Source organism: Dermochelys coriacea, chromosome 8 (genome assembly GCF_009764565.3).
Source record: "Dermochelys coriacea isolate rDerCor1 chromosome 8, rDerCor1.pri.v4, whole genome shotgun sequence".
Lineage (NCBI taxonomy): Eukaryota > Metazoa > Chordata > Testudines > Dermochelyidae > Dermochelys > Dermochelys coriacea.
The window spans coordinates 102,946,433-103,017,642 of NC_050075.1; the positions used below are offsets into that span (position 1 = coordinate 102,946,433).

The 71,210-nt window shown below is 43.5% G+C and overlaps 3 protein-coding genes across 5 annotated transcripts; 2 read left to right on the forward strand and 1 right to left on the reverse strand.

Annotated features, from left to right (window-relative positions):
- The first annotated feature begins 3,544 nt into the window (after positions 1 to 3,544).
- On the forward strand, positions 3,545 to 28,615 carry EFCAB14 (EF-hand calcium binding domain 14). 2 transcript variants are annotated; one of them, XM_043520448.1, is made up of 12 exons: positions 3,698 to 3,715; positions 3,772 to 3,989; positions 6,780 to 6,928; positions 11,446 to 11,591; positions 14,491 to 14,589; positions 17,300 to 17,410; positions 18,454 to 18,555; positions 19,529 to 19,720; positions 20,804 to 20,890; positions 22,412 to 22,520; positions 23,714 to 23,845; positions 24,681 to 28,615. In XM_043520448.1, the coding sequence occupies exons 2-12, from the start codon at positions 3,802 to 3,804 to the stop codon at positions 24,854 to 24,856; spliced, it is 1,491 nt and encodes a 496-aa protein (XP_043376383.1). In that variant the 5' UTR covers positions 3,698 to 3,715; positions 3,772 to 3,801; the 3' UTR covers positions 24,857 to 28,615. The 2 variants fall into 2 exon arrangements, with proteins under 2 accessions (XP_038268054.1, XP_043376383.1); XM_038412126.2 differs by having other exon boundaries at positions 3,545 to 3,989.
- Positions 28,616 to 29,815: 1,200 nt separating this feature from the next.
- Positions 29,816 to 30,751, reverse strand: TEX38 (testis expressed 38). The gene is given in 2 exon segments (XM_038412137.2): positions 29,816 to 30,554; positions 30,556 to 30,751. Coding segments are annotated over 2 exon segments (582 nt in total). The 5' UTR covers positions 30,619 to 30,751; the 3' UTR covers positions 29,816 to 30,035.
- A 5,115-nt stretch (positions 30,752 to 35,866) lies between these two features.
- ATPAF1 (ATP synthase mitochondrial F1 complex assembly factor 1) lies at positions 35,867 to 59,260 on the forward strand. Of its 2 annotated transcripts, none has more exons than XM_043490655.1 (9): positions 35,867 to 36,155; positions 39,757 to 39,865; positions 41,732 to 41,782; positions 42,529 to 42,591; positions 43,904 to 43,954; positions 47,024 to 47,071; positions 49,579 to 49,674; positions 54,468 to 54,622; positions 54,756 to 56,410. In XM_043490655.1, exons 1-8 carry the CDS (start codon positions 35,926 to 35,928, stop codon positions 54,612 to 54,614), a joined length of 795 nt encoding a protein of 264 aa, XP_043346590.1. In that variant the 5' UTR covers positions 35,867 to 35,925; the 3' UTR covers positions 54,615 to 54,622; positions 54,756 to 56,410. The 2 variants fall into 2 exon arrangements, with proteins under 2 accessions (XP_043346590.1, XP_038268056.1); XM_038412128.2 differs by lacking the exon at positions 54,756 to 56,410 and adding an exon at positions 58,007 to 59,260 and having other exon boundaries at positions 35,894 to 36,155; positions 54,468 to 54,575.
- Positions 59,261 to 71,210: the final 11,950 nt, after the last annotated feature.

Consider the following 71,210-nt stretch of genomic DNA (forward strand, 5'->3'; position numbering starts at 1 on the left):
CTTTAATGAAAAACTAATCTTTAATTCCTGGAAACTCCAGGACAATCGGGGAAGGCTGGCAATCCTACAGATCAGGTATGTGGCAATGCAGAGAGGGAGGAGAGAAAGAAAGATATGAAGATGGATGGATGAGGGGGACTGACCGTGAGGTATGGAGCCTTTTGTTGCTTTTACACTCCTACATCTCCAATTCAACCACAGGGTGGGAAGAGTGGATGGCTCAGGGAAGTGCGGGGGGAGGGGAGGAAAAGGAGTTTCTTCTGTTAAATATAATTAGAGCCACAATACAGTCCTATGTGTCCACTAGCAGTAAGAAGAATGTGAGTAGTGCTTTATTTAGTTTTGATTTTATTTGTGTCCAGATTATATGTGTGGGAATTATCCCATTGTATTACAGTGTAACCCTTGCTGATTCAAGATCCTATCCACAACAATCTATCTTTGTGTTGCTGATGTAACACAAAAAAATAGAGTGGTTAAAAACTAGATCCTCATTGTGTCTCCACTGCTTCACACTTGTTCAGAGAAGGTCATTGGTTGTGGGTGACGGCCAGAGCAAATTCATCTCTGATAGCAAAGCTGGCACAGACAGTCTCACAGCTTTACCAGGGCCAGCTTGTTCCAGCCCAACCTTTCATCATGATGGTCGAATAATGAGTTACAAAGAGAGTTGACCTCAGTGGGGTGGTGTGAAGGAAGCTTGAGGTGAATTATCTGAGAATGGAGCTAGCTAACCATGTATTAAAGACATACATGCCATTGGACTGCAGATACTTCATGTGTGCAATATACAGAATCTTTTTGTCAGGGTGATGCCTTCTATTGTCATTCCCAAATATCTACAAAGAACACAGGGTTTGCCACACAGGATAGAGCCCAGCTCCATCTGGTCTGGTTTTCTGCCTCCTTCCATATCAGAATAGATCATTGACTTATGTACATCAGCAAGGTCTCGTATTGATGCTTCAGAAGGACAGTCCCATATGCCACACACCTGCCCACCTCCTGCATGTGTGGGTGCAGACAGACCCTTAAGCAACATACATAGAGGGGGGAAAAAACTTCTTGTCTCCTGCAGCTGGTTATTCACCTTTCTCCCTGAAGCCATAAAGTTTGATTACTTTATAATCTAGCGTGAACAGCTGAAACTATATGATCAGTTAAGACCCATCAAACTCTTGTTTATTTAAATCCAGCCCTGGTGTTTGCTATACTGACATCCTACTGCAATAACTAGACACTGCATAAGAAAGGTCTCCTCTTGTTTGCTTTACATTTGCTAAGTAAATTCCTAGATTGAGTCCTTATCTTGTAATTATTTATAGGGATAACAGAGGTGACGTGTGCGGGGAGGGGGGCATCCGGGGTCATGTGTTCCCCCTCCCATCCCTTCGATTTGCTTCTTGGCTTGCACAGAGCATGCTCACACACATTGCTGAACCCAGCTGCCCCCACTCTGCTGCTCCACCCCCCACTATTGGCAGGCCTGGGCCGTCTCTGCGGGTAGCTAAGAGAAAAGATTAAAAACTCATGTAGTAACACCTTATTAGAAACAGCTACTCTAGTGCAAGTGAAATGTAACCCAATAACTAACTCTGTCTCGTATCTACCTTCTGCTCTAAAAGGCTTTAAATCTAATTCACTTTGGAAACCATGCATTGCTCTTGTGAGTTGAGAACAGGCAAGCAAAGCTACATGGGCTGAGACCGAAACCCTCCATTGATCCACAGAGCAGGTATGGCAGTAAGAGCAATTCAATGAGACGTGGCATAAGCAGCTGTGGAAGTGCAGCCAAATTATACCACTAAGCCGAATCCATGGGCCCCTAGCTCTAGCGAGAGATTTTGTGACAGGAGTTGGACTGAGCCCCATCTTCCCACATTTCACATGCACTGTCTCTGCTCTGTTGTGTAGGTCCACTAGCAAGACACAGCCTCAAACGTTAACATCCTTGAAAAAGCAAAAACACCCAGCAATGGTCAGCTTAGATGGAGAAGTTGTGTTATCGGACTGGGCAATGATAGGCTCCCCAAAATAGTTTTTGATGGTGAGCTGAAGCTTGGAAACTGCCGGAAAGGTGGTCAGTGGAAATGCATCCTCGAGCAGAATCTCACCTCACGCGGCATAGATATTGATAACTTCAAAGCCATGGCCACAGACAGATCTGAATGGAGAGCCGTATCAATAAAGGTTGCAAATAGTTTGAGGAAGTCAGACGTTAAAAAACGGATCAAAAAAAAAGGTTCAAGTGTCCTGCCAAGGCTTCAGTGGGAGCCGGCGTGTTCCTGTATGACATCTGTTTGTGATCTTGCTCCTCACTGTACAGATACATGAAGAAATACGTGATGCTGTGATGTCATCATGGTATTGGACTATATAGCCACACAAGAACACCTGTAGTTACTCCTGGAGGAATTCTGTGTCCCCACAGCATGCAAGCAGAATTCATGTCCCCCACGCAGATTTCTTTGCTTCCCCACAGAAACTTATGGGGAATCCACCACTGCCCCCACCCTACCATGCCCCACTCCCCCAGCACCCGGAATCCCCGCTGAGCCTCCCACACCCAGACCTCCCCTGCAGAGTGCCAACCACCTTCATCTGGACCCCCCTGCAGAGTCCCATTGCCCCTGCATGTGGAATTCCCCAATGAGCCAGCCGCACCCAGATTGCCCTACACACAACCGTCTCTCTCCACACCTGGATGATGGATCCCCCCGCACTAAGCCCTTTGCCACTGGATCCTGCTGGGCTGAGCCTGCCTGCCCACACCCGGTGTGCCCTGGGGTGTTTCGGGGGCAGACCTGGACCTCAGGCTGTGTCAGGGTTGGGTGCCACCTCACTGCTGAGTCCCTGTCCTGCCCCATGGGGGAATAGGAGCCTGCAGGGTGATCTCCCACCTCCATGCAGCCAGTGGCCTGTGCACGCCATGCTGGAGCCGCCACATTCATTTATTGACAAATACAATTTGCAGAATTTTAAAACAGCGTGTGCAGAATTTGCCATGTTTTTGGGGCGGAATTCCCTCGGGAAGCAGGTGGTGCTGTGATGTCACCATTGCACCACACAACGCAGCCACCTCAGAACACCCTGATGTCATCGCCCTGGGAGTCTTATACAGCCCCGCGTTGCTGTGCGTTCCTAGAATATCAGGGTAAGTCCCTTGGTCCGACCCCCTGCTCAAACCAATCCCCAATTTTTGCCCCAGATCCCTCACCGGCTCCCTGAAGGATTGAACTCACAACCCTGGCTTTAGCAGGCCAACGCGCAAACCACTGAGCTATCCCTCCCCCCGTTGCCCCTGGATACGGCCCGGAGGCCCCTCCAACAGCTGATGGGAGAGACCACTGGGGCCTGGCGCGAGCCGGACTGGAACCTGCCACTTCCCACGCGCTCGCTAACTCGCCGGGCGGGGCGGGGCGAGGCGAGGCGGGCGCCGCTGGCCAATGGGAGCGGCCCTTACTGGCAGGTGGGGCCGCGCTGGGGCTGAGGGGAGCGGAGCGGCGGCGGCGGCGGCCGCCCCCTTCTCGGCGGCTGCTGAGGGAGCAGCCATGGCCCCGGCCGCGGCGGCGAGGAGGCAGCGGCCCCGAGGCGCGAGGCCCTGCTGAGGGCGGGGCCCGGAGACGCGGACACCGAGCCGGGCCCCGGGGAGAGACCGAGCCCCGCCCCCGCCCCCGCTCCGTTGAGACCCGCCCGAGCCGCCCCAAGCTGGAGAGCCGGGGCCCGGCGGCGGTGCTGGGAGTCGGGTACCAGCCCCCGGCGCCCCCCGCCGCCGGGGCCCCGCTGACCCCGCACAAGAGGATGAAGAAGCGCAAGGAGCTCAACGCGCTGATCGGCCTGGCCGGCGACGGCCGCCGGAAGAAGCTGCCCAAGAAGGGGTCGGGCCACCGGCTGCTCCGCACCGAGCCGCCCGCCTCCGACTCCGAGTCCAGCTCCGAGGGCGACGAGGACGAGTTCGGGCCGCCGGGCAGCCGCTCCCGCTTCGCCCAGTGAGCCCTGGGAGCGGGGAGGCTGGGTTGGGGGGGAAGGGGCGGAAGATGGGTTAAATTTAGGGGACGTGGGGGCCCGGGAGGAGCTGGGGTGAGGGAAGTGGGGGTTGGGGGGGAGCTGGGACTAGAGGGGTGGGGTGGGGGGAAGCTGGGTCGGGGGGGAGCTGGGACTAGAGGGGTGGGGTGGGGTGGGGGGAAGCTGGGTCGGGGGGGAGCTGGGACTAGAGGGGTGGGGTGGGGTGGGGTGGGGGGAAGCTGGGTCGGGGGGGAGCTGGGACTAGAGGGGTGGGGTGGGGTGGGGTGGGGGGAAGCTGGGTCGGGGGGGAGCTGGGACTAGAGGGGTGGGGTGGGGTGGGGTGGGGGGAAGCTGGGTCGGGGGGGAGCTGGGACTAGAGGGGTGGGGTGGGGTGGGGGGGAAGCTGGGTCGGGGGGGAGCTGGGACTAGAGGGGTGGGGTGGGGTGGGGTGGGGGGGAAGCTGGTTGCATGTTGGAAGGAAGCAGGGGATGAGTTGGAATGTGGTTGGATTAGGGGATTAGTTAGAGTGATAAAGGGGGGCTGAAGGTTATTTTGGATATTGCATATTGGGTGTGGAGAGGGCTTAAGGGGGTTAAGAGCTGGGGGCATGGAATGGATGTAATAGGTGAGAGGAACCAGAGGTACAATTTGGGAGGAGATCAAGGTTATGAGCTACAGCAGGGGTTCTCAAACTGGGGGTCGGGATCCCTCAGGGGATCGGGAGGTTATTATGTGGGGGGGTCTTGAGCTGTCAGCCTCCACTCCAAAGCCCGCTTTGCCTCCAGCATTTATAATGGTGTTAAATATATTAAAAAGTATTTTTAATTTATAAGGGGAGGTTGCACTCAGATGCTTGCTATGTGAAAGGGGTCACCAGAACAAAAGTTTGAGAATCACTGGGCTACAGTGAGGATAGGCGTAACAGGGGAGCTTGAGGATATAGGCCATGGGAGGGGGGCGATGGTTCTGGGTTGTGAGGGTAACTTGGCCTTAGCACCTATTTTCATCAGGCTCTGACATATGAGGAATAACCCTTGAAGATAAAAAGGGGTTTGTGCGCTCTTTTGTTGACACACTGTTGTCCTATTAAGTTTGTTGTTCCCTGTCTCCCATCTGTCCTACCTCTTACTTGATCCTAGTTACTTCCATCTTTGTTCTACTTACCATCAGTTATTTCAGTTGCTCATTTTCTATCCTTAGTAAACCTGAGTGCTCCTTGACTCCTAGTTTCAACCCCTTCTTCGCTTCTCTCTTCTCAAATGCACAAAATAAGTCATAATTGTCAGCAGTGTGGTTCCCTCGTGGTTAAGGTGGAGACCATTCTTCCTGCATAATTTCTGTTTCCAAAAGGTTAGGCTGCCTCTAGTAACCTTCATCCCATCCTTGCTTTCATGTGTCCATATTATACTGTTTTTGTGTCCATGCGTAACACGTTACCCATGTCTAGCTGACATCATCTGGCTGGTGACATTTCAGATAAAGCTCTCACACAGGCACTGATTGGTCTTTCTAATTTAAATTTTCTTCCAAGACTGAGCTCTTCAGTTTTCTAAGTTACTGGTCATGTTATGTAAGGCTGCAACTGGGTTCTCCCTATTTTTAAAAAACTGCTTATCTTCCTGGAATCTGACATTTCTGCACCCACTGGGCAGATTAGTCACACACCTAGCTATCTCGTTTCTGGATGAATGAATCCCCTGCTGTCAGAAGAGGTTTCTGTCTTCCGTGTTTCTAATGCACCAACCACTGTAGTTGTAGGCAGCACTTTTATTTTGTTGATGCTCAGGAAATAAGCTTCAGTTTTTCCTTCTGAGGAAAAAAAGTTCCTCCATCCTTCCTTGGTTGTCTTCCATCTCAACATCACTGGATGACCACAGTAGTTAACCTTACAGGATTGTTTACCAGGTAGTCTGATGATAGTCTCTTGGTTACAAATGGATCCTTAACTCTTCTAAAGTAACTCATTTAATGTATTTTTAGAATCTTTCCTTTTGTAAGTCAGTAAGGGCAAAATGATCTTAAATAAATTGTGTGTTGTCCCGTATGAAAGAATTCATCTTCATACAACTAGTAGAAATAGATCTGAAATAGCTTCTGTATTTTGTTACATATATGTGGCATATGTTGCATGTTAAATATTCACAGAGGTAAGGAATAGTGATTAGACAGGTTGAATGGTTACCAGTATATGCACATATGCTTTAATTATTATACTATTAAATTTACAGATGAATTGATGTATAGTGTTGTTGTTATACTAGGTATAGAGGAAATACTTTTGCTGGTAAATAAATTCTGCAGTTAAATATTGAAGATCCTCCAATAATAACTTAAAATAAAAGGCTTTACATCTTAGAATTACAATACTTTTTAAAATATCTGTTATCATATCATAATTGGTCAAGTCCTACCCTTTAAGTCTACATTACTTTCCAAACAAACTTGAATTTCGCATTGTAACTCTATTGTAATAAAGCAGGAAACTCTGGAAACAGAAGCATGACAATTATACCAGGCATGGAGGAGGAAGCATGTTTTCATTCTCATAGGGATACATTTTATTATGAATACTGTTTAAATCAGATGTTCAGTCTCCCACTAATCAACTGTTTATTCCTGGAAATGCATTGCATAGATTTTTCTCCCCAGTGAAGCAAACTTGCTGTTTTGTTAGTGTCAGTTAAGTGAACTTGACTGTAGATCTTCTCACACTTAGAATATAGTTGTACATGTCCCATTGCAGATTCATGGTCAATTTTTGATCTTTTATTCAGGGGAGAATACCTGCGATGCTGCAAGCTTTGTTATCCACTATGTGCTTTTGTCATTCTGGCTGCTTGTGTGGTGGCTTGCGTTGGTTTAGTATGGATGCAGGTTGCCCTCAAGGAAGATCTGGATGCACTAAAGGAAAAATTTCGAACTAGTAAGTAGATCAACCTATATATTAAACTGAATAACTTAGCTGTGTTTTACCCTCGCTGTTGGGAGAAAGTAAGCTGTGCGTAATGTAACATACTGTCCTGTGCTTCAGATTGTCACAAGACAAGGTCTAGATAGACAGCATCAGAGCCTCAGCTGTCTACTTGTTTTTATGGAGATTTGTATATATTTCTTAAACAAAATGTGAAAATGGTTCTCAAAAATACCAGAGGTGTGTGGACTGTTAAAGATTAACATGATTACAGTGCTGTTTTTTTAAAAAAAGGGGGGGGGGTGGAAGTAACTTTCCAAGTAGTCTTAAGGGATTTTAACACATCTTTCATTAAAATTAATGGAAGCTGTGAAAATCCCTTTGGTGCTTTAAAAAAACTCAACTTCTTTTCATGTCTTTGAATGCTGCCAGTTATGTCCTGCTTTAGTACAACTTTGGCTATTTCTGTGTATTTTTCTAAAATCTGTAACTCATTACTTTCATTTGAAATTGCTCACTCCAGGATCCATTTTTCTCATTTATCTTTCTCTTGTTTAAAACTGATAGTCAGTTGATAATTCTGTAGTTAGAGGAATTTAGGTTTATATGAAGCATTCTGCTTATTAGTATGAGTGTTGCTTTGTTCACTCATACAAGGTTGACACAGTTGCAGTACAATCAAATCACATCCCTGTCCATAGACTTCCCTCAAACAATTAAGCTTGTCCCCCCACAGGGACATTGCTGGAAAATCAGAGTATGAACCCTCACATGAAAATAAATACAGAACTTCTCTTGTTACTGTTTGTTTGTATTACAGTAGTGCCTCAGGTTCCCAGCCAAGTTCTGGGCCATATTGTACTAGGCGTAATTTACAAAAACAAAGAAGACTGTCCTTAAGGAGCTAACAATCTAAATAGACAAGACAGATGAAGATCCTGAGAGAGGAAACATTATTATTCCCATTTGCAGATGGCACAGAGACTCCGTGGCAGGGTTGGGAATTGAACCCAAATCTCCTGAGTCTCAGTGAAGGGCTGTAATTACAAGACCAGTTTTCCTTTTTGTTCTGTTGGGGTTTATTTTTATTTTAACAGTTTCTCATTGTTGTTCCTATTGTATGTTCCTGATGTTGCACTGGAAGTATGCTCAGTAAACTGCTTCTGATAACCCAAAACACCTCTGCTTTACTTTTGTTATAATTACAGAGAAACACAGATTTTTTTGGACATGAACATATAAACATTAATTAGTGTTTTTCTTTTGATTTAAATGGCAAGTGATGTATGTTTTATAATTATGAGCTTTTATGCAAAGTGGACATGGTAGTTTCTGCCATTGATGTCTGAAGCAGCTTTATGTAAGAAAAAGGATTTCACACTTACGATTTTTTTTTCAGTATGATACTAAGAAAACTCAAATGGAAAATCTCTTAACTTCAAATAGGCTTTTTATTTAAAAAAAAAATCTGACAACTTTTCACTAAAGAGACATTGTCTGTGGTTATATTTTATCGAACAAACTTGTGTTGATGCAAGAGACAAGCTTTCAAGCTACACAGAACTCTTCTTTGGGTCTGGGAAAGGTACTCCAAGCATCACAACTAAATACAAGGAACCTGTTCCACCTTGTATTTAGCTGTGATGCCTGGAATGCCTTTGCCAGACCCGAAGAATAGCTCTGTGTAGCTTGAAAGCTTGTCTCTCACATCAACTCAAGTTGGTTCAATAAAATATATTGCCTCTCACCCACCTTGTCTCTAATACCCTGGGAGCAACACAACTACAATAACACTATGCCTTTCACTAAAATGGTTTCAGGTCAGTTGTCAATAGTGATGCTTAGAATTTATATAGTGCTTAATCTTCAAAGCATCATACAGGCTTTAAATAGGTCACTTAAATGCATAATAATGAATACATGAAAGTGGGGGAATCAGTCGCATTCATTAATGTGAAAAACTTTTGCAGGGTTTCCTGGAATTATAAGTAGGAGTGGGAGGACAAGCCATCATATTTCAATGTGAGCTCTTAAAGTGAAAAGAATAGAAATGCAAAGGACTCTGTCAGTTTGTTTAGGTAAAAACATTTACTTTCTTTCTAAAGCTATTTTATAAATACCTGATTTACCTATAAGAGCTTATGAATAAAACACTGTTCGGATCCTGAGGAATCCATACAGATCTATTATAATCCTTGATCAGGACCCAAAAATGTTTTTTCTTTAAACAAGCTGTAAAATTTATTTTTTTTTAAATAAAAGCTATTTAAATATTGGTATATTTTTGAGCCCAAAGAGGTAGGCAGTTAAATGTGGGGAAGCAGCCTTTCAGGATAAGGAAAGTGTGGGACTAGAAAACAGAAGTGTCGTGGGGCTGCCACCCTTTAGGGCTTTAAGGAAGCCCAGCATATGGCGGGAGTGGCCAACTTGTGGCTCTGGAGTCGTATGCGGCTTCTTACATAGGCGATGACTCCGAAGCTGGAGCTACAGATGCTGACTTTCCAATGTGCTGTGGGGTGCTCACTGCTCAACCCCCTGCTGTGCCCAGGTCCTGCCCCCACTCCACTCCTTCCCGCAAGGTCCCTGCCCCTTCCCCCAAGCCTGCCATTCCCTCACTCCTCCCCTGTCCCCACCAGAGCCTCCTGCGCACTGCAAAACATCTGATTGTGTGGGGAGGGTGGGGGAGGCGCTGATTGGGGGGGCTGCTGGTGGGCGGGAGGCACTTGGGGCTGAAGAGGGTAGTGGATGGAGGGCTGCTGACAATTACTGTGGCTCTTTGGCAATGTTCATTAGTAAATTCTGGCTCCTTCTCAGGCTCAGGTTGGCCACCCCTGGCATACAGCAATCAAGTACATTTGTTTTCCTTGGAGAACCATGTTAAGTCAGTGGGAGTTGCTGCTGTTCTTAATTTCCTTTGGGCCCTTTAAAAAAATCCCCATCTTAAATTCTAAATAAAGTAGCTTTCCTGTAGATCATAAATTCACAGAATTCATTGCACTATTCTTTCTTTAAAGGTGTGCTGTTAACTCTTTATTTACAAATTTCTCTTTAGTCAAGGAATTTTCTGTTTGTCAGTTGTTTTACAAGCAGACTTTTAGTGTGTAAGTACATGCATTTTTTTGTAAACGGAATTTGTTGTCAGACACCACCGGTGTGGTGCTCCGCTCTGGTCAATGATAACAATCGGTTGCGTGCACGTGTTCCCTCTGTGTTCTACCTGGCTCTGTGCAGATCGCTGACACAGCAGACCCCGAGAGAACCCGCAATGACCACAGACTCCAATAAAGTGCAAAGGCACCTGGCCAGGTTTATTGTCAAACAAAGCACAGTAATAGTTTCCAGCAGACTCTACAGGACATAGGACGAATATGTGCCCCTTGACAATGGACTGGCTCAGTCAGTGGCAGGACTCTCCACTGCCCTCTAGGCTGAACAAAGACATCCACTTGGGGATGCATTCTTATACACAGATACAAACAAGTTGCACATCGCTCCTGACACATTGAGGTACAACCCCTCTACACATTAGGGTGCTGCCTCTCTCCTGGTACATGTTGGTTCAAACAACTCTCTCCATCATATTATCCTTTTGACCCTGTCTTTAGGATGGGTCAGCCTGTTCCTCATTATCTTTGTGGAATGTGTTCGTACCGGGATGTTCTGGTGCCATCCTGGCACATGTTCATCCTATTAATACTTCATACCCTTTAGATATGTGTATATGTGCAGTTAGCAGCCGCCTTCTTGCCAACTTCTGTGAGCAGGGCCTGCCTCTGGCTCATAGCCTAACTTTGCTTTACATTAGCAAAGTCTTGACCATTACTTTAGTTCAGGCCTCTGATATCAAGAGTTTGTCTCAGGGCCTCATCTTACTTCCTCTGTTCAGTACTCCAAGTTCCTTCAAGTGATATGAAATCACCCTAATCTCTTTGGAATATTCTTCATAGTCAGCAGTCAATGTTTGAATTGGGGATGGGGGTTAATTTCATACGTTTTTACTGTGAGAGTACAGTTCTTGGCAGTTCTCATCACTTACTCATTTTGCATCTGAAGAAATGGGGTTTTTACCACGAAAGCTTATGCTCAAATAAATCTGTTCATCTTTTAGGTGCCACTGGATTCCTTGTTGTTTTGTACCGTTTCTTTATTGCATCAGTTATTGTATATGCTTCCAACTTTGATGTAATAAGAAAATAGTGCAAAATGATTGGACTACCTGAAGAGATTCTAAAGATTATCAGAAATAACTATAATATGAAGGTACTATAAAGTGCCAAACATAAGACTCTAATTTTTGGCATTCTCCAAGCATCATGTGTTAGATACTGTTGGGCCAGGAGCTATCAATTTAAATCAACACTCTATTTCTGGGTTGATTCTGAATATATGAGGATTATACAATGGAGAATATTACTTGCAACGTTCCCCGACTACTGTAGATGTCACTGGTTACAACTTGTGTTTTAGCTTGTATAATTTTCATATAGTCTCTTTTGCAAGATTTATTCAATTTTTCATTTCTTTTTTAGTGGAATCTAATCAAAAAACATCATTCCAAGAGATCCCCAAATTAAATGAAGATCTGCTTGATAAGCAAAAGCACCTTGAGAAAATAGAGACTGGAGACATGGGACTAAATAAAATTTGGATAAATATCACTGAGATCAATAAACAGGTAATAGGAACAAATGTTTAATATTGAAAAATATTTCGTGGGATATTTTCAGTGTTTTAAATTAACTGCCGTCTTGACTTTACCGTGTGTTTACACTTTGTATGAAAGTAAGAATGAAAATGAACTGTCTTATACTTACAAGCATGCTAGTAGTAATCAGTTCTCTAAAGACTTAATATGAGAAGTTATGTAGACGTAGTTTGAAATTTTCAAAGCTGACTGAGGGATTCAGACACAACTCCCTATATTTTTCATTGCACATATATGGCAAAATGCCCTAGTTAGTCAGCTTTGAAAATCGCAACCAGAGCACATTAGTGGATCAAAAATAGTGACTGCCATTCATCTGGGAGGAAAAATTTAAAGGAGACAGCCTAAGATTGACATTGCTTCATCTTTGTGACAGATAATTGTGCCATTTGTCCCTAAATACCTGATATGAGGGCAGCCCCAAGTGTGCGGGGGCTGTTGGAGGTGGGAATTAGCATACCTAATTACATCAGAAGCTGGGGGGGGATGAAAGATACCTAAACCACAGTCTGTCTCCCGTTTATGGTATTGTAAAGGCAAGTAACTCAATGCCTCTATTAGTATGTAACATGCTTTAAAAAAAAGTCAGGTTCTCAGCAGGTATAAAATGTAGCTCCATTGAAGGTAATGGCACTAAGCTAGATTATATTAGCTGAGGATCTGAACCTTTGAGTGTTACCTAATTTTAATCATAACTTATTAATTAAAATTGGTAGATAAGAATCTTAGTGAAGATAAAGGTACCTTTTGCTGGGAAGATGGAGATTTAGATTCAGTCTGTGAAATTGGTTGTTTTCAAAAACAATTTCACGTTGGATAAAGTCATTTCTTTGAGTCAGATTTTTAAAGATATTTAGGTGCCTAAAAATGCAAATAGGTGCCTACTGGGATCTTTAAATTTTAAATATCCACCTAGGCACCTCTCTGCATCCTTAGACACCTAAATACCTTTAAATTTGGCCCTTTGGCACTAATCCCTTCCAAGTTTTCAATTATTTTATAGCTGGCCACTTCAGGCCAATCTGATAGCCTGACATACAAGGGGGTTTACTAATTTCTGTCATGGCCAGCCTACTGCTAAACCAGTATCTATGCCTTTCTGCAGCTTGTGAAACTGAATATATTTTTACAGGAGCAGGCTGAGTTTATATGTTTAACAACTGGATTGTCAAATGAAGAACTTTGTACTTTGTTCACCTCAACTGCAGAGAAGTATAAACTGCTTTTACAGTGATGTGTTTAGCAAATGACCACAACTTGTTGATAGTTTTACTTGCTAATTGGCAATTTTGTAACTTGTATATGTATAAGCCCATTTGAATGACAATCTTTTTAATGACTCAACTTCTGGTGCATTATTTGGAACTAATTTTTGAGCTAAACTATTTTGCACAAATTCTTCTACTTTCATAACTTAGTTTTTCAGTGCCTTATGTATGTAGCCCCCATTTTATGTAGCTGTTTGAAGCACATATTAAGGGAGGGACAGACAGGAAAGTTGAGCTTTTTGTTGTATCAGATACTGTGAATAAGCATGCTAACCAATAAGAAACTAGATGATAGTGCATTTCCTTCTTTTAAAAGATTATTGTGCAAGTCATGTTGTTGTTCTCTTACAGGAAACTTGTTGTATAGCAATGGGCAAACACAAATTGAAAAAATTTGTTGCGAACAAATATGTAGGCTTTAGTTCCTATGATTGTTACAAATGCAACAAAATTTTAAACTGAATGTAAGGAGTAGTACTGATGTCTCATGTAATAGAGCTCTTACGTAGGCAAACTTACAGTATTAGTTGTATGTCAGTTGTGTTCAGTGTAGTATTCTATTTCTTAATTATTTGACCCCATTACACTATAAACAAAGCCCCTCACAATATTGAAGGTGCTTATCTCACCACCCCTGTGAAGTAGGGTAGGGCTGTTATCCCCATTGTACAGATGGTGAACCAAGGCACCAAAGACTGAGTGACAAGCCTAAGGTCACAGAGAGTCTGTGACAGAGCTGGAATTGAACCTGGGATTCCCAAATCCCAGGCTAGCATGTCAACCACTGGGCCATCCTTTTCTAGCTCTTCTTTTTCAGGTGACTGCAAAGTACAATAAAGTACTTGAAAATATCTTACAGTATCATCAAGGTACTGTCATATTTGAGAGCACTGAATAGTGAAAGTGCAAAAATATCCAGTTTGGACATTTCTGTTAAGGCTTTGCGTTTAAAAAGTTTCTATTAATAAAAAGGCATTAAGGTTCTTTCCTTTTTCAGGTGGCAGTGATATGAATAAAAAGCACAGTAGAGAAGATATTTCTTTATAGGTCCTATTTTCAGGCACTTGTATCTCATCCAGACGATCAGTCTCTTATACTACTTCTCAATCCTGATTATTATAATTTAACCAGATGTTAGTACCACAAAAATGATTTTCCATGTCTGTCTTATACACAAGATTTAATATGAAGGAGAAGATAGATATTCTGAATAGTAAAGGAGGGTAGCAATCTATCCAAACAAAAGCAGTCTAAAGAGTGAAATTAACCTGATATGTACACCACAAATTCTCTTTTGCAAATTCTAAGATTTGTGGTAAGGGTTTTCCTGTGACTTGTAGCGCCCAAGCTGATTAAATTCTTGCTTTTTGTTTTATGAGAAGGCATTAATAGTGTTAGAAACATCAGCCATCCCACATCTTCGTGGTGGTGAAGACTGGTTGGGCTAGGGATTCTGTGCACTTCCAAGACAAACACATGGCCTCAAGCAGTTGCTTGTGTTGAATGTCAGTTATAAATTAAAGTAACAGTCATTAGGGGTGGGGAAGATTGAAATAAAGAACTTTACTGTGTTTACTAATTCCAAATACTTCTGTTTTTAGATATTATTTTTGACATCAGCAGTAAATCATCTCAAAGCCAACATCAAGTCTGCTTCTGATTTGATTACTCTTCCTGTTACTGTAGAGGAACTTCAGAAGGTAAGTATTATAAATATGGCTTTTGGTGAACATCACACTAACTCTAAACTATAGCTGATTGCAGAAACATTTGGAAACTAGTCAAACAGCAGTAACTACCAGTCTCTCAAAGATCATTTGCCTCTATGAAACACTGTTAGCTTGTGTTCATTTCAGTGGAGCACCTTTACTGTCATGCTCAGTGATCCTTAATTAAGGCAAGCTGGAATAGGATAGAGAATTCTCTAGACACATTTTAATTGGTAAAATGAGAAATATCTCTCATGAAATGGGTACATCTTTATTTGGTTCTATATGTATATTACCATTTGCGTTGGTAATCTTCCTCCATTCACATGTACATGAAAGGCTTGGCTTTGTTTTATAACCCTTGCAACCCTAAATCAATATTTATTTAGCCTTCCTTGGTCGGAAATGGAAACAGATCATTTTTTTGGAAAACCTTCTTAAACTTCAACAGTAATGTAATTCTCTATGGTTTATTTTTATATTAACATGTAGACAAGCAGAAACTGTCATTTATCCAATAGACTGAAATGACAGTAGAAAAGCCCTCAGGGTATTGTGTTTTCAGTATATGCATAGTGAAATTCATTATGAAGTGGTCAGTGTACACATACTAATCAGAATTTCCAAGTTACATATTTGCCATTTTATGTTAATGGTTTTCATAAAGCTATTAGCTGACAAAATTTAAATTGATTAGTAAAAGTGTCTTTGAAATTAGTTTTGCCTTCTATATCTCAGCTACTTTTTATTTTAAATTTGCACTGTTTTAAACTCTTTTAAAAGTAACAAATACACACCCCTCTTGTGGTCAGAGTTCTTGTAGAGCAGGGCTTAACATGGAGAGAATATTTCCAGGTAATTGATAACCTCTTGAAAGACTAGCTAGATGGAAACAAGTGTAACTGTACATGGACTTCTGTTAACTATTATAGTGGTGGTTTCTGTGGCTCATGCCTTAGCTGAACTTTCTGTCAAAAAGAGGAGATGGCTTGTTCCCTGGATTAAGCAAGTGGTTGCCTAAGCTTTCCTAAGGTCCATATTAGCAGTTTTGTTAGAAGCAAATATTTATATTAAGGGAATATCTGAAGGCTACAGATGGGCTGGATCCCCATCATGATGACAGTATCTAAGTGGATGTCTTGTAGTCTAGACACAGAGTAAAAGTTGGAGATGGGGATACGACATACAAACAAATCAATATAATGAAGAATTGGCACAGCGTGGTTGGTTACACTGTAGGGGTTTTGCTTTTTGATTGAGGCTAGAGATGGATGTAGGGTTTGGGAAAGAAGGGGAAGAGGAGAATATTCATACTAGTCACCTGTTTTGACATGATCAGGAGACTCCGTTTTGTAGGCATTATATCAGTGGTAAGTCTTAAAGTAATTTTCCAGGAGCCCAAGGGCTGCACCAAGTTTGCATAAAACAGAAGATTGCAGTGTCCTCAAATTCCCCATCGCCGCCACCACTGACTTTAATATAGAACTGTGGTCTGTAGGGCTTCAGGTTTCAGCATGCAATGCTCCATTTTGAGCTGAATGATAAGGCAGCATTTCCTATTGGAACAAGTCATGCTTGGCCACATCTCACTAAAGTTGAAGGCCCAGCTGACAGTATAATGGAACTTTGGGAGCTGAACTAGGTTCATGAAGGGCACTATTTCCAACCTTAAGCTAAGGTATTAGAAATAGTGGCATCCATTTTCACTCTTCTCCCAGATATCCTCTTGCTTGCACTCTTACATGTGGTAAGTACAGTGTAAAGTTGGAATCCTGCCAGGAAGTACATTATCCCTTAACTTCATTTAAAAAAAAGTGCTTGAAAAACACTAAAGGGAGTTAAATAAAATCCTTGAACTAGTTTTTAGGTTTGACAACTAAAAAAGTGATGAAATTCTAACCTTAAAGCTTGGTGTCCTTCACCCCTCACTGTGTGTACATTGAAGCACATTGGATCACTCAAGAGATTGCTGCAGTGCGTAGGTGGTAGCATGGTTTTTTGAATGCTCTTGTGGAAAAGAAGCATATGTGGAGCTTCTTAATTTTTGTATTTGGGTGTTGCCTTGTTTGCCAGGGAAACTGCTGCTACTCCCTGAATTGTATTTAAGAATATTTTTAAGCCTCCTCTTCCATTGCAGTGAATGTCTCTGAAAGCAATGAGGAGGCTTTTTTATACTGTTAAACAAGCCTGAAGAATTCCTTTACTGTGTCAGAGTTCCCCCTGCAGAAGGACAACTGGTTGAGTGAGGGTAAGCGGTGAGCGCACTGTTGCTGCAGCAGGACACTCTTCCACAAGAGTGGAGAGGATGTATGTTGTGTGCTTGTATTGGGATTTTCAAGAGGAGAAAATGGTCAAGTTCATCTAAGTACGGCTTAACAGCCCAGGAATACTTAGTCTTTGCTCAAAATGTTTTGATGCAAACAAGGAAGATTAATATAACATCTATCCACATGTATTCTTCCATTTTTCATGTGGGTGACTTAAGGGGATCTATAGGGGCATGCTCCTCCTGCAGCAATCTAAGGATAAAATGGCTGTTATAGTCTGTAAATGCAAATCTGAATCCTCCAGTTCATCACATAGGTTTCTGGCAATCTAGCTCCTGGCATTTCATTAACAAAACATTGTTTTGCAAGTTGGTCTTTCAGGTTCTGCAGCTGAGCACAGCTGAAATTTATTAGGTTGCTATTTCTGATTTCAGAGCGTAGCTACTATAGGTAGCACTCTAACCAGTGTTGCTCATGATGTTGAGGCTATGCAAGCGGTGATTGAAGAACACAAGAGAACCACAGAAAGGCTCCAAAATGATTTGGTAAGGACAGTATTAATAGAGTTAAATATTAGCTGCATAATCTGTGTAAATCTTAATGTGAACTCTGCCAAGTGCTGTGTAACTTGAAAAATAATAATTAAAGATCTCTGCAAGATGCTGGATAGTATAATAATATAATAGCTAATAGTCTTCATGTGGCATCCATTGTACAGTAATGAGAGCATATTTTCTTGAGGCCAAAATCTCTGGTTCCCTCCATAGGTTTGCAAGACCAGAAATACTGGTTGCCCACTGTGTAGGTGTGGCATCTCCAGAGGGCTTTACACCACCTACGTGCTGCAAAGTACAACTTACTGTGGCTCTCGGCACAACAACTTGAGAGCAGTTGGGATTGTGGTTGTGCTAGGAGTGTGCTGGGGTGAACAAGTCTCTGGCCCAAATCAAGGTGTATTTCCTATGTATGCAGGTTCACTAATACCAGCTGAAACTCTCAAATAACTGAACCTTTAGAAATCTTAATTTACTTTTAAACGTTCAGTCTTCCTGCCACTGTGGGAATGGACGTTTGTAAACTAACTGCTGCTGCGGCAGGAAACACGTCAAGACCACCATAATGCTAATGGATTTGTTCACTTCTACTAATCCGATTTTTCTTTTATAGCAGGGTTAACTCTCTAACACTGACAACAAGGGATTCTTTGTGCTATGTATTGGAAAAGCATTGGTGCTGATTCTAAGAAACTATGCAGTTCATACTTAATTTTTCTTAACTGAAATGTGTATTACGTGCACGTGTACTTTGAATGCTGCATGTGACGGGGAAAATGGCTAATGTATGGCCGCTATTTTGGTGAAACCTATGTCTGGACCCTACCTATTTAACAGAACAGAAATTGTACATTGTGACTTCTACTCGCATACTTAAAATGTTCCATGCACAACCAACCTATGGTTCAAAATGTGTAATTCTTGCAGATATTTTACTAAAATACCTGAAGTTATGTCTACAGTCTTTCCCTAGCCTCAAGAGTTTCATAGATGTACAAAATATTTATTAATGTAACTTCTGCTTCTTTTGTCAGAATGAATACATTAAAGAAAATGGAGAAAAACTGATATCTTCACTTTCCGCCACTGTCAGTCCAAGAATTAGCAATAGAAATCAGACCGAGAATTTTAAACAGGTATTTCTTGCTTTGCCATTAAATACCAGCAGTATTGCAATGGGTAAAAGTACAATTAATATTTCCCTTATGCTCTTCAATATTGTAGCATGATACTATGAAGTATGTTCGTGTCAAGGCTGAACTTGAATAGAATCCACATAAGCCAAATACAATATTGTAATGATATTCCTGTAATGTTTTCCCATAGTAATGTTTCTCCATGTAACTCTAGATGGATCTTTATAGTGCCTCCTTAAGTGACATTTTTCATAGCTTTACTAGGAGTACAGTGTAAGTGAGTGCACTGCAAAGGCTTAATAAGTGGTGGTTGAACAAGTTAGGGGTGTATCTTGTAGTAGAAGTGCGACTAATAAGTTAAGGACTTGAAATAAAACCTGGCTTTAATGTCAGGTACTTGCCTGTCAGCTTGAGCAAGAGAGGGAGAGGCAGGTGATGAGTCATTCTGAAGGTGATAAAGTACAGAAACGGCTTCATAAAAATGAGTGAATGGGACATATGACTAGATGGAAATAATCTTGGGATGGGAGCGAAACCAGTGTTTGTGTTTTTAATATAAACCAGGCCCACTTCAGAAGTAAACCTTGTATGAACAATGCCTAGTGCTTAAGCTTTTTATCTAATACAGTAATTGGTATTGTGCTTAAGGTAATTTGCATTGAAAAATTAGGTTAATGCACACTTCAGTAAACTGCATGGCACCTGTTGTAATCAGAGTATTCATTGGCAGCAATGAGTTTTAGCACTAGGATATCCCATTTTCAAACAGCAAAGGCTAAAGTGACTCACTCTAGCCTTCCTCACTGTCAGGCAGTTCCAAATACACAGTAGTTTGTGTGGCTCTGAGGCTCTTTGGAGAAGGATACTTGGTGATAATGGGCCCATTCACTGTTTCATTAACTAAAATAATACTGTGGCAGTGTTTCCAAACAATCGTAGTAGGATAACACAACTTGCTCTCTTTTTATTTCAGGATAACCCGTTCCTGCATGCCACGGTAGAAGAGATAAATGCTTCTTTAGTGGCGTACCAAAAGCTCAATAATCTAAAGCTTTTAAGTTTGGGTACAGCAATCAGTAATATAACTCGAAGGGTTACGTGGTTAGAAAACTCTGTGGTTGCTGTGAATACGTTGGAAAACAGAGAGAATTTGTCCACTAATGTGGTAAGTGCTCAGTGACCCTGGGTGCCTGCTTGTCTTGTAGGGTACTTGCGTGGCTGAGGATAATTCCTGTGCAGCAGACCCAGTCTGCAAGAGACTAGGGAGGCCTTTGACTACACTGGGGATGGCCAAACCCAGCGGTTCTCAAAATGTGAGTTGGGACCCCAAAGTGGGTCACAACCCCATTTTAATGCGGTTGCCAGGATTGGTGCTAGAATCGCTGGGGCTTGTGGCTGAAGCAGAATCCCCTGCGTGGTGGGGCTCAGTTTACAGTCCTCCTGCCTGGAGCTGAAGACCTCTGGCTTCGACCCCCCCACACCCCCGGGTGGTGGGGTTCAGGCTCAGGCATTAGTCCCCCTTTCCGGGATCCTGTCGTAATATTTGTTGTCAGAAGGGGTCGTGGTGCATTGAAGTTTGAGAACCACTGGCTAACCTAAAGGAAATGTGTCAAGCTGATGTTTTGAGAGGCTTAATATTTGATTTTAAAGGAAGTTGAAAGTTTCAGCTGCTGTTCAGGTATCCTAAGTGGCAACCTTAAGAATGTTCGTGTGCTGAAACCGACAAGGTTCTTCCGCCAGCCCATTAAGAATCTGGGCCAATCCCTGAATGCTCCTAGTACTGCCTCTGTGATAGGGTTTTCCAAGTGTATGCTATACAGTAAGGGTATGCTGATGCTACAGTGTGTAGAAATTTAACTGTATAAGTCTCATTAACATTAAGTCATGCAGATAAATTTCTGGACTGAAATTAAATTCTAGGACTACATAAGGTAAGATTCCCAATGCCATATTTGAAATTTGCATTTAAATATGCTACTTAGTCCCATCTTGATCTGCAGGGTCTTGGAAGTTTATTGGAAAGTAGAAAGTTTGGCCAAGTCCATGCAGGAGATCCTGCAGAAATATGTTTCACATAGTGTGGTAACCAGAATTAACCTCTTAATATTAATGTGGTTCTAGTGTATATTTATTGTAAGTTTGATTCTGTTTTACTGCTACATGTGTGCCCAGTTTGAAGGAAGCAAACTTAATTACAGAAGACTTTAAGCAAATGTCTAAGTTCTAATATTCTCACCTTTTTCTTCAGGTGGGTAATACAACTACCTCCCCAAAAGTGGAAAGTCAAGATCAACTAGAGAACGAAACTGATGCAGAAAAAGCACAGAGTGCAAAAGTAAGCAGAGGAAAATAAAATCAGTGTTGATTAGTAGATCATGCCATTAGTCATTTTAAGTCGCATTTATTTAGATCACTCTGATACTAATACATATTTTCAGACAATGAGGTACAAAGTAACTTTCCCACAACATTGTATGTGTGGGAAATGAGTTAAGATGGAAATAAAACTAATAGGGTAAGATCCTGCCATCTTGAAATCTGTAGAAGCAGCATGCACATGAGTAAAAGCTGCAGGATCCAGGCTCCCAGTAACTACATCTCCCTCTGTAACTTGCCAAGATAGCGGCATTCAACAGCAATATTGCAACGGAGGGAGCATTGAGGGAGACGGAGGGGCCAGGGGCGGGGTCATCTTGGCAGACAGCCCTTGACACATCAACTGCTTACTAAGAGAGAGCAGGACATGCATGGCGTGTTTTGTGGTTCAGTGAAAACCTTCCCCCTCAAGTAACAAACTCTAAAGACTAACTGGGAGAATCTCTAATAGACAAACAAAAGAACACCCTGATTAAGTAACAGCGGCTGAATTGTTGTGGGTGGGAGTTATTTCTGGAAAACAGTTTACTCCTTTATATTCTGTATATAAATAGTGTTGGAGCGGTAGTTGGATGCATAAGAAATGCTTGTGCACTGGTTTAAAAAAAACAACCTGTGATCATCTGAGTGATACTTGCTGAAGAACAAATGCCTTCAGTAACACTGTTTTTGTAACTCTTACGTAATCTTGATTTACATGTTCAATCTGTGAAGTAAGGGCTAGAGAGTGGATAGATTAAGCAAAAAGTTTGAAAGGGACAGTGTGATGAAACTTAACTTAGATACTCTTAAAAGGAATTCAGATGGATGAAATAATTCCTAAGATGTCCTAAGAATCAGTGAGTTGATATAACTTATGAACAAGACCCCAAGTTCAACTGCATGTGGTGGCTGGGTTTTAGTACATGGCTTAAATCGTATGTTCGCTATGAGAATTAGCAAAATAGATCCCATGTGTGACAAACAAGCTCTGTATAAAGGTCTGGATATTTTCAGTGCATTTGAAAGGGATTTAGTAATTTATAACTCCTGCATCCCACCACGGCAATCATTGTTGCATAAAGACTTAGAAAATAAGCAGTTGAAACAATGCTGTGCAGCTCTACTAAGCTTACCCCATGTTACGTTGGAAAAATGTAGTAAATGAAGGCTTTAGTCAACATATTGGACACCTTACATTTAGATACAAAATAGTGGTAAATAAAGAACGGAAAATTTTTGTTTAGAAACAAATAATGCAAAAAAAAGTGTTTTTGCCTGTTTTAGATTCAAGTTCTGGTATTAGAGACTAATGCATTGCACAGGAGTGAACTTTGATGGGATATAGTTCCCTGAAGATTTTTTTTACCGCCTTAATCAACTGAAGTATGTAGGCCAACAGTTTACAGATCTGTTGTAAAGTGAATTCTCTTTACCTGCTGTGCTGAATCTGGTAAAGAAAGGTTGTTTTTAAAAAATATTTTCCTGTTGCTTTGTGCAGAAAATAGAAAATGTAGATCATCAGGTATCAAAACTAAGGGAGAAGCTTCAACTGATCAATGCTCTCACAAGCAAGCCAGAAAATGAAAGATCTGAGGCATCAAAAAAAGGTGGGAATATTATGTATTTGAATTTGAATTTGAAGGATGATTGAATTTGAAGGATCATTCTGTAATTCAGAGAATAACAAAGGTGAATAATTAATATGAAGATCCTGGTCAAGGAAACATAAGTGTTCTTTAAAATAGAAAGAAATTGATGGTATTAAAACCGAGAACTCTTGCTTAGAGTTCAAAATAGAACATGGAGAAATTAAGTGAAGTTTCCCATGGTGCTTAGAAGGACCCCTTAACTTATGCTGTGTAGCATTTCCATTTATGTAGATAAATATGTAGAAGCAATACAGGCATGGAATGAAATGTTGTTTATCAGGGTCTGTTAAACTATCACATAGTCACTTTATTATTTTAATACTAATTGGTGCTCAGTAGCCAAATTAAGTACTGTTTTTTCAATAAATATTAGTGTTTCTAAAAGTTTAGCATAATGCCAGCAAGAGTTACAGCTCTACCACTGCACCTCGGTCCTGAACTTCAGTATCTCTGCTATTCCAGTCCTGAGTAATAGCAAACATGTGCGTCAAATAGCCACTCTTTACTGTAGTAGAACCTTGCTAATTCGCATCTGGCTAATTGCTAAACTTGACAGTTCCTTCCAAAAAAAGGCTGTCGCCTCACTTATTGGGAAAGAGATAAGAACGATAGTGAGACCTATGTAGGAATTGCCATGCCAAATCAGACCAATGGCCGTTCTCCAAAAAATTTAGCACCAGGTGATCTAGAGGAAGGTGCAAGAAACCCTGGAGTGGACAATTACGGTATCTAGCCATTAGGAAATTTTGTTCTTTAACCCCCTCAGCTAGAGAGCTGCATATGCCCTGAAGTGCACTCATACTGCAAGTGTTTGTTCTTTTCACAAAGTGTACTAGTGTACATTTCCTAGTATAGCATAGAATACTAAAACCACATAACTGTCTTACAAAATATACTTTGGTGATATGTCCTACAGGATGGCTTATTAGCTTACTTGCTGTTTCTCCAAGTTAGATCTCTAGTGGGTCTCCCTACTACTAGTGAGATATAGCAAAATCTTGCTACATGTTGAAAGTAGCAAACCACCCCATAGAACGTTTGAACCTAGTTTATGTAAGGCAAAAAAGTCTTTGTACCACTGGTCTATCTTGTCCCTGTTGATTTTAATTGTGTTAAAATTGATAGAAGTTATTTTACATTCGTTTTAACAGGTGGAAAAATGCAGACTGCTACATCAAAGCCTACAAATTTTCCAAAACTTTTATCGAGAACGATTGGAGGCAACATGGAGAGATATGGACGCCCAAGACGCTTGTCGTTACCAGGAATTGCCACCATAAAAGGTACATCTCGGTTTGCCTTTGATTTTCATAAACGCTTCCTGTAAGTGCAGACTAACAGACCATGAATAGTTGCAGTATAACATAGCTGAGGCAGAATATGGACAATAGTTCTGGAAATGGAACATTTATAGAAAGTATGTTGACAGGTCCAACAGAAGGAAGGGTGGATGGAAGAAGATGGGCTTTAGTGATTTGGAGAAGGGGCATTTGCATGAAATGGGAGACTGTTTTGAGTGTAAGGTGCATCATGAAAGATGCATAAAACAGGGTGGGAGAGAAGGGATAAGAGGAGTGGGAAGGTGTCGGGGCACAGGATACAGCTGTAAGATGGAGAAAACTGGTATCTGGATAGAACTATTTCAACTCTTAAAAGTTGGCAAAAATGTTTTAGCTTCAGAAAATGTGCAGAGAATAATAGAAACTTGTCCCTCCATTTGATCTACGTAACAAGTACAGAAACTTTAGTTCAGAGGCTTCTGTCATGGAAGGTAAACTAAATCTGTATATTTTTATCAATATTTGGTTGGGGGAGTGGGTTTTTAGATATCATTAGAAATAGCGATTAAATGCTTTTGTGTTCAGATTCACTAAGTGGATTCCAACTAAATAAAATCTATACACCTTCAGCAGAGCTTACACTTGCTTTCTGAATTCTCATGGTTACTGGCTTATGCTTTGTGTTTAACCTACTATATGTATACAAAGAACATCTTATAAAGCCTCATGTAGCTTTCCAGGCTTGTAAGGGACCATATAATGAAGTAAAAAAGGAGCATAACTTGTACTATAACATCGTATAAAGTGTTTGCTCCTTAAAACTTTATCCTTTTTGCAGATCTTCAGGATTTGTTTGAAAAGACAGATCAAGGCATTGATGGAAAGCTATCCTATGAAGATCTCCAAACTCTGGTTGGTTTGGCAATACAAGAGCCACAGAACTTTAAGGAATTTGATACAGACGGGGATGAAAAATACTCATTACCAGAACTGAGATTAGCTTTAGGTGTATAGCATACATATTTAGAAATGCAGTATTGATGAACTTTACTATAGCTACTGAAAACTGCAAAAGCTACGTCTGCACTTTGCCCAGCATTCTTCAAATCTTTGGAGCTAACTTTATGTACATGTTGCCACCTTTTTAATTTGTGTTCTTTGGATATATTTAAAGATTTTTAAAGGGTATTATGTATGGCATAATGTTAGGAAGTTCCTTCAAAATTCCAGGAAGATCTTAAACTCAAACAACATTAGGAATAGCCAGCCAACATTTTCTTTCCCTTTAAGGGGCATTCTTGTCTTTAAATTGGAACATGTGTACATATAGACAAACTCGTGTTTTATATTTCACATAAATTTGCCTTAAATTAGAGAGCTGCACTTTATATAGAGCCAGAAAAAATCTGTCTTTTAAAGGTAGGCCTTTTCTGCTTGTAAATATTTGAAATAGAATAAATTATGCATATTTTGGGGAGAGGGGGTGTTTTCAGGGCTGCGTTAACCACGCTGGTTTGTAAACCATAAAAATGCAGGATAGTCTGGAGGCAGAGGGTATTTCAGTTTCCACTTGGATTTTAAATTGCCAGTGCATCCAGGGATGCTATTTGAGTTCAGACTGAGGCAGATGCAAGGCATGATTTCTCATGCCATTCTACAGAGGGCTTTCATTTTGAGAGGCAAGGAGTGAGAAACATATTGTTTCTTTTTACATCCTGAGCCCATCCGAATAATGACATGACTGGAACTAGGTAAGCTAGCTGCTTATGACCCGGTTCAGTGTTTCCTTTTAACTTTGTAGCATCCAGGGTTATAATTTGTGGGAGGAGGATGGCTATAAGGGGGGAAAACTATTGGAACATTTTAATTGACTCTTAGAGTTTAAAGCAACCTTGTCCCCTGAAGCTGCTGCCGGCTGTCATCATGACAAGATAACTTGCAACCCTACCCTCCGTGTACCTGGCAAGCTTACAAGTGCGATAATGGTCTCCCTGACTGGTCGTGGGTGTTATTTTTAACAGGGCTTCTGACGCTCCCAGTTCCTTCCTTCTAATATTGTTTCATGTTGTTAGTCTATCCATGACCACGAGCAGTTTGTTTCTAAACAAGCCTCTTTGTGCTGCAGTGTCACCAACAGGATGGGAAAGCCTACAATAAAGAGAACTTGGATGCAGTTTCCTTGCTGCATGAATGTTCGCAGTTCTTAGGATCTTAGATGACTGTATATTCTTCTCATTCAAAGGGGGACAAAAGGCAGGCGTGGGGTAAGATTGTACTACATATAATTTTTTTTATTGATGAGTGCAATGTAAATTTTCTTTACTATAGGTATTGCTTTGACCTTGAAACCAATATCCACACCCAGAGAAGAACATACTAGTATGTTCATACTATAAATCTAAACTTGAAGACTGCTATATCCAGAAACTTTCTCTGGACCATACAAAAAGGCTTTTGCAAAATTTAGGATCCCGCAGGCCAGATCAGGGACAAATTAGACTTTATACAAATCATTTCATTGGCCACAAGCATAATTCATAGCTCATTTTTTTGTGGTCATTTGAATATTGATTTAGTGGAATGTGAAATACACCGATGGTCTATCAACATGGGCTATCTGGAAGTCTGTTCATAGTTAATTTTATGTGACTTTGAATGGGATGTTTATAATTTTTACAAGGAAATATTCTCTGGAAGTATTCAAATCAGTGAAAGGTGGAGCAAAATGGAACCCTTTCCTAGGTTATCTAGTCTGTTTCACCATCACTCTTCTGTCCTGTTTTGGGCGTGTTTGCTTTGCCCAACAGGGAGATGCTTTCATTGATGTGAAGTTTTGAAACACAGTATAACCTGGCTTCTAAGGCAAGTAGAAGTCAACACTCGCTTCTTCTGACCAGTTTCCACACCCCTTTTATACACTTCTGTATAAATCCCTTAACCAAATAAAAATTCTAGCAATAAAAAATAACCATTCTGGTATTTTATTTGTACATTGTGTATCATAGTTGTATGCCAGAATTTGCACGGTATTTTTGGAAGGTTTATTTGTATGAAACAAAACTTTGGTAAAAGGTAAAACTTAGAATTGTCTATAATCGCAACTTTAAATGTTTTCCCTGTTGCAGTTTGTTTTAATTTTGCAGGGTTCTTCTATGGTAATGAGAAATCTTACTCAAACAAAACTCTGGAAAGAGTGCATGCATCTCCGATCTCTAGTATTTTTATGTCCTGTATGTGGCATTGGTACTGAATTGATCAATTATTGAGGCACTAAGACATGAGACCATTTTGTAGTGCTGGTTAACCTTGGTTAATGTGCGTATTGGATACATAGTGCCATCTCTAAGGTCATTAATTGGCCTTGCCACAAGGTCTTCAGCCTTACTATGATTGTGGAGTGGACACCTACAAGGAATTTAACAAACTAGGGTCATTTAAAAGTACAGCGAATTATTGTTTATTGCTGACTAGTTCTTTTTACATTTAATTTTGGCCCGCAGGCCGCCATCCTAATTTCAAAGTATTGTTCAGGATTCAAATGCTCAAGACTTGTACTGCTTCTCAGTTGCCACTGATATCAATCCATGTGCTGGCCTAGATTGTTAGGTAAGGCACCAGCAGACTTTTGCTGATAGCCCAAAGCCCTTATCTACACTAGTGTTGACAGGTCAGTGGTGGTGGCAGGTATGTTAAACACTTGCCTAGATTTGCTCTGAGCAGGGTGAGATGACTGGTGGCTGGTCTACATTTGCACCACCTGGCACTTGTGGGAAATCAAGCCAAAAAGTCTAATAGTCTAATCGAGCCACAGTTGGTAAGACTTTTTTAATCGTTATGTCAGCCATGGGACTTAATGCTTCCCCCCCACAATCAGAACAGCTCTTCCAAAATGAAACAGTGGGATAGTTCATGGAAGATACATGGATCCTAAATTCTAGTCTTTCACTATGGTTAACTCCATGGATTCCAGTGTAGTTACTCTTTACTTACCCTAGAAAGGCTCAACCATGGTCACTATGATGCGGTACTTAAAGGGAGATGCTGCCACAGAAGTACCAGTGAAACTTTCTTAGACGTTGGCTAGTGGAAGCCCAAGCAGGAAAGGGTTAAGTCTGAGAAGCAGAGGTAGGTTTAAGGAGATGGGTTTACTTTGGGAGAGCGGATGGAGAAGAGGACTTGACAGAGGTCTTGGCAGCAGTGGAAGTTTGAAAAAGGTTGCTTCTAAGCATTGGGAAAGGGACAGGAGAGAATGTACATCCATTTATTAAATGGACTTTTTAAATCATTGACTTTCAATGCTCTTAACTTAGTGTTGTAGACTCCTGTTTGAGAATACCTACATGAGAGAAACCTCTGGATGCTCCGGTTAAACTAGTACTAAAGCATTGCACTGGTATAGCCAATTGCTGTCCAGGATTCTTAAACACCCATTTTATAACCTATCTTAGAATTGTAAATAATTACCAAGTTGTTTTGCAATGATTTTTTTTTTGTAGTTTTGTTTCCATATGTGTTCTTGCCTGCTAACTTGTTTTTAAACTCAACAGTGTATAAGGACCATTTTGTTAATTTTAGTTTACCTGACCTTTCCTGTACAATAAGTGAAATGTTGGCTTTTATTTCAATAAAGTTGGACCTATTTTGGAAATGTACAGAAGCTTTTTTAGAGCTGTATATGGAGTAAATTAAAGCTGATTTTAGTTAGTTCTGCACATGTCATCATGTAACAACTGTTTAATTTATCTAAATAAAATAATTCATTTTTGTAGTGTGTACTTGAGTAAATCATTTGTGGAATAAACAATACTAGTGATAAGCAGATAAAATTTAAAAAAAAAAGTGAGAAGACATTGCAAATAGAGATCAGCTTCACTTTCCCTGATGTTTCAAATGTTCAACTTCAGCACATGGGTACTGATGAAACCGTTTTATTTCGTTCAGGTTCTTATCCCACCCTCATTGCCATAGTATCAGAGTATCATAGTACCTTCCAGAAGTGCATTAAGCAATGTGACAGACATTTATTATGTGTAATTTTTTCCTCCATTTTTCCTCTGAGGGGAAAATTGTGATTTTAATTAGTTTGTATCTGTGTGTGCTATTGAACGCAAGAACAAAGAAATGCTTTATACTTGGAAAGTGATGATGTTTGAGGCAATTCTTTCATCAGTGTCTTCCATGATTGGGATAAAAAGGAGTTATGAATACTTTTTAAAAAAATATGGACAAGTTTCTCTGGATAAAATTAAGCATTGTCCTTTTGGCTTTTAAACTAGAGGGGGCTGGAAAAAAGTTTGTTTTTTAAAAGGGCATCTCAAACTTTTAAAACATTCAGGAAATTACCCAAAATGTATGTGGGGAAAATTCTGCTTCAATTGAACATTAACCATGCATATTTTGATGGGCAAACTAATGTCCTAGCCTAAGTTGAAGTTTGAGGGAGTTTGAATATCAAGGATTGAACTCCTGGCTGTATTAAGTCAATGTCAAAACTCCCTGTGACTTCATTGGAGCCAGGATTTCACCCCTGGTTTATAATGGAACCATGGCTATAACCTTAATTATGAAGAAATTTTCTCCATAATTAAACTAGCAACCCAAAACAAGGCTCTAGCATGGATTGCCACTCTTAACCCCAGCTATGGCTGGGTGGGTACGTGATTTGGGGTGAAAGGATGAAAAACACCAAACCTGTGTGGCTGAATACTTTTTAATTAAACCTCAAGAAAAGGGGGGTGGGGGAGGTGCCTGCAGCTCAGTTAATTGGTGGGTTAAGCTCTCAGTTGCTTATTTTGATACAGTGCTTTGCTTTGGTCAGGGGTCTGGACATGAAAATAAGAGAAGGTGCATTCTCTACTAGTCAGAATGATGTGAAGATGAAAAGCAAACTGTGCCAAGCTGAGCAAATGGCTTTTGTGGCGATTTCCTGAGACATCAAATAGCTGGTTTAACTCTTAACTGAAGATGTACATATAGAAAGCTGAGATTGGGGTGGTTCAGGTTTAATTCACTCAAAAGGGGAAGTATCTCTACTGCAGCCCCTATGTGTCTTGTGAGTAACAAAGAAAACACATTTAAGCTGGCTTTGAAAGTATTCTGGTTACAGTTTGTTTTATTTGACTTTAAATTTTTTTCCATGTTTTATTTTGGTTTCCATCCCAAATGATGAAGCCCACTGTGGGTTTGACATGAATTATATCTCACAAGCAGAGTTGCCGTTACTGAGGTGGCATCTCCCATTTTCTAATGTAACAAAGTCAGGAAGAGAGCTGAATGGAACAGTCCTTGATGGAATGGCTGAAAAAGGATAAGAGGTTGAATGATGGAGCAGCGGTGGGAGGCTGGAGAGTGAACGAGCACAAGGCAGTTCTTGAAACACCAGTTTGTATGAACCCACACCGGGAAGGGAAGGGAAGAAAGCTCCATCCCTGCCTGTGGTGGTCTCTCTGTCAAAGTTTTTGCCATTTTGCTTTGGGCTGGCACTGGACACGGGAGTGCATACCTCTGCTTTAATCCCATAATGAGCTCTCTTGTTTGCCCAGTGAACTACTGCATTGGGGAAGAATGTTTCGCTCCTCATCAGCTCAACCCACGCTTTTGCACGTTGCTCCCGCTGGATGACTTTCTTCCAGTGAAAGAAAAACATGCTACTGAATATCAAGACATAACATAGCCCTAGGCTCGCAAAGTAGAGAGGCAGCCAACCTAAAAAAGCAAGAGCAGATAGTAAGCTCTTTGGTGTAGGGATCACATCTATAAATGCATTTCTCCAGCATGATAGGAGACCTAAGTCTGATTAGGGTCTTTTTGGAGCTATCCTGCTATAAATGACATGAAGTGTCTGTCAGTCATTTGATTTTTTTTTTTAACCCACTTCCATTAAGTATAGGAGAAAATTTTCCCCTTTTTTCCTTTCTATCTTTTAGTAGCTGCACCTGTTTTGTACGTGTGGATCTTGGTGTTTGAGGCTAGGGTTCAAGCAATATCTGCGTGTTAGTCAAATTATATTTTTAGAATAGGGTCCATTTGAGTGAACCTAAACTGCAGCTTTAAAACATGTATGTGATTGCCCTGCACAAATGAGCACCAATTGAAACTGGTGTTGCCCCCTGTCTAGACATTCTTTTTTTGTCTTCACTTAAGTCAATAAGGAAGAGCTTAAGTGTCCATGCAGCCTTTTTTGCAATGGTTTTACTAAGTGTTTTAAGTGACACCGTTAGTTAAACCAACCCAACTGTGTATTTTGACTTTCCCCTGGCTATCTGGAAAGCCAGGGTCAAACCCCAGAAGGGCCAGTTTAGACTGAACATGCAGTTTGTGTAAAAGTTTTTAGGAAATCATTTTAAAACTAAAGACCCATCTGTGTATAATTATAGAAATGCAGGCCTGGAAGGACCTCAAGAGGCACCAGTCCATCCACTCTGCCCTACCTGTGAGGCAGGACCAAGTAAACCCAGACCATTGCTGACAGGTGTTTATCTAACCTGTTCTTTAAAATCTCCAGTGATGGGGGATCCACACCACGGCCATGTGGTATTTTGGGTAAAGGAAGGGCCTGGTCTCTGGCTCAAAAATCTACCCTGTTGCGCAAAAGTAGCAATATTGTTACAATGTAAAGTACTTTGGGATCCCTCAGTAAGAAATGTAATGTCAACACATGGTTTTATAGTAAAGGCACCAGGGAAACAATTTTTTGGCTAATTGAAAGAGCTGCTTTCAGTCTGTGAGGGGCATAAATAGTGCATAGCCACCAATAAGGAGACACAAACAGTGGGATCTGGTTGATGGGGTAATCACTAGGCAAGTAAAAAGGACCAGTTATGAGCTGGATGCAGGAATTACAGGGTGAACTTCTGGCGTGTGTTATGAGGAGCTCAGGCTAGATGAGCATACTAGGTCCTTAAAACCTATGGCTGTATTGTTACCAAATGCCATTTGAACATAGCAAATCTATCTGCAGTCCATAATTAAAGCTAATAAAATCCATAGATGCTTAAAGAACTTAGATTAAAATATTGCCTCTTCAGACAATCACTTGCTAAGGAGACCTTCCAAATTTCTGGGGAGCCGGGGCATTTCTTAAAACTTGCCACAAGAGAACAATTGTACCAGCTTAGCAGCGAGATTGCCTTTCACCGTAAGTAGTAGTCTGCAGGATGGGTGAGTGATCTTATTTGCTAGTCCATTTCACTTACACAATATTATTATTTGAGGTTTCAGAAAAAAACCATCTTAAAGAGGTAATAGAGAACTGATGACTAGTTTTCAGACGGTAAATATGGTACTCACTGATGGGGATAATCATTGTTTACCCACAGTGTGCTCTTCGAAGAGGTGTGGGTGGTAATCACAGGTCTGTGTTGGTTCCCATCCCTGCTCCGGAGCGGGGAGAAAAGGAGGGATTTTTGAAGGTACAAACACACTGAGATTACAGCTGCTGCCTTTGATGTAACAGAACTGCACCAGCTGAACATTCTAGGTCTCACAATGAAACAATGGTTGCGGCTACAGCTGCATCAGTAAGAGCTAGAACATCAGCCTGGGGTGTTCAGGGCACTCCTGCGGTGGAGGGCCTCAATAATATGTGATGGCATAAAATTAACCCATGTTGTGTCTTGGAAATTTCCCTTTAAAAGGAGTGAAACTGGTACTAGAAATGTGAATAAAGCTATGTCTACACTAGAGACTTTACAGCAGCACAGCTGTATCCCTGCAGCTGTGCCACTGTAAGACCTCCCTTTAGCCACTCCATGCCAACAGGAGAAAGCTCTCCCTTTAGCATAATTAAAGCACCCCCAACGAGCGGCGGTAGTGCTGTCCACACAGGCTGGTGCTTCTCTCAGTGTAACTTGTGTCGATCAGAGGTGTGTTTTTTCACATCTGACCAACAAGTTTTATCAACAAAGGTATAGCGTAGACAAAGTCTTACTCTATACAAAGCCAGGGGTTGATCTATCACTGTAGACATCACAGAGATTTGGGGTGGTGTGTTCATAGGCTTGGCAGAATTTGATTTTTGTATATATATAATTTTGATGGATATCAATGTTTATTTTTAAGCATTTTTTATTTCTGTTGATTTAAATTTTCACAGTTGAGGGAAAGGAAGGGGAAGATTATTATTTAATGACAGCAGATGTTGAGATTCTAAAAGTTAAAGCTTTACAACGGTTAAAACACAAACTACCAACATCGCATATCAAAATATACAAAGTAAATATTCTCACATCAGTCTCTGTTAAGTTCTAAAGCAGCATTTTGCTTACTTTGCCTATCTGTACATTTCAATTGTTATCAATGGAAATATTTTTTGTGGGTTTGTGGGTGTGCTGGGGTGAAATTGACGTTCATGGACAGTTATTGATGATGATTATCTAAACCTTCCAAGCCTACTTAGTCAGCATGCTCCCACCCCACCCCATACACAGATTTAACTAGCAGAAGCCTCTGTGGGTTTTTTTTTTTTTTTTACTGATCATACAGCCAGGAGCCTTTACAGCTGATTTTACAGCCTAGTCTAACCCTGTAGTTTTCAGCTGGGGTGGGGAGATTTTCAGTTCCACCCCCAAAATCACTCTATCACAGATTCACCATGTGTACTTGGTGGGCTATAGCAGTGGTTCTCAACCTTTCCAGACTACTCTACCCCTTTCCCGAATCTGATTTATCTCATGTTCTTCTCTTCTTCCCTCCCCCTACCAACCCCAAAGTTTCACCTCACTTAAAAATTGCTTGCTCACAAATTCAGACATAAAAATACAAAAGCATCACAGCACACTGTTACTGAAAAATTGCTGGCTTTCTCATTTTTACAATATAATTATAAAATAAATCCATTGGACTATAAATATTGAACTTGCACGTCAGTGTATAGTATATAGAGCACTATGAACAAGTCATGGTCTTTATGAAATTTTAGTTTGTACTGACTTGGCTAGTGCTTTTTATGTAGCCTGTTGTAAAACTAGGCAAATATCTAGATGAGTTGATGTACCCCCCGGAAGACCTCTGCGTATCCCCAGGGGTCCACCCACCCCTGGTTGAGAACCACTGGATTATAGGATAGTCATAAAGCATGAGGAGACAGGAGGGGCTAATACAGCCCCATGTGCCCTGCACCCACCCAGCATCCAGGTGAGGCCCCATAGTCACCTCCTAGAGACATAAGAACGGCCAGACTCGGTCAGACCAAAGGTCCTTCCAGCCCAGTCTCCCATCTTCCGACATGGCCGGTGCCAGGTGCCCCAGAGGGAATGAACTGAACGGGGAGTCATCAGGTGATCCATCCCCTGGGATGGAGGGGGCTGCCGAGGGGGGAGCCCAGGGGGATGGGGGTCACTGGGATGGAGGGGGCTGCTGAGGGGGGAGCTCAGGGGGATGGGGGGTCACTGGGATGGAGGGAGCTGCCGAGGGGGGAGCCCAGGGGGATGGCGGTCACTGAGATGGAGGGGGCTGCCGAGGGGGGGAGCCCAGGGGGATGGGGGGTCACTGGGATGGAGGGGGCTGCCGAGGGGGGAGCCCAAGGGGATGGGGGGTCACTGGGATGGAGGGGGGGAGCCGAGGGGGCTGCCGAGGGGGGGAGCGCAGGGGGATGGGGGGGTCACTAGGATGAAGGGGGCTGCTGAGGGGGGAGCCCAGGGGGATGGGGGGGTCACTGGGACGGAGGGGGCTGCTGAGGGGGGGAGCCCAGGGGGATGGAGGGGGCTGCCGAGGGGGGAGCGCAGGGGGATGGGGGGTCACTGGGATGGAGGGGGCTGCTGAGGGGGGAGCCCAGGGGGATGGGGGGTCACTGGGACGGAGGGGGCTGCCGAGGGGGGGAGCCCAGGGGGATGGGGGGTCACTGGGATGGAGGGGGCTGCCGAGGGGGGAGCCCAAGGGGATGGGGGGTCACTGGGATGGAGGGGGGGAGCCGAGGGGGCTGCCGAGGGGGGGAGCGCAGGGGGATGGGGGGTCACTGGGATGGAGGGGGCTGCTGAGGGGGGAGCCCAGGGGGATGGGGGGGTCACTGGGACGGAGGGGGCTGCTGAGGGGGGGAGCCCAGGGGGATGGAGGGGGCTGCCGAGGGGGGGAGCGCAGGGGGATGGGGGGTCACTGGGATGGAGGGGGCTGCCGAGGGGGGAGCCCAGGGGGATGGGGGGTCACTGGGACGGAGGGGGCTGCCGAGGGGGGGAGCCCAGGGGGATGGGGGGTCACTGGGACGGAGGGGGCTGCTGGGGGGGAGCCCAGGGGGATGGGGGGTCACTGGGATGGAGGGGGTTGCCGAGGGGGGAGCCCAAGGGGATGGGGGGGTCACTGGGATGGAGGGGGGGAGCCGAGGGGGCTGCCGAGGGGGGGAGCGCAGGGGGATGGGGGGTCACTGGGATGGAGGGGGGGAGCCGAGGGGGCTGCCGAGGGGGGGAGCGCAGGGGGATGGGGGGTCACTGGGATGGAGGGGGCTGCTGAGGGGGGAGCCCCGGGGGATGGGGGGGTCACTGGGACGGAGGGGGCTGCTGAGGGGGGAGCCCAGGGGGATGGAGGGGGCTGCCGAGGGGGGGAGTGCAGGGGGATGGGGGGTCACTGGGATGGAGGGGGCTGCTGAGGGGGGAGCCCAGGGGGATGGGGGGTCACTGGGACGGAGGGGGCTGCCGAGGGGGGGAGCCCAGGGGGATGGGGGGTCACTGGGACGGAGGGGGCTGCTGGGGGGGAGCCCAGGGGGATGGGGGGGTCACTGGGACGGAGGGGGCTGCCGAGGGGGGAGCCCAAGGGGATGGGGGGGGTCACTGGGATGGAGGGGGCTGCCGAGGGGGGAGCCTAAGGGGATGGGGGGTCACTGGGATGGAGGGGGCTGCCGAGGGGGGGAGCCCACCCCTGCCCATCCTGGCTAATAGCCAACTATTGGGTGCCTAAGCTCGGGGCTTCCCATGGGCTGTATAATACAGTTCTCCCCCTTCCAGCCCCTAATCCCCCCTCCCTCCCCCCCACGCTTCACCCCGCCTTCTCCTCCCCTAGTCAACTCCCCCCGCCCCTCCCGGAACCCTTGGTGCCCGGAACCCTGGCGCGGGCGGCGCGGCGGAGCCGGCGGGGTTTGGAGGCGGAGCCGCGGCATGTGGGGCGCCGGGGGGGAGCCGATGGCGGGGGCTCTGCAGCAGGCGTCCGGCCTGTACCGGGGGGCGCTGGCGCTGCGCAGCCGGGCCGTGCTGCGGCCCCTGGGCCTGCTCTCCCCGCCGGCCCGGCTGCTGGCGGTGCCGCGGGGCCCAGCCGGGGGGGGCGAGCCCGGCCTGGAGGAGAACCCCTTCTACGGGAGGTACCGGGACAAGATCCTGGCGCTGCGCAGGTGCGGGGGGGGCCCTGGGGGGTCACTGGGATGGAGGGGGCTGCCGAGGGGAGAGCCCAGGGGGATGGGGGGGTCACTTGGACGGAGGGGGCTGCAGAGGGGGGGAGCCCAGGGGATGGGGGGGTCACTGGGATGGAGGGGGCTGCAGAGGGGAGAGCCCAGGGGGATGGGGGGGTCACTTGGACGGAGGGGGCTGCAGAGGGGGGGAGCCCAGGGGGATGGGGGGTCACTGGGATGGAGGGGGCTGCTGAGGGGAGGAGCCCAGGGGGATGGGGAGTCACTGGGACGGAGGGGGCTGCAGAGGGGGGGAGCCCAGGGGATGGGGGGGTCACTGGGATGGAGGGGGCTGCTGAGGGGGGGAGCCCAGGGGGATGGGGAGTCACTGGGACGGAGGGGGCTGCAGAGGGGGGGAGCCCAGGGGATGGGGGGGTCACTGGGATGGAGGGGGCTGCCGAGGGGGGGAGCCCAGGGGGATGGGGGGTCACTGGGATGGAGGGGGCTGCCGAGGGGGGGAGCCCAGGGGGATGGGGGGTCACTGGGATGGAGGGGGCTGCTGAGGGGGGGAGCCCAGGGGGATGGGGGGTCACTGGGACGGAGGGGGCTGCCGAGGGGGGGAGCCCAGGGGGATGGGGGGTCACTGGGATGGAGGGGCCCCCCTGGGCCATTGAGGGGAGAGGACACTCCTGGGGGATGGGGCTGGAGACCTCAGGCATTGGGGTTCTGACAGCATTGGGAGCAGGGGGAATGGCACACGGGGGGGGGGGGAGCTGGTGCTTGGTGGGACTTGGGGTTCAGGGGTGCTGGGAGAGGCCCAGAGTTTGGGTCTCCTGGAAGCAGATGGAGCCTTCAGAGTTTGGGGGGCAGTGAGGGTTTGGGGCTCTGACGGGAATGGGGCAGGGGGAGCGACGGGGGAGCTATGGAGTGCTCTGGGATGTGGTAGATGGGACCCTGCAGAACGTAGTCTGGGACATGGTGTTCTCAAAGGTCTAGATATTACAGTGATGTGGAGAGCACATAAATACATAGTAGATAGAGGTTGACATTGACATAAGGGGGCTTTAGGGAGAGATTGTGACAATAGGGAGGGATATTTGGCTGGGAGGCAGGGTACCTTATTATGTAATGCATAAAGGGGTGGGTGATTTTACATTTTTTTCAGGAAGGTGTGACAAGGGGGTGAGGAGTGGGTCTTGAAAATCACCAAAAAAATGTGTTAGGTAGTTTATGGACAGTCCCACACCCAAAATCTAACACGCCTCTGTCATTTGATGCTGTCATTTGACATAAGAATGGCCATACTAAGTCAGACCAAAGGTCCATCTAGCCCAGTATCCTGTCTCCCAACAGTGGCCAATGCCGGATGCCCCAGAGGGAATGAACAAAACAGGTAATCATCAAGTGATCCATCCCTTGTCGCCCATTCCCAGCTTCAGGCAAACAGAGGCTAAGGACACCATCCCTGTCCATCCTGGCTAATAGCCATTGATGGACCTATCCTCCATGAATGTATCTAGTTATTTTTTGACATGTTCAAGTAAGTTACTGGAAAGCTCTAGTGTAGTTTATGCACCAGATTTGACCTTGGTTCTGATTATGATAAGCACAACCTTGCATAGCTCCTGGGTTCTAGCCCTGTGTCCTTCATCTGGCTGGATGAATCCTTTTTGTCTGAAATTACTTGTTCTACTGTTGTACTGTAGAATGCCCGGGGCTGTGTCTTTATAAAAATGAGCTGTGTTTGAAGCCAAATTCAGCCTATAAATACAGCCACACAACTCTCAATTTAGACTACGCTGGGTGCATATATTTATCTGTGGGTATCATTGGCGCCAATGTGATCAGTTTAACAGTAAATAGATTTGCCTCGTCTACTAGAAAATAGAGCCCTGCACAGACACAAAATTTGTATCCACATCCAATCCGGGATCCACAAACACGGTCTGCTGATATAAACTGGATATCTGCAGATTTGCAGGGCTCTAACTAGAAACACTGAGAATAGAAATCTGTGCTATGGAAAGTCAAGTTTTAAAATGCCAGAATCATAGAATCATAGAATCATAGAATATCAGGGTTGGAAGGGACCCCAGAAGGTCATCTAGTCCAACCCCCTGCTCAAAGCAGGACCAAGTCCCAGTTAAATCATCCCAGCCAGGGCTTTGTCAAGCCTGACCTTAAAAACCTCTAAGGAAGGAGATTCTACCACCTCCCTAGGTAACGCATTCCAGTGTTTCACCACCCTCTTAGTGAAAAAGTTTTTCCTAATATCCAATCTAAACCTCCCCCATTGCAACTTGAGACCATTACTCCTCGTTCTGTCATCTGCTACCATTGAGAACAGTCTAGAGCCATCCTCTTTGAAACCCCCTTTCAGGTAGTTGAAAGCAGCTATCAAATCCCCCCTCATTCTTCTCTTCTGCAGACTAAACAATCCCAGCTCCCTCAGCCTCTCCTCATAAGTCATGTGCTCTAGACCCCTAATCATTTTCGTTGCCCTTCGTTGTACTCTTTCCAATTTATCCACATCCTTCCTGTAGTGTGGGGCCCAAAACTGGACACAGTACTCCAGATGAGGCCTCACCAGTGTCGAATAGAGGGGAACGATCACGTCCCTCGATCTGCTCGCTATGCCCCTACTTATACATCCCAAAATGCCATTGGCCTTCTTGGCAACAAGGGCACACTGCTGACTCATATCCAGCTTCTCGTCCACTGTCACCCCTAGGTCCTTTTCCGCAGAACTGCTGCCGAGCCATTCGGTCCCTAGTCTGTAGCGGTGCATTGGATTCTTCCATCCTAAGTGCAGGACCCTGCACTTATCCTTATTGAACCTCATTAGATTTCTTTTGGCCCAATCCTCCAATTTGTCTAGGTCCTTCTGTATCCTATCCCTCCCCTCCAGCGTATCTACCACTCCTCCCAGTTTAGTATCATCCGCAAATTTGCTGAGAGTGCAATCCACACCATCCTCCAGATCATTTATGAAGATATTGAACAAAACGGGCCCCAGGACCGACCCCTGGGGCACTCCACTTGACACCGGCTGCCAACTAGACATGGAGCCATTGATCACTACCCGTTGAGCCCGACAATCTAGCCAGCTTTCTACCCACCTTATAGTGCATTCATCCAGCCCATACTTCCTTAACTTGCTGACAAGAATGCTGTGGGAGACCGTGTCAAAAGCTTTGCTAAAGTCAAGAAACAATACATCCACTGCTTTCCCTTCATCCACAGAACCAGTAATCTCATCATAAAAGGCGATTAGATTAGTCAGGCATGACCTTCCCTTGGTGAATCCATGCTGACTGTTCCTGATCACTTTCCTCTCCTCTAAGTGCTTCAGGATTGATTCTTTGAGGACCTGCTCCATGATTTTTCCAGGGACTGAGGTGAGGCTGACCGGCCTGTAGTTCCCAGGATCCTCCTTCTTCCCTTTTTTAAAGATGGGCACTACATTAGCCTTTTTCCAGTCATCCGGGACTTCCCCCATTCGCCACGAGTTTTCAAAGATAATGGCCAAGGGCTCTGCAATCACAGCCGCCAATTCCTTCAGCATGGTAGTAGCCAAAATGTAGTAATATTCTCAGTTTTGTTTCAGATCCAATCCAGGTGTTTTTGAATCCCGCATGGAGAAACGAAGTGAAGTGAAAAAGCAGCCAGTGGGACATTCCAAGCAAACGGAATTTATCAGATATATGGAAGAAAAGGCAAGACCAATTGTTAAGTTCGTTCAATATCATGTTTAAATTAGCTTCAAAATGTCATCTTTTACAGCTGTAATCCTGGAATGGGAATTACTGTCTGGAATTAAAAATGTTCCTGTTTGCTATTTATATGGTGCCTGAAAGTACAAGGCTCATTGAAAATATGCAAGACAGTTGCTTGCCCCAAATGGTGATATTGCTGTTAGTAAATGCTGTGTTTGAATCTTATTCAAAGTGTTTGTGATCAGTCCCAGATCCATGAGGTCCAACTTGGTTGACACATTCTCTCTCCTTCTTTCTCTTTTTATGAATAAACAAACTATTGAATAGTATTGGATCTGGAATGGGTCTTTATAGGGCCTCTGATGTTTCCCAACTTAATGCTGAACAATTAATAATATTGAGTGATTAGGCAGTTGCATATTGATTTCGTAATTAATAATCTACATTAATTTACTCCTATTGTTGATGTTTACTTGTCCTGATCCAGTATTTTATCTAAGTTAATTGCATTTTAAGCATCTTTACTACTTATTTCCTTCCAGAGACACTGCTAGAATGTTGCAGGGACACCATCTTCTCTTGGTGGGCATGAAGCCTAATGCAGAGTTAATTTTTCTATAGTGTTTTTCTGTGTGTGAAGTATCAGTGCACCACTTACCCAGTCTAGACTGGTGTATTGAGTGTATTGCCTTAAAGTGCATTGGTTACAGGATGCTCCGCCAGGTGACCCACCACCATCACCACACGTAGGGTGCTGAAGTTGTGCTCATTCACGCATTGGGTGCATCCAATTAGGACTTCACATTTTTATGAGCTTGAGTTGCATGGACGTGTACAGGAGTTCAAGTCTGAGAACTGTGGAAATCCTCAACTGGTTGATTAAGAGGCTGGAGGGACTGAGCTGTGAGGAAAGATATAGACCGCAAGTAGGATATATGTCAATAGTCCTGTTAAAGTCAATGAGACCATTTATGCTTACATACCTTGCTGGGTCAGCTCATAAAAAAAACTACCTATAGCTTGGCTAGGCAGGGACTAAAGGAAGACTTAACTTCTTATAAGTATTTGAAGTTATAAACACCAAGAAGGGAGAGGAATTATTTTCACTCCATGCATCTGAAAAAGTGGTGTTTTTACCCACGAAAGCTTATACTCAAATAAATCTGTTAGTGCCACTGGACTCCTTGTTGTTTTTGTGGATACAGACTAACACAGCTACTCCCTGATACTAGTTTCTCCAGGTTCATTTTCATCACTGTTACAGTGAGCATGATTTGAAATCTTGTTTTACTAGATCTGGAATATACTTGCTTGCTTTAAAGGTGTTGAAACTAGTTTTGGCCTGTCCACACAAGTAGTTAAATAATTTTCTGTACCAGTTAAGGTGGAGGCTGCTGTCTATATTTGTCAGCAAGCGTCTGCTGTGATCAGTGTGTAGACAGGGGCCATGAGAAGTGCTGGAATCTCCATTGTTTGAGGCTCTTTAAAAGAGACGAGGTTTTGAAGCAATAGGCAATCCTTCATTAGCTACAAGGGTGGGCATGTTGTCTTAACTGATATTTCCTTTGCTAATTTCTGTTGTTCTTGTTTATTTGTAATACCCCAATGTGCTTCAAGAACAGAGCAGAGGAACAATGCAGTGGGTATGACCTCATGTTAAAGAAAACCTGTAGGTCTAATTTTAGACCTTGTCAATGCCCCTCTAACAACCAAGGTTACTAACTACATAGGTATGTCCTTTGGTTTCTTCACTTCCGCTCACAGGGCACGTGCTTTGTCAATGGGCATATTATGCTTACTGGATATGGCAGTATAAATAACATGAAAACAAACTTAAAAACTTTAAAGGCTTATTTTTAATTTTAGGCAGGAGCCTTGGGCACAAAGGCATCAAAGGAAGGATTCACAAAAGACAAGGTAAGATAACACGGACCTCCACATCCGGCTATGGCATGCCTGTGAATCAAGCATGGAGATTAATTTTAAACACTGCATTATCTGTAGGCCAGTTGTTGTGTGGGATGTAGGAATCCAAAATTCCTTGTGTTGTATCTCATTTTAGGAGTTTTTTTAGTACTGGACTAGTCTTAAAATCCCAGAGTAGTTCAGAGGGTTCCATTCCTATCCTTGTCTCTGTGAAATATTAGAGGTCCGTGCTATTCTAGGGATCAATCTTGAATGCACACAGAAATTGATACAAAAAATTAAGCTCCCTTTAGATCTTATTGATACCTCTCCTAGTTCCATCAAAGGAGATGCTGCAGAGGGACTGTATTGTAGTTAATATTTCAGTGCCAGCAATCTCCTTGTTTAAAATTGTGAAAGCTACTGACAGAGCTCATGCAGGTAATGGTTGAAAGAGAAAAGGTCACAAAACATATTACAAGCACATGGGTCTTGTTGCAGTTAGATTCCTGGAACCAACATATACCATGTTTCCTTATGGATTCTGTTACTTAGCTCAGTATATATTTCCTTTTCTTTTCATTGTAGGACTATCTTATGACTTACCTTTTTTTTTTTTTTTTTTTTTTTGACAACTAAGTGTACCAGGTATGGTTTAAATGAGATGTCATTTCTGAACTTTCTGCAGCCTGCATTTGTCCTGTGTAACGTACCAGTGAATTGCCTTCGTTGTGACTTCTTTGTGCTTTCTGTTGCAGACACTTGATTCAATACTTAATGTTGAAATGGTGAAAGAGAAAACACCAGAGGAAATAAAACAGGTGATACATTTACGTGGAAATTTTACAATTAAATGTTAATCGTCATTCTAGAATTCACTTATTAGTATTTTACGTGTGAGGTTGGAATGTGCACTAAGAAGAATTGTGAAAATAAAGGCATCTCTTTCAGCCAAACATTAAAAAAAAAAATTAAATAGAAACAAAAATAAAAGTTGTCTCGGGGTTAGGTAACGTGACATGGAACCTTTCGCCTTTGGGTAGATCAGCAGTTTATATCTCGACCTGATCAGTCAACAATTGCCTTCAGTGCAACTGGCAGTGTCCCAACAATTGGATAAACGTGGCAACTGAATTGCCTGGTGACCAGCTGCAGTCAGAGTTGAAGCATGTTGATGAGACATCTTGCAGGAAGCTAATGTCGCCTGTGCTATACCTATTCTGCGATTCTTCAGAAGAACTGACAGCCCTGGCTAGCGTTAACAACACTTAGGAGGAAGGGAGGGAAGTGAATTTTTATTAACAGTAAGATTAAAGGTTGTTTTCCTGGTACAGTTGTGGGCATTCCACTGAGATTTATTTTCCCCTTTTTGTTTTTTTTAAATCTGCTTCCATTCTACATCTCTGAAGCAGCCAAACCAAGCAGAGGTTTTCTGTTTGCTCATCAGATTGTGAGGCAATGGTGTATAATAGGGTACCTTGTGTGCACAAATGTCTCTAGGGCTGCACCACACTTCAAGATTTCATTTGTTAAAGGCCATTCTGAAGATTCTGATTAAGTATCAAGGATTAGAGGGAGACAGTGTTGTCTAGCAGTTAGAAAAGAGTTTTGAGAGTCTGGGTTGTATTTCTGTCACTGACTTTATTAGTGACTTTGGGCTGGTCATATAAATCACTTTCCCTGCATGCATAATGAAAAGAACTTAATCAAATGCTTTGAAATTCTCAGAAGCAAAACACTATGCAAATACAGAGAATCATTAAAAATATAAGTACTGTCTTCTGATGGGAAGGGTCTTGTACATTCCTTACTTAGAAATAATCATTTGCTTGAGTTCTGTGTTTGTGAAAAGTCACGTGGTCTGAAGCATTTCTCACCATCACTAAGTTGGGCCACCAAATCTGACCCCATTGTTTATGGCAGTTGTCTGGTTGAAATATGTATTATTTGATAGTAGTAGTATTGGAACATGGAATTATAGCTTTCAAAAATATATGGAAAAATGCCCCCTGCCCTGATGTACTTACAAACGAAGATTAGTTGATAAATGAATACTTTTAAAGGTGTTTAATATTAAATGCTAGATGCTTGTTTATGGTGTTAATCATATATGGCTTCCCTCCTTTCTTACAGATCTGGAAGCAATATTTTTCTGCAAAAGATACAGTTTATGCAGTTATTCCTGTAAGTAGTTACTTTAACAAAATGTACACCAGGGAGGTCAGCATAAAAAGCTTTGCAATACAAGCTTCCTTTCCCCTAGGTGTCTGTTGCTTGTAACAACAATCACTTAATGAAAGTAAGGTTTCTAACCCCAGTCTCCTTCCTAAACTGACCAGCCATAATTCTGCATGTAAGATCAGTAATTTGAAAGTCAAGCTTTTTAGGCTTCCGTTGACCTCAGTGATCTTTGGAGAAGGCCCCTTGTGTATATTAAATGCATAGTCTTCATACTTTCCCAATTGTTGACTTTCAGACTCACTAATGCCTGTGGTATCAGTCTCCTTTCTGCAGCACTGGGATCACACCCAGGTCTCTCTCATAGCAGTGTGGAGCAGTGGTCTGTTAGACCAGAATAGTTCTGAAAAATTTCAGTCAGAACGGTTTATCCATTTCCAAGAACGAGTCTAGGGGAAAATATATGGCTTTTCCCATGTTAAATAATTCTGGCGACCTTTTCTCTAGTGCCGCGTGCTTTGGAGCAAGGACTTGAAAATTGGTAGTAAGGTAGCTTTTGTGTCCAGGGTGAGTTTTGTGTGTCCCCAAGGAATCTGCCCAAATTTGGTAAAAATCCTTGTTTCAAACCAGGGCAGATCAAAGCGCACTATGGAACTTTTCGTGTGCGGCAGCTGGATCCATTTGGTCAGTTAGTGTGTGTCAGGCTACTGCAGGGTAGATTTACACCTCAGCTAACTGCAGTCTTAGACAATCCCAGCTTTTCAGTGACACCCCATGAGCAGCCTCTCCCAATTCATTCAGCCTCCCCCTGTCTTTTCTTTCTAGGTCCTTGGTCTGGAAATGGCTTATTGTTTGATTTGCTCTCTCTTCCCGTCACAGCTATAAACCTGGCTGTTGTGTTTGGGGGTGGGGGGGGTGTAAGGGAACTCCTTATCTGGGCCAGTGTTTTGCCTTTCCTGCTTGGTTTCTTTAACAACCGCTTTTGATCTTACTCCATAGCAATAAACACCATAAACAAACACAGAGGCGTGTATCATATTCATAAAGTATAATATAGATAAGTCTCAGTTCATCATAGCTAAGGCTGCAGTTTAGTCACAGAGGTCATGGCAGTCACGGATTCCGGGACTTCCATGACTTCTTCGGCTTCAGCTGTCAGCGGCTTGCAGGGGGGGCTGCAGCCAGGGCCATGCGCCCATACCCCGTGGCTTGCTGTGGGGGCTGCAGCCAGGGCCCCTGCTCCATGGCCACGGCTGCAGCAGGGGCCGTGTGCTCCCCTCACAGCTTCCCAGGGTCATGCACCACTCTCCCCCCCCCCCCCCCCAGGCGGCGGCAGCCAGGGCTGTGCACTTGTGGCTGGGGTTGGAGTCGAACTGTGTGCCCCTGTCCCGCAGCGGGAGCCAGCTCCGGAGTAGGGGCTGTGCGCCCCCCCCCGCCCGTGGCTGCTAGAGCCGGGGCTTTGCCCCCATGGTGAGGGGCTCAGTCTGTCAGTGTTCCCTCCTCCCGCCCCCATGGGACTTCTGCTGTCATTCCCCCCATTTAGCCCTGCCCGCCGGGTTATTTTTAGTAAAGTCATGGACAGGTCACGGGCTCCCATGAATTTTTGTTTATTGTCCGTGACCTGTCCATGACTTTTACTAAAAACAACTGTGACAAAATCTTAACCTTAATCATAGTTGCTCATTCCTAGAGCACAGTCCGTCCTGTGCACTGGATGAGGCAGAGATGCCGTGGAAAAAATCGTTTATGATCCTGTAATGAAAGACTGGATCATGCCTATGTGCAAGAGGGTCAAATTAAGGTTGCACAAGCAACTTGAATTCTGGCATTTCCTAACTTTTGAGTGCTTGACTTTGCAACCTTAATGTCCTTTTAACATAATGTTTGTGGGTAATATAAAGTATATATACTTAAAGAGAGAGCTTTAATTGGAGACATCTTATTGCCAATAATAGCAGAGTAGTTCTCAGAAGAGGAACAATCTTTTTGTTATATATTGCACCCCCTATTTATCTGAGAGGCTGTGGATTGTTCTAAAACTTAAGTATAAACCAGATCTTGTATAAGTAGGGGAGCAATGCACGGTGCATGTTGTTTAAGGAAGCAACTGCATTTCAATAGCCTTCAGTTTTACTTGGCTGGATGCTGAATTATCTCTTTACAGAGTCCAAAAGGAGGCTAGGAGCTTCATCGTTCGAGCCCTGCAAATCCACAGAGATCTGCTTTATATCCGCAGACCATGTTTGCGGATCACGGATGGATGTGGATCCAAATTTTATATCTAAAGCCCTGCAAATCTGCGGATATCTGTTTAATATCCACGGATCATTTTTGTGGACCGGGTGCAGATACAAATTTTGTATCAGTGCAGAGCTCTATTCGTAGTACAGTTGAACAGCACATTTCTTCTGCCCTGAATATTTTATAATCTGTATTAGCATATGATGCAGCAAAAGGGCAAAGAAAACAGCGGGGAGGGGATATTGGGGAACACTTGAACGAAATTACGTTGTTATGCAGGAAAGGCATGTATGCAGCATGGTGGAACTCGCATGTTTGTGGGGAACAATATAACTTAAGATAAATATGATGTATGACTCACTTGAATGATAATCTGGCTTGTACTGTAATAAAGAGCAGAAGAGAATCTATAATTTAAGTTCCTATGGGTCAGCAACCTGCCTGTTTGCTTGTGTATAAAGCACCACCATGCCCTCCAGTGAACTATACTGGAGAAAAAAAAGTATAAGTCTGAAGTGTAGACATTTTTCAAGAGATAAAAGCTTTGAATTCCAAGAGTTTGTTTACTGTCTTCCAGGGACTGCATTGTCTAGAAGGGATGCTGATGATACTTAGGCAATAAGAGCTAACTATAACTTTCCATTTGCTCATTTCTGCAAACCTTACCAATTAAGGCAGCCTAACTTGCTTAATTGTTAATATTTACATATTTGAGACCGACTGTATATGCAGGTTGAACCGTATAAAGTTTAATGGAGTGACTGAGTGATAACTGTGTATCCATTATTTTCATGTTGTGAAAGTTAACTAAATGATCTTGTTTCATCTCCAAAGGCAGAGACGTTCGATGTAATATGGAAGCGGGCCCGGAATTGTCCGTCGGTAAGTGTGATAGATATTACATGCATATATAGCTTTAATGGATTTCTTCTACATAGAAGTTAGAGTAGAAGATTATAAACTTTTGACCTTTTGTTATTCAGATTAATTGTCAGAACTTGATTGGTAAAAGCCATTTGATCAAGTATTTGTTTTAGCGGTCAGTTAAAGACACCAGGATGCTCAGATCTGTCAAATATTTCAGTATGGGCATAACAGGTAAGCAGTTCTACAACCAAACAGCCTCCCAAGCTTAGTTTTATGATGGAGATTTAGCTACATGCCTCATATTCACTGTATTAGGTGTCATGTAGTTAAATCGCCTGCATGCGGCTCTGTGGAGAAGCGAGCCGCAAATGCTACAGCGAGAACCCCGTGCATCAGCACATTGTCTGGTGTCTCACTTCTCTTTCAGGTCCCGTGTTGTCCTTTCTCTTTGTGTGTGATAGTGTTACAGATGCAACTATGAAGCCAAATAGACCAAAATCTCAGGAGAGAAGTTGCTTTCAAGCTGCTGTGGGACAGAGTTAGAAAAACTAAACAAGTGTGAAAGCTATTCGCCTCTCCTCGTCCCTGACTGACCTTTTGTGACTTCACCCCAGATGCTGCAATGAGGGATTAAAGGGCAAGAATGTCGGGAGTGCTTGGCCACCATCTCGTTGTACAGTAACTCCTCACTTAACGTTGTAGTTATGTTCCTGAAAAATGCAATTTAAGCAAAATGATGTTAAGTGAATCCAATTTCTCCATAAGAATTAATGTAAATAGGGGGAGTTAGGTTCCAGAGAAATTTTTTTTTGCCAGACAAAGACTATATATATATATACACACAAGTTTTAAACAAACAATTTAATACTGTACACAGCGATGATGATTGTGAAGCTTGGTTGAGGTGGTGAAGTCAGAGGGTGGGATATTTCCCAGGGAATGCCTTACTGCTAAAAGATGAACTAGCAATTGGGTGAGCCCTCAAGAGTTAACTTGTTGTTAATGTAGCCTCACGCTCTACAAGGCAGCACAAATGGAGGGAAGGGAGACAGAATGGCAGACAGAGACACACACCCTGTGTGTGAGAGGGAGAGATGCGCATTTCCCCTTTAAGTACGCTGACACCACTCTTAAGTACACTGCCTTGTTAAAAGAAAAGCAGTACTTGTGGCACCTTAGAGACTAACAAATTTATTAGAGCATAAGCTTTCATGAGCTACAGCTCACTTCATCGAATGCATCCGATGAAGTGAGCTGTAGCTCACGAAAGCTTATGCTCTAATAAATTTGTTAGTCTCTAAGGTGCCACAAGTACTGCTTTTCTTTTTGTGAATACAGACTAACACGGCTGCTACTCTGAAACCTGCCTTGTTAAGTTAATCAGCAAGCTGAGACTGCAGCAGCTGCTGCCAGGAAGCTCCCTCTGTCCTGAGCCCTGTCCTGTGTCCCCCTGCTCTATGGAGAAAGGGTAAGCAGGGCGGGGCAGGAGCAGGGGGGAGGGGGACACCCTGACATTAGTTCCCCTGTCTCTCCCTCCCCCTCCCCGCCCCCAGCAAGCAGGAGGCTCGGGGAGCAGCTCCAAGGCAGAGGGCAGGAGCAGCACACAGCTGTGGGGGGAGGGACAGCTGAACTGCGGGCAATTGATAGCCTGCTGGGCGACTTCTGCACAGGAAACTTAGGGAGGGGGGAGCTGACAGGGGGACTGCCGGTCCAGCCTCGTTCCAAGCCCCCACCAGCTCGCTCCAACAGGCTGCTCTTCCTGCAAGCAGTGGACAAAGCAGGCAGCTGCCAAAGGACATTATAAGGGAGCATTGCACAACTTTAAACGAGCATGTTCTCTAATTGATCAGCAACGAAACAACGTTAACCGGGATGACTTTAAGTGAAGAGTTACTATACCATACTGTTCACTGTCCAGTTTTAAATATCTCAAAACACTGTTACTGAACATCCTCCATGAGTCCCTCCCATGGCAGTGAATCAACCGATTCTGAGAACACAGTAAAGTTTAGGGTCATGAATCTTTTAAATCTGAGCTTCTAAAACTAACTACTAGGAAATGTGAAGCTGGTGTGTTGTCTGCCTGGAAGATTGATGCCCCCTCTCTCCACAAAGAAGGTAGTAAATGGGAAGCAGCAGTGCAGACTTCCCTATGCTGCCCTGCTAGTAAGGCTCAACCCAAGCCTTTGTGTATTTTCCTCACCATCGGGAAGGCTTTCCTGGTGGTGGGGAAAGACTCCAGGAGGAGGTTGGCAGCAGGGAAGCACTCTAGCAGCTCCCTTTCAGTGTGGTGTGTAGCTACACACCACAACGTGGGCACAGCCTACTTTTCACTGTAGCTACATGTACCCTACACTCCAGCACCAGTGTAGAAAAGCCGTAAGCTCTGTCTCCATCACCAACTCCCTACTGTGACTCCTAACAAGGTTGCCAGTTGGGTCCCATTTCATGCAGTGGGGATGCCCATTTACGCTGACGTGGAGTGGGAGCACATATAACACTGACTGTCTTTTTCTCTGCAGTTTCTGTGTGCTTTGCCAAGGAAAGAAGGCTACGAGTTTTTTGTGGGGCAGTGGTCAGGGACAGAACTGCACTTCACCGCGCTTATAAACATTCAGGTGGGTGTATTTTCTTGTATTGCTCTCCAGGGTTAGGTTTGAGACTCCAGCTGTATTCGACTCTGAGTGATGTCTAGACACAGAGGTATCTTTAAACAAAACTACAAAACCATGCAATAGTTTGCATGGTTTCCTCCAGCTCCATGTCACGCAGCATATACAGGGCTGGTGCATGATTTTGAATGAGGCATTCTAGTTCGGTGATAGTGTATTTCTTCTTGGTGTTGTAAATGAAAGAGGTTGTAATCGTCTCAGATGTTTGTTAGGCCCTAACGCTTTTTGTTCCATTTGATTTGCCATACTAGATCAAACAACTGCTCTAGTGTTCTGTAGCCTTACCCTACCTGTTCGTAGTCTGTCTACTCAATTAAGCAAGATTTCCTTTCACACACCCACCAGCAATCAGTTTATGCATGAAGTATTTGACTACTCTTCTCTTAGCCGGTGCATATGAGAACCAGAAAATCATCCCAACCTCAGACTGGCTCAGTACGTGGATGGGAGACTCCAAGATTCAGTTTGTGACATTCATTCCTCTGAATCAGAACTTGATAATCCCTTGTTCATTGCCTCCCACAAGCTTTCTTTAGGTTCAGCTATTAGCAAAACACCCGTGAGATCCAGTGTGCTAAGCCGCCTCACTCTTCCTTCAAGTCTTTTCTGGAGTTGCTTCTTTTTCATTTGCTTTCCAGTTTGGCTTTTCCCTCCACCACTTCTGCCATCTTGCCTTATTTTGTTCCCTTTAACCTTTGAAATATATTAATAAACAAGTTAAATAAAAAAGTGTGGGGAGAACCACAGGGCCAACAATGTACTTAACGTAAGCTTCTCTTGTGACCTTTTCAGTTTATCATCACTCACTGACCTTTGTCTATCTTAGATTGTAAACTCCTCAACAGGGAGAACAGCACTGGGTTTGTGAGTAAAGCACCATGCACTCTTATGGTGGTACAGCAATAATCATAGAATCATAGAATATCAGGGTTGAAAGGGACCTCAGGAGGTCATTTAGTCCAACCCCCTGCTCAAAGCAGGACCTAATCCCCAACTAAATCATCCCAGCCAGGGCTTTGTCAAGCCTGACCTTAAAAACCTATAAGGATGGAGATTCCACCACCTCCCTAGGTAACCCATTCCAGTGCTTCACCACCCTCCTTGTGAAAAAGTTTTTCCTAATATCCAACCTAGACCTCCGCACTGCAACTTGACACCATTACTCCTTATTCTGACAATAATAATTATAATAGTCCCTAGCTCTTAGATAGTGCTTTTCATCAGTAGATCTGGAAGCACTTTACAAAGGAGGTCAGAATCATTATCTACCACCCATGCTGCAGGGTGGTACTGCAATGCTGGAAGTGCCATATTTTCGGATTTGAAATCAAAGAGCTGACGGTTTACAGCCACTAAACGTTCCTTGGTACCTCTTGCAAGAATAGAGAAGCTAATCCTGATTGGTCATTCAGATGCTGACACTATAAATGACCTCTCCATTTTTAATTGGATAAGGTATTCCCTTTTGATTCTCAGTTGAAGTATAGTGATTTGGGATGTAAAACAGTTGATGTCGTTGATCCCAGAGGAAGCTTCATTTCTTTAGTGGATGAAATGTTTCCTGTTTTTAGTTTCTAAGTAATTGTGGGATCCTTGAGCATGAAATGTGCTATATAAACATAAAATTGAATGATTATATTTTGACCATTTGCAGCTTTGGAGTCTGTAAATTCATCACATCCGACATAAAGTAGTACCATAGACATGGAAATTGTCACTGTCATTGTTTTCCCAATTTTGGCACTATGCCACTGACTCTCAAATAATAAAAATGTTGCCAGTTCTGATGATTCCATGCTGAAGTTTATGAATTTGATGAAATAGATATGTGGACCCTTCAGTGGTATCATATAATTTAATATAGGAGATATTAAGCAGTTCTCTAGTATTTCCTTGGTTCTGTATTTACTGCCTTATGAAAATGTTTGAGTCATAAATAAAATGTCTATAAAGATCTTGGCTTCTAACCCCTCTATGATTTAATTTTGTTGTAGATCAGCATAGTTATTCTTGTTCGTTTTAGACAGGTTTTCTAATTTCTCTTCTCCCTATGATTAGTTTGACACCTATATATTATGTACTTAAATTATTATCTAGAATAAACCTTTTCTAACTCAAAAGGTATTGTCCTAAACGTGAGGTAACTCTATTTTGGACTTAATTGTGACACATAAAGATGAATGGTTTCAGAGTAGCAGCCGTGTTAGTCTGTATTCGCAAAAAAGAAAAGGAGTACTTGTGGCACCTTAGAGACTAACAAATTTATTTGAGCATAAGCTTTCGTGAGCTACAGCTCACTTCATCCGATGACGTGAGCTGTAGCTCACGAAAGCTTGTGCTCAAATAAATTTGTTAGTCTCTAAGGTGCCACAAGTACTCCCTTTTTTTTTTTTTTTTTTTTTTATAAAGATGAATGAATCACTGGACTGGAAGCTGGTGGTTGCCTAGGGACCAGCGATCATGACTTGATTGCATTCAAACTGAGCAAACAAAGGAAAATCCCAGCCAGTAATATATTGGTGCTTTAAAAGGGCTAATTTTCCAAAGATGAGGCAAATTATCAGAGAAATTGATTGAGGGGAAAAATTTAGACAGAAAAATATGAAAATTGAGAGTTATTAGCCAAAAAGCCATGATTCCACAATCAATAAAATGGACATATTTGCCTAAAAGCCAATTGTGGTTCAGTGGTGAAGTGAAGGCAGCAATTAGAATTTAAAAGGCAATATATAACAAATGGAAAAGGGGTGGGGGGGGGGAAGATAGCAGTCAATATACATTAGAAAGTCTGAAGGGTAGAAAATTGATCAGGAAAGCTAAAAACATCAGAGAAAAATGGCTGACAGGGCTAAGGACAATGAGAAGGAGGTTTTAAACATGTTGGGAACAAAAGAAATCACAGCAGTGGATAGGCCCATTACTAGATGTAGATGGTAAAACTGTTAATGGTACAGAAAAGGCAGAAGTGCTCGTTAAATATTTCTGGTCTGTATTTGTAACAAAGCAGGATAATGTACTCCTATCACCTGAGGATGATGAAGTACTTTCTAGTCCATTAGTGACTGAGGATGTTACATCAACTAAGGATACATATTTTTAAATCAGCAGGCCCAGATAACTTGCACCCCAGAGTAATGAAAGAGCTGGCTCATGAGATCTCTAGTCCTCTGATGTTAATTTTTAATAAAACTTGGAATACCAGGGAAATTCAGAAGACTGGGAGAGAGCTAATGTTGTGCCAATTTCAATTAAAGAATGGGAATATAATTAATGTCAGTCAACATGGTTGTAAGGAAAATAGGTCTTGTCAAACGCACCTGATTTCATTCTTTGAGGCGATTCCAAGTGTGGTTGATAACAATAACTTAGTAGATGTAATAGACTTTTGTAAGGTGTTTGACTCGCTACCCCATGATGGTCTGATTTAAAAATTAGCACCGTACAGCATTAGTAAGGCACACATTACACGGATTAAGACCTGGCTGACTGCAAATCTCAAAAAGTGATTTTTCAATGGGGAATCGTCATCAAATGGTGATGTTTTTAGTGGGGCTCTGAAGGGAGCGGTTCTAGGCCTGACGTTTTCATCAGTGGTCTAGAAGTAAATACTGATAAAATTTACAGATGACATGCAGATTGGGGGAGTGGTAAATAATGAGGAGGACAGGGTAGTCGTACAGAGCCATTTGGATCATTTGGTAAGTTGGACCCATTCAAACAAATGTCTTTAATACAGCCATTTGCAAAGATATATATCTAGAAACAGTGAATACAGGCCATATCTACATAATGGGGACTGGGTTTTTGAAAGCAGTGACCTGAAAAGGATGTAGGGGTCATAGTGGACAAGCAATTCACCATGAGTTCCCAGTGTGATGCTGTGGCAAAAAGGGCTAATGAGATCCTTGGATGTTAAACGGGAGTAGTGAGGAGGTGTGCAGGAAAAGGATTTTACCTCTGCACATGGTAAAACCAAGCCTGAGTAAGGGAATGGGGTCCACATTTTAAAAAGGATGTTGAAAAATTGGAGAGGAGGCAGAAGAGAGAGAGAAAATGATTCATAGGCTGGAGAAAACGCCTCACCATGGGTGATTTAAAGAGCTCAATCTGTTTTAGTTTATCAGAAGGACAACTGAGAGATGACTTGAGTACAGGATATACAGGCTTTCAAAGGGAGAAAATACCAGGTACTACCAGGCTCTTTAATCTAGCTGAGGAAGGCAGAACGCAAACCAATGGCTAGAGCTAAAGCCAGCAAATTCAAATGATAAGCGAGGCACACATTTTTATCAGTGAGAATGATGAACTGTAGAAACAAACTACCAAGGAAAGTGATGGATTCTTCATCTCTTGCTGTCTTCAGATCAGGACTGGGGGCCTTTCTGGAAGTTATGCTGTAGCTGAACACAAGTTATTGGGCTCAATCCAGGGGTAACTGGGTAAAATGTAATGGTCTCTGCTATACAGAAGATCAGATTAGATGATCTAATAGTCCCATCTGGCCTTAAACTCTATGAATCTGTGACTTACTGTTGGCTACAGATACACAAGTGCAAATAATTGACTCTTAATTAAAATGGCCTCTCCTTGATCTTGCTAGGAGAACAGTGGGGAGACTCTGAATGAGTAAGTCTATGCACACAGTTGATATTCAGATTCTTTTTTAGCAGACTATTAAATATGCTATAAATCTAGAGTTTTTCTAGGGCACTGTTAAGTCTCTCTCTTATCTCCTGCAGACCCGAGGTGAAACTGCCTCTAGCCAGTTGATCTTGTACCATTATCCTGAACTTCAGAAGGAAAAGGGAATAGTGCTAATGACAGCCGAAATGGACTCCAGTTTCCTGGTAAGAGAATCCCATATTGTTTCCTTAGTGATCTTCTAAGATCTGATACTCTGGTATTTCTTTAAAAACAATTAAAAGCTAAGTCCTGTAAAGCCACACTGAGTGGAATGATCAGGTGATTTTCTGAATGAGAAGTGCTGTTCTTCTTCCATCCTTCCCTAAAGTGATTAGGTTAAAGAAATCTACAGCTATCCATTGAATAATTAACGTAGGGAATGGCAGAAAAATTCCTGAAGTCTGCAGACTGGGTGTCTAGTGATTTGTATTTTATGCCGCATCTAATTCCCCCATGCCCCTCGTTCTTGACGGTAGCATAATTCAGAAGGATAATTGAGAAAAGTGCAGAATTTTGGAGTCTCTGTTTCTCTTTTTTAGGGAAGGGGATTTAAAAAATAATAGTAAAAAGTTGGCACTTCCCAGCAATGTTAAAACATACTTTTTAAAATTAACACTGATGGACAAATCAGGAGGCCCTTTTTTTAAGCCTGCACTGGATTTTCTTTGTGCCTTCCCGTACCTCCCCTGAGTGAGGATGTACTGCCACTTGGATAGCTCTCATAGGACATGTAATGAGCTTATGGGACTCATGTTGCCAATAACATGAATAGCACGCTTACAGAATGTTTTCTTAGAGGATGGGCTGTTAAAGGGCGAGAGTTTAAGGTCGTTTCATGTTATTTGGAACAATCTGCCAAAGGAAGTGATGGATTCTCCATCTCATGAAGTATTCAGATCAATATTGGACGCCTTTCTGATAGATGTACTTTAGTCAAACACAGTTATTGGATTCAGTGCTGAGATAACTGGATGAAATTCTATAGTCTGTGCTATGCAGGACGTCAGACTAAATAATCTAATGGCCCCTTCTGGTCTTAAAATCTATGAATGTAGATACCTTAACTCTGCATTTCCACACATTTGGCAAAACAAAGTGTGACATTTTACTGTAATGCACGTTTTCTTTTCCTCCAATATTAGTTGATTTTCAATCACCCCAATGTTCCATTGTTGGTAATTTCCAATTTTAACTCTGTAACCAAAGTTTTGTCTGTGAATTATATTATATATAAGTATATTCTATCTTAATACTAGAGTGAGGCAAATACTCAAAATAAAAACCTTTCAGTGAATGTTTGTATGAATTTTTAAACAAATTTGTTTCATCTCTCTGCTTTCTGTAATGTTTCTATAAACTAATTTTACATCCTCATTCCACTGTCTTTACTCGTGAACAGGATCCCCTGCTGCTGTTTATTTTTTCTTGTAAATGTCCTCTCTTGAACATTTCACAATCTCTTTATTAGCATTTTGCTCACTATACAAACAGGCAACCGTTGTAAGACATACAGTATCCACTACACATATGACCAGACAGAGAGATAACCATCTGTGATCTCTTGCTATGAAAGAAACCTGTCGGGTACGCATCACATCCTGGTTACCTGCCTTAAGAACATAATTTTCAGTATAGACATAGAACTCCTTAAATATTATCCGTACATACATTTCACAGTGATTATGATATCCAATGGGCTACCGGATCTCGGTAGTGACCTCACGTGACACCCTTTAGTGAATTATTATGCATACATCTGACACAGGGTATCACTGTAAAACTCTGTGTGCCTCGTGTGTCCTCTGTCTGTCTGCATCAAGAAGTTCCTGGGTCACAAATGTTCATAGAAATAGTTAGTGTGGAAATTGGAGAATATTCAAGGAAAATGGCTTTTTAATTCAGAAACCATGCTGCAGGCAACAAAAATAAATAGGGGTATGGAACGGCTGCCATATCAGGAGTGATTGAGACTGGGACTTTTCAGCTTGGAAAAGAGACGACTAAGGGGGGATATGATAGAGGTTTATAAAATCACGACAGGTGTAAATAAAGTAAGAAAATAAGAGAGAAAGTAAATAAGGAAGTGTTATTGACTCCTTCTAACACATGAACTAGGGGTCACCAAACGAAATTGATAGGCAGCAGGTTTAAAACAAACACAAGGAAGTATTTTTTTACACAATGCACAGTCAACCTATGGAACTCCTTGCCAGAGGAAGTTGTGAAGGCCAAGACTATAACAGGGTTCAAAAAAGAACTAGATAAATTCATGGAGGATAAGTCCATCAATGGCTGTTAGTTAGGTTGGACAGGGATGGTGTCCCTAGCCTCTGTTTGCCAGAAGCTGGGAATAAGCGATGGGATGGATTACTTGATGATTACCTGTTCTGATTGTTAGTTACTCATCCAGTCGGGAAACTGAGGCATGTGACCGGAAGTCCAATCAAAATGAACCAGCACAGCTTGGCTATTGGATATGCTTGAAGAACTGCTCCCAAGCAGAACATTTTGAATAATTTTCTATAATTAATAAAATTGAGAAAATTCCAGTCTTTTTCTCTTATAGTTTCCAAACAGGTGAAATTGGTCCTTCTCTTTGGGCCATGTCTGCACACACAATTGAACCACTCTAACTTATATCTGTCTAGTTAAAGTAGTAGGACACTTTAGCGTGGATGCAGTTATGCTGATTTAAAGGTTCCTTACACCAGTATCACTTACTCCTATATGGGAAGGGGAATAAGTAGGGAGGCCACTTGTCTGGCTTTGAAACAGACAGTCCTCATTTGGGCTGATTTGTCCTCTGTCTAATATTGGGACAAAACCGGACGTAGTTGTGTCTAGTATTGGATGAGGGCACCGTCTTTAAGAGCGTGCCACTCCACCTCCTCTGTCATGACCTTGAATGCACCGTGCGGGGTGACCCACACACTGTGCATGCGAGGTCATGGTGGGCAGGCAGGACTATACCATTCCCTGAAGTACCTGAATGTCTGGTTGACTGAGAGTGGCCACCCTAGGAATAAGCCATACCAGTATAAAGCACCTTTATACCAGCATAACTCTGTCCACATTAGCGGTTGTACTGGTATAACTATGTCTATAAAATAAAATCTCACCCCTAACTGAGAGAATTTTGTACTGCTATAAAAACTGTGTTGCTCAGAACTTTGTTCTGAGTTCTTTGCCTAGCTGTGTTTAATACAGAGTATTATTGAAAACTTTTACGAAGGAAGTCTGACAAGGAGTGGAGGGAAAAGTTAAGACATTCAGAGTCTTGGAGGGAGGGGAGCATGGAAAGGGGTGGTGGAGCTGTGGTTCCTGAAATGCGTAGCTATAAGGAGATCAAGTTAGTAGGAGCAGCACAGAGGTAAGTAGGTCAATGATGATGGATCAGGCTTGTGGGGAACTTTGAAAAATGTGAACTTTGAATAGAGTTAGGAGCTGAGTAGGAAGTTTGCTAAGGATGGATCTGTTCGCAGCTTTTCAGCAACCGCGGAGCTTTTTGAAAAGCGAACTTACTTTCATGCCAGAACTGCTACTTTCGCTATTTTGATAAGTTCTTTTTTTCTTTTTCTTTTTTTAAACCTTACAGAATGTCCCCGAAGCTCAATGCATAGCCAATCAGGTGCAGCTTTTCTATGCAACGGATCGTCCAGAGACCTATGGATTAGTGGAGACCTTCAATCACAGACCTAATGAGTTTAAGTACATGGCCGTTATAGCAGAGCTTGAGCAGAGTGGACTTGGAAGAGAACTGAGACCTTGATGGGACCCTGATAAAGCATAGTGTCTGATTTGCACAGCATCTGGGCCAGACGCAACCGAAATTACTCATTGGAAAGGGTCCTTGACACAAGAGTTTTTTTAATTGGGGGCAAACTCCACTTTTTATATGGGGCCTGTTTGCTCTAGAGTTGGGCTGGACAAAAAAAAGATTCAGGGAGTGATATTCGCCCCTGACTATTTTGTATCAGTGAAAGGAAATTTGGCAGCCTAACTAGGGCTGAATGGGAACAATGCACCTTAACACAATCTCATCAAAACAACTCTTTCAATATCTAATGCCTGAGTGCTGTATTCCTTTTGAAATGATAAATCAAATGAGAGAAGGGAGGTTACTTACGGGAATATGTCAGCCACTGGAGAGAGAGAGAGAGAGAGAGAGAGAACAAAGGATGTTTATGTTCAGTAAAAGCTATTTGGAAGTTGTCCTCCACTATAACTGCACGGGTCAGTGATTTTTATCTTGTATGAAGATTATAAATTCCCCTCTTTCATCCAGCTGTGAAAATACAATGCAGTTGATGATCTAAGACAGGCTCCTCTTTGTTGATTAATGTGTGGGATTCCCTACATAAGATGCATGCTTTTCTTTCTATTCTAGTGCAGCTGAGGACAAAAAAACACTCAGCTGACTTAGATTTGGCTCTGGGAATGTCAGGTTTTTTAATTGAAACATGAACTTCATTCAGGTGCCCAGCTGTTAGGTGACTATATTGGAGATCATTTCACCGATGACAGGATGTGATAAATGGGGTTTTCTTTTTGCATATTGGGCTTTCTAAAGTGGTCCAGCAGATAATTAAATTGTTTTAGAGATCATACTAGTTCATTTTCAGATATCGTCTAGACAGTCAGCTCTTAAACATGTCAGCATTTGAAAAGGGTAGAATATAGTTTTCCTTTATCATTTGGAAAGACACTATATACAACATTAAAAATGGTCGGGAATAGAGAATTTTGTAATTCTGTTCAGGATTACCATGGGATAACTCACATTCACTCCAGTGCATATATCACACATGATATAACTGAACAGCCATTAAAGTGAGTCTGCCTTAATAAACCTTGGTGATCTCTGGTGAAACTAGCACCTTTCCTGCAAAAATCTTTCAAGCATTGCCTGAAGTCTTGTTTGCAATGACAGTGGGAAGCAGCCACTGAATCCTTGAACAAGGGCCATAACGATATGCACAGTGAGGATGCAAAAGCTGTGCACAGCTCATTGATAATATGATGCTAGTGCACAGCTCGAGAAGTAAACGAAAGGCAGCCAAGGTTTCTCTGCAGTTGTAGCTGCGGGCGAATAAAACGGCAGTGTTTTTCAAATGGATTTCAACCCCCTTGGGAGCAATAATTACCATCTTTAGCACATCCTGCATGTTGGTAGTATCCAGAGCACCTTGCAAAGGTTCTTTACTCCTTCCAGCTCCCGATGGGGTGGGTGAGCATTATTTGTCAGAGTGGGAAATAGAGCTAGGAAGGGTAAGAGATCTGCCCCCAGCCAGAGAGGGAGCAGTGATTGGAGCAAGGATTGTGCTTGACCCATTATTAGAATTAGGCAGAGGTGTGAATGGGGCTGACCTATCAAGTTGTGCACATTGTTCACTTATGTACATAGTTCATTACTATTATCCTCCCCACTCCACCCCCCCCACACACACTGCTGCTTCTCTCCTGTTGGGCCAGCGCTTGCTCCCTTGATTCATACTGTGCTCATGTAGCTCTCCCTACTCCTGGTAGAAGGAGGTTCAGGTATCTCCTGAGAAGGTCTGACCCTCTCCCTAACCCTGGACCCTCTGGAGGCTTCTCCACATGGTCTTGGGGACAAGGTGGACACTGGTCAGGGCAAGTGGAAGAGGGGGTGGGGATGGGATTGGGGATGTGACACTCCTCTGTCATCTGAACAGGAATTAGAAAAGAAGACGTGATGGCTTGGGTAAGGGACCTGGGAGGCCCTGTGGGAGCAGCTGTAAAGGAACTTGGCACCATAGATCATGGAGCCAGGATGGAGCATAGAGCCCGCACATAGATGGTCCTGGCTTCCCACAGATCCCTGGGTATGTGTTTGGTTTGACGTGTGCCCTGATGCTCTCTTCTTCAGGGGTTGGATGTGAACCTTGTTCCCTAATGGGGATGATGTGGTGGTGTGTTTCTGGAAGAAGAGCCTCATCCTCCTGTTTTTTTTTTTTCTGCAGAAGAGGGTGCTCTTTGGCCTTTGATAATTGGTGACCTCATCTAGGCTTTGATTTAGATTTCAAGTTCCTGTGTGTGTGTACAGCACCCTGCACAGTGCGGGGGGATCAGTCCTGACTGATGCCTGCCTGTTGGTGCTATGATACACCTAACAGACTACACCTTTTCAAAAAGCAAAGCAGAGCATAGAAACGGTTGCCTCCTTCTGCTGGGTTTCTTATAGCCTTCCTGTTAGATTTATCGCTTCCCTTCGTATGCTGAAAGAAGGATGTTTTCAATCTGTCTACCATTTCCTAGTTTCAAGATTTTCCAGCTATCGCAAAAGTTTTCACTACATTTGTAGCATGACACCTGCTTGGGTGATTGGCAGCGGGAATCAAATCCAGGACTTAAAACTCAGCCTTTGTCTGAGCTAAAAGATCTTAAGCTATGTTAGCTCAAGGCTGTAGCACGTTCCAGTTTCTGCAGTCCTCCCCTAGAGGAGGACAGAGAGCCACCCAGAGTAAGTGTGTGTTACCCATCATTAACCAACCCTGTAAATTAGTTACAAGGTAAGAAATTGTTCAAGGGACTTTAAAAAGCAGCAAACATAAAGCAAGAGAGGAGGCATTTCTTTATGCTGTGTGTAGTTACCTCAGTAGGATGTCAGTATCGCAATCACTGGGACAGCATTAAAATAAATAAAGGCTTGATAATGTCAACCGATAATAGCATTTGCAGCTGTCCATGCTAAGATAATAAGGTAATCAGTGTTTATGGTTTCAGGAAAAGAGATGTATAATCATTTGCAGAGGGTCGAGAAGGAGTTTTTCCGCCACGGACAGAGTTGCTTTATGGAGGCATGAGCACACCCGTGGGAGGTGGGAAGCCAGGTGGCAGATGAGAGTTGACTTCCTTCTGAAGCATCAATGGCTACAGTTTGTTGACATATTTCATGGGAAAAGTTTTTTCCCACTGCAAAGAGCGCGTTTTGTCAAAATTGACTTGTTTGCAGAAAAACGCTGATTTTTTTTCTAGATTTTTTTTTAATTTTTCGATTGAGAGAAACTGAAGCAACATTTTTCATTTAAAGTGACATGTCAAAAGAACACTTTTGGTTTCGCCACGTTGGCTTGTTTAGTTTTGACCAGACATGCTGACATTTCAGTTTTTCGTTCCGATCCGGAAAGTAATTTTGAAACGTCAACATTCCCCACGAAAGGAAAGGTCTGTTTTTGGACCCACTGCTTGTGAATGCAGTGCTTATGGTTGGCTCTCTTGCTTTCTGTTACAAGGTGCCATTCTTCTCTTGCTGCATGGGATGGTCTGTCAAGAGAGTTTCACTTTGCCCTTCTCCCTGGCACCTTCCTGGTGAGTTTCTCAAGGCTTTTTACAAATGCAGTGGACTGAACTTCACAACACCCCTGTGAGGTAGGACAATGCTACTGTCCCCATTGTATGTATAGGGAAACTGAGGGACAAACAGCATGACTTGCCCAAGAGCTTGCTTTTTTCCTTTACACAGTTGAGAATAAAACCCAGCTCTCCTTAGTCCCATGCTTTAGCCACTAGATTATCCTTCCCCTTCCTAAAATAAAATCAGATCTAGGGTTCAATCCAGCTTTGACCAGAAGAGATACTTGTTTATTATTTGTTAGAAATGTGAATGCGGAGGGGGATGAGTCATTGTTCTGTGTAATGAGGTCAGAATCTGAAGGGATCCAGTACAGAACAGTGGGGCTTTGGAAGCATTTCTACTATTGAAATGTCTGTGTTCCTGAAACTCTCTGGATGGGAAAACCTGTCACCGACAGACAAAGGCAACAGGGAAATTTGCACCACTGAGGATCCTGCAGAAGGGTCTGTTTCAGAAGGTACATGGGTATTGAGATGATTTTGGGGATCCTTCGAGAGGGGTTTGTCATTTTTATTTTCTCCATTTGGAAGCCTGTCTCATCCCCTGTCTCTACGCATCATCTGTTTGCCCATCACTTCATTGTGGGACCCTATCCCCTCTCCAGGGCCTGACCCTGTATAAATGCACCACCTGCTCTAGAACTGAGACCTGATGATTCAGGGCCTCTCCCCATTAAGCTGAGGAGAAGTGGAACTGGCCAGTTTTGTTTTTTTTTTTCTCCATGCAACAGGAGCAGCATTACATAGGGGTTAGAGCGGTGAGAGCATCACGACTCCTGGGTTTTATTCCCAGCTCCGCCTCAAACTCGCTGGGAATTTGGACCAGGCACATGGGCGTTTTGTAGCTGTGGCCCTGTGTGCCTGAACTTAACCGTCTCTCAAATGGGTGTGATACTGTGCTGGCCAGTCATGAGATTTAACTGCTTCCCAGAGCACGGCTCTTGCTGTGTATGGGTGTCTCAAGAGCTCCAAGAGAGCTGGGTCTCTACTGACAGCGGTTTCATTCTCACACCACAGCTTGTTGTCTGACTCTCTTGGATGAGACGCTGTACAATCAAACTAAAGCCCTTTGCTGGTTACAAACCACCCATATAGTTCAATATTAACAGGCCTCTTTTGGGGATCAGCATCTGTCACATCATGACCATGCCTCCGGCTGATTCTAAATAGAAAATCAGTAGCTCTTAATTCCTTTGAAAGTGCGGCTGCTCTTACTATGCTCGCTCCACTGACTCGGGTTTGAGTGACCCGTGCCAATTGCTGTGGTGAGTGGTGGCAGAAATTGGCATCAGAGCTTTGAGGAGATGAAAGGCCCAATAGAAACTTCAGGCCTGATTCTTCCTGCCACTTACTCAGGCACACAGCTTGAGGTTGATAGAGTAAATGGTGGGGTTTAATGCCATCTCTGTACCCTGCCTTTGTGCTATGGGGTTCTCAGCTGTGGGTCTGGGAAGGAGCGGGAGTAACTTAGCAGCCTGCTTATGAATCACATAGAGGATTTCTATTTAAAGTCTGTAAACATCAAGTCTCATCCACTTTAAAGGACCCTATTTATTTTCTACCTTTGTGTATGATTTAAAGCCACAAACTGTGATACCAGGTTGAAATTAGATGGGGGTTTCTAACCATCAGAGGATTGAACTTCTGGAACAGCCTTCCAAGGGGAGCAGTGGGGGCAAAAAACCTAACTGGCTTCAAGACTGAGCTTGATAAGTGTATGGAGGGGATGGTGTGATGAGATTGCCTACAAAGGCATGTAGCTGATTTGCGCCTGCTAGCGGCAAATAATTCCAACAGCTGGTGATGGGACACTAGATGGGGAGGGCTCTGAGTCACTACAGAGAATTCTTTCCCAATTGTCTGGCTGGTGGGTCTTGCCCACATGCTCAGGGTCTAACTGATCACCATTTTTGGGGTTGGGAAGGAATTTCTCCCTGGATCAGATTGGCAGAGACCCTGGGGGGTTTTCGCCTTTCTCTGAAGCTTGGGGCCGGGTCACTTTCAGGTTTGAACTAGTGTAAACGATGGATTCTCTGTAACCTGAAGTCTTTAAATCATGATTGAAGGACTTCAGTAACTCAGCCAGAGGTTAGGGGTCTATTACAGGAGTGGGTGGGTGAGGTTCTGTGTCCTGTGATGTGCAGGATGTCAGACATGATGATCATAGTGGTCCCTTCTGGCCTTAAAGTCTGAGTTATTTCTTCCAGAAGTCATCCCATCCGGATTTGGAGACATGGAGAACCCACCGCTTATCTTGTGAGTTTGTTTCAATGGCTAATCACTGTTGCTGTTAACAAATCTGTGCCTTATTTTGAATGTGAATTTGTCTGGCTTTAACTTCAAGCCCATGGCTCTTGTTCTGCCTTGCTCTGTTAAATTAAATAGCTGTTTAGTAGCCGGTATATTCTGTAGTATTTTCTCACCGTGAAGGTACTTAGACACCACAATCAATCACCTCTTGATCATGTTTTTAATAAGCTAAATCAAGACTGGATGCCTTTCCAAAGGATCTACTCTAGTTCAACCTCAAATTATTAGACTCAATGCAGGAATCATGGGGAAAAATTCTATGGTCTGTGTTATGCAGGAGATCATACGGGATCATTTTTTGGCCTTAAAATCTCTGAAAGTCCTGCTCTGAACGTTAGATGGCTTTTCTATATCACATACACTGAGCCTGGAGTGCTGGTGAGAGTGTGTTTGCATTCTTAGGGGGAACTGGAAAAAAAAATTGTAACTCAAAATAAAAGTAGCACACCATAAAGTCACCAGAGGGCAGCATCACCTACTGTTTGGGAAGGACCACAGGACCCAGAGTTAGAAAAGGACCGATCCTCATATTCAGGCACTGAATGTTTCTTACTCAATGAATTTCACAATCAGAATCTTCATGGCCCACCCGCCACAGATCAGATACGCTACTGTGGAGCCTGCTGATATGTATGATATGTAAATAAACGGATATGGTTTAAATCACTGAATGTACAAAGGTAAAAGGAAAGATCAGTTAAGTTAGGCCGAAAAATAAAGCGAAATCTACAGTTAAACAGGCATGGGAGTTCAGAGTACAATCCAAAGAGTTGATGAGCAAAGGCCATGTCTAGTTCCCAGCATCACCAACGCGAATAGGATTTTAGACTGATCAGGGAAATGTTTATGGTGGTGGAGTTGAAAAGATGCCCCAATAGACCAAGGAAAGCAATGGCATCACATGGATTGTATAAAACTAGACTCTAGCAACCCCTACAAATTCTAATCTATGGAACAATTTTATATTGTTTCCTACTGAGGCTGAGTGGCTTAGATAACAGGGTACCTCATCACCAGAATAATGCTGACAAACTAGAGCCTAACAAATTTATTTGAGCATAAGCTTTCATGAGCTACAGCTTATGCTCAAATAAATTTGTTAGTCTCTAAGGTGCCACAAGTACTCCTTTTCTTTTTGCAAATACAGACTAACACGGATGCTACTCTGAAACCTGACAAACTAGAGGGAAATGATGCAGAGAAGAGCAACAAAAAAGATTATGGTACTGGAGGGGCAGGTGTGTGTGCGTGTAAAATTGACTGTTACGAACAAAGAAGAGTAAAATATAGTTTGGGTAAGAGATGCCCTTTAGTGGGGAAGGACAATAACCTACAAATTACTCAGCAGGGTTCCCCAAATGATTTGTATTTCTCCTTGTGTAAAGGCTTGGCTCTCTGCGCATTTCCCAAATGCAATGTGGCTTTTTTCTCGATGGAATGGCCGTGTGTAGAGAGGGGAGGGAATTGGCTCGGGAATTGGCTCATCGTGTTAAAAGAGAAATGTCATTTCTCCGAGAGAGTGGATGGGTTGATTCATCAGCTGTTTCCAGCAGCATTTTCAAGGTCGTAGCCTGTGATGTGTATTCTGAAGTCTGCATGGGAATTACCCAACAGCAGGGCTGGAACAAACAGTGGGACTTTCTGGGATAACAGAAAGTCCCAAACAACTCTGGGCTCATGCAATTTTGCCAGGGGCTGGTAGGAGAACCCAGGCCTCCCACTACACCAGGTTCCTGCCCTGGGACTGTACAACATGCAACTGAGGTCTGTGCAGTTCCATTCCTTGCAGCTGTCTCCCTGGGCTCCTTTCTGCCCAGCCTTTCTGCTACCTTCTTCTCTGCAATTTCTCTAGGTAGACCTTCCTTCCGGGTTGGATCCTTGTTCTCCCTGCTGGGCTTCATCTTCCCCACCTCTCTATTCCCAGAGAGTGATTGCAGATTTCCTCCCTGATGCCCCCTTCTGCTACAGCTTTCCTCTTGTTATACTAACCAGCCTGCTCCTGCCGAGCTGGGCTTCATAATCCATTAAGCCTGGATCTCCCTCAGGTGCAGCCATCTACCATACCTGGCTGCTCAGGCCCACGTTAACCCCTTCCGGGCCTGCATGGGCTACACACCCCATCACATTGTGACTCGCTAGTTCTGCACATGAGCCTATCTCGCAGTGTAGCGAGTGTTCCCAATGGGCAGTTCCTAAACCATCAGTGCTCCTTTAGCCTCACTGGGGGAGGCTGCTCTCTTCAGAGCTACCATGCCTGGGTTCTATCTGTCATGCTGCATGTTAGCTCGGGGCCTGACCCCAGGACGTGCAAAGTCGATTTCCATTGACCTCTTCGGCTCTGTGGTTAAGGCGCTGGATTGGGACATGGCCGACCTGTCTTCTGGATCTAGTTCTGCCACAAACTTATTGGGAAACCTTGGACAAGGCACTTACCATCTCCCTTCCCCAACTGTAAAATGGGATTAATAGTATTCTCTCTCCCGATGCTCAGAGAGATGGGGGCCGTGGAAGTACCTGACCCATTCAGCATCTTACAGGATTGGACCCTCAGCCTGCGTGTGGCCACGGACTGTTACCATCACCTGCTTTCTAAGTCTTCATGAATTATATGCCATGAGTGAGCAAAGGGGAGATGCCAGCAGCTGTCTCTAGTGATCCCACCCGTCAGGCATTTGCTTTGAACTTTCCCAGCCTCTATAGTCCAAGGAGAAGAATCCAATTACCTCAAGCAGATGAATACTGTGCTCATGCAAAGACTAAATTAAATCCCTCCTGACTTGGATCTGAACTCTGGGTGGACGAATGGCCTTTTCGACAGCAAGGGGTGGGGTGAATCAGTAGCAAACGTCTACAATCAATCCCATTTAAACTGGATCAAAGCTTGACCTTTGTCTCCTGGCACGTTGGGTGTCTGACGCGACTGGTATTTCAAACCATTGTCATTTAGTGATCCATTCGAGTTCTTTAAATCAAAGATTCTTTGGAGATTCTATTTTAGCACCTTTATTTTGCTATGGCGCGTGGGTTAGATCCCTCCATCTGCATCAAGTGAACAGTGCAGCCATCCAGCATCCCTGTTATCCACAGAGAGCAAAGAGAAGTGCTAGCAAGTTGCAGCCTCCACTTCTTCTGTGATCACAATTTTATTTTGGGTCAAAGGCCTGATCTGAGAACATGCAGTTGAGTGACTTCAATGAGTTGTAGCCGCTTGGCACCTCTGAAACTTAGGCCACAAAAGCCTTGGGACTTAGTACCCCATGTAATTTAGGGTGGCCACATATGGGTGTTACCCAGGGAAAATGAGGTCTCCATGTTGCTTCAGAGCACATTCATGCCACGTCAGGATGTTGCCCTACTGTGATATCACATGGACAAACATGTTGAGGGGCTAGGAAGGTATTTTAGGTCCTGAAAGCATGGCTTTGTCGGATGTATAATCCACCCAATATAACTGGGATGGCCTTGGAAAGCCAGGACAAGTAGCTGGATCTCAGATGTAAGGGGTCAAGGGCAGATCTGAGTTCAATAGACCAGGACACAAATAATAAAGGGAGAGCCACGTGTAACCCACTGCTCAGTATGTTATATGTGGATGTGAATCTGTTACAAGCTTTGGCTCTCTAGCATGAGCTGTAGGGACTCACTCAGGCTTTTAGCTCTGAAGGTTGCCAGTTCCATCCCCAGTGTTGGCTAAGATGGTGGCCATCACACATGCATTGATTTGTTCTGTATCTTCTTCCCAAGGGCCAGACAATCCAGGCTTTCGTTAATCAGGAGTTGATTGCGGGGAGGAGTGACAAAAATAAGACACTACAGGGACTTCTTCAGTCATGTGTGGTTGTGCCGTAAAAGCTTCTTGTGATGTAAGCTGGCATGGCAGGGTGCTTTTGTGCAACAGCTTCAGAAGTTGTTAGGTAACCATGCTTTGGCCTCCAGCCAACAATTACCTGTTCTGTTGGCATTCTAACTTATCTTCATTGACTGAACACTGGGTTGGGGGGGCTGGCGGGGGGTGTCTCTCTCTAGCTACTTGGGCAGTTTAATTCTATCCAGATCAGTCAAATCTCTTACCAAAAAAACCCAACAGCTTCTAAAAACCAACCACCAGGATTTTAAAGATGACATGTAGAGATGGGGGAAATGGGTTGGAGCCTTGTTTGTTTCAAAAAGCTTAAAAGTGTGTGGGGGGGGGGGCGGGGGATTGTGATTTGTCTTTAAAAAAAGCTTTTTACTTTAGACTTACTATGTCAATAAATAGCCACGGACAAAACCAAATAGGAAACCGCATTTTAAACAAACTGACTGAAAATTCCTTCCCCTTCCAATTACTCCACTTTCATTTTCTGGACTCTTATGATGTCATCATTTCACTAGGTCTCCCATCATCCATAGAGACTTCCAGGAAAAAAAGAATAGGCAAGACCTGAGTTTCTAACATAATAAAGGGGAGAAATTCATCATAAATAAGGGAAAATTTCCCCTTGGAAATCACCTTTAAAATATTCCACTCTATAAACAACAATCACCCCATCAACCTTTTCCAGTCTGAGTCTATGAGGAGTTGCTCTGAATTTATGCTTAAATTGGGATAAAACCGCTGAACATTTGAATGGAAAAGGATAGAATGATGGTATTTGTAAAGGAATAATGTTACTAATTAAGCCTGCAATAAGATCTACATTCCCTCCTTATATTTATCTGCAACATTGACACTTTCTTTACAAATATAGATTCCCTCCCCCACACACCAAAAAAAAAAAAAAAAGGGGTCTCACTTCATATTTTCCCATTTCTGCGTCCCCGCACATGTGGTATTGGATATCATTTTGAGGTACTCTGTTAAGTGCTAGTGTTTCTTTAAGAAATGTTATCTTTAGTCATGTCATGGTGAGCCAGAGGATTATGGAAGTTTGTAGCTGAGGCCCGGGGACTGACTGTGCATACCGATGGCACTGCGGTAGGATGGAGGTGCAGAGTTGGAGTATATTTTGCTCTCTGTGTTTAGGTGACGTTCATGGCTCCCCATCCAAATCATATGACGAATTGCCCGGCTATTGCAGTCATGGACAGACTATACAGCAATGCCATCATATTCTGTCAGTCATGAAGGTGGTGTTTTCTGCGGAGCTGTCAAACCTATCCCAGTAACAGTCATTGCATGAGACACCCAGTCACCCTCTTAGCAAGCAGTCGTCTCTAAACTGCCCTGCTCGCACTAGCAATCCCAGCAAGGACAGAGTCTGGGTGCTGCGTTGGATGTGGAGACCGAGCGGATGGGGAAGGAGGGGGTGTGTGTGTGTGTGTGTGTGTGTGTGTGTGTGTGTGTGTGTAAAACGCACCTTGGGTGTTTTATGCAGTCCAGCCACAAGAGGATGACAAAGTTACACAGTGGGTTAGCATCTCAGGGACAAGGGCTAAAAGGAGCCAGGTTGCTGATGAAGGTGGAGAAAAGCAAATGTAGCACTAATCTTCAAAGAATGGGATGGCAAGTGATCCTGGCGATTACTGTCTTATAGGTTTAGCTCCTCTCCTGGCTGGGACTGAGAGGTCCTTTTTTGCATGGCTAACTTCCTTTTTGGCTCTTTACAAGCATTTGCCTTTATCCCTAAAAGACATCATATTCCACACCATGTGGGATAATAACAGAGGTGGAGAAGACCTCTTTAGCTCAATGGGTGCATTTTTCTGCAAGGGAGGGGCACAGTCTCCTGCTGGAGGGTGCATTATTGCACCTGATACCAGTCCTGAAAGTGCTGTACTGCCCCAACCCACACTTGGCCCTCCTTATCCTCCCAACCTCCAGCCCTGGTACTGTCCTGGCAGTGTGATTTATATTGGTGCACTCTGCCATCTCATCCATTAATACCCTTTACAGAGACTAGCATCTGTTATATTACCAGTACTGACCATGCACTGGGGCTGAGCCATGGACCTTTGAAAACCTTCATTAGCTAGCTGCAATGATGTTACATGGGTAATTGCATGTAGTTACTTGGAGCAGCCATGGGGTTGCAGCATAACTGTGAAAACCTGAGCTCTCTGGCTATTAACAGGCTGCAGTGGCCCATTATATTTCATGGCAGCACAGTGGCTTGTGCATTGCATGAGGGTGGGTCACTACGTGGGGTTTTCCCGTGACTAACTCCAGCTTTATGCTGATGAATGCCACATGTATCGGTTTCATCATTTCATCTCAATCTTACTCTGATTTTAGTCATATTTTGGACTCCCTCCTGAGAGCCAGATACAACTATGATCCCCAATGGGTATTTTGTATTTCTATAAAGCGAGGAAAAATAGTGGTTACATTAAAGCACCGATCTGGGAATCAGATGGTCTCTCGCTTAAACGCTCAATACCTCAGTTTCCCCATCTATAAGATGGGGGTAATACCATTTCCCTCTTGGCTGTGGTGGTGTGAGGATAGATATATCAGTGATTGGGAAGCGCTCAAATACTGCAATGAGGAGACTAGATAGACTCTGCTCTCTCCTGCTTTGTAGTCAAATGGCTCTTAGAATCCAGGCCAACCTGTCAGATTCCACCCACGGGCCTCTTTTAAATTTGTCCTTGTCTGGGGAGACACATGGAGCTGTCGTCTCCAGCCACAAACAGAATCATAGAATCATAGAATCATAGAAGGTTAGGGTTGGAAGGGACCTCAGGAGGTCATCTAGTCCAACCCCCTGCTCAAAGCAGGACCAATCCCCAATTTTTGCCCCAGATCCTAAATGGCCCCTTCAAGGATTGAACTCACAACCCTGGGTTTAGCAAGGCCAATGCTCAAACCAAATCCAGGCAACCTGTTGCAGTAATTCTTAGCAACTCACACATTCAGCCCTTGTAGCTCAATATGAAACGAACACCCTTGGCTCACCCTGAATAGCTTTCCAGCATCACTCCTGTCGCTGCAGGTTGGCTGGCATGGGAATAAAGGCAGGACCCGGGCAGGCTGGTAGCAGCCTCCTGGGCAGTTTTCCAGAACGATTTCCTGTCTCAGAGTGCTCCGTGGATGTGCTGTACTCATCTGCGCCCCCTGCCCTGCCCCGATCCCCTGAGTCATGTATGTTACATGGATGGCACATCCACCTTGGCCTCTCAGTTTCTCCGCGTCT

Bases quoted from the DNA above. Each gene is read 5' to 3' on its own strand.
- EFCAB14 (XM_038412126.2), top strand. From the start codon at position 3,802: ATGAAGAAGCGCAAGGAGCTCAACGCGCTGATCGGCCTGGCCGGCGAC. The intron at 17,411-18,453 runs GTAAGGACAGTA...TTCTTTTGTCAG, and splicing joins AAAGGCTCCAAAATGATTTG to AATGAATACATTAAAGAAAA. The intron at 20,891-22,411 runs GTAAGCAGAGGA...TGCTTTGTGCAG, and splicing joins AAAAAGCACAGAGTGCAAAA to AAAATAGAAAATGTAGATCA.
- ATPAF1 (XM_038412128.2), top strand. From the start codon at position 35,926: ATGTGGGGCGCCGGGGGGGAGCCGATGGCGGGGGCTCTGCAGCAGGCG. The intron at 39,866-41,731 runs GCAAGACCAATT...TTTTAATTTTAG, and splicing joins TCAGATATATGGAAGAAAAG to GCAGGAGCCTTGGGCACAAA. The intron at 54,576-58,006 runs GTAAGAGAATCC...TAAACCTTACAG, and splicing joins AAATGGACTCCAGTTTCCTG to AATGTCCCCGAAGCTCAATG.